General features: G+C 35.4%; 1 protein-coding gene across 5 annotated transcripts; it reads right to left on the bottom strand.

The window, feature by feature from the left end:
* Positions 1–13,554: 13,554 nt before the first annotated feature.
* On the bottom strand, positions 13,555–43,520 carry TMEM106B (transmembrane protein 106B). Of its 5 annotated transcripts, none has more exons than XM_043588983.1 (9): positions 43,287–43,494; positions 40,694–40,787; positions 40,030–40,251; positions 36,719–36,782; positions 30,022–30,181; positions 26,565–26,705; positions 26,265–26,314; positions 20,176–20,229; positions 13,555–19,409 (listed from the first exon to the last, which is right to left on the bottom strand). In XM_043588983.1, the coding sequence occupies exons 3-9, from the start codon at positions 40,247–40,249 to the stop codon at positions 19,271–19,273; spliced, it is 828 nt and encodes a 275-aa protein (XP_043444918.1). In that variant the 5' UTR covers positions 40,250–40,251; positions 40,694–40,787; positions 43,287–43,494; the 3' UTR covers positions 13,555–19,270. The 5 variants fall into 5 exon arrangements, with proteins under 5 accessions (XP_043444918.1, XP_043444920.1, XP_043444916.1 ...); XM_043588985.1 differs by lacking the exons at positions 40,694–40,787; positions 43,287–43,494 and adding exons at positions 41,739–41,840; positions 43,196–43,211; XM_043588981.1 differs by lacking the exon at positions 40,694–40,787 and having other exon boundaries at positions 43,287–43,520.
* Between the last annotated feature and the right edge of the window lie 28,569 nt (positions 43,521–72,089).

Raw genomic sequence — 72,089 nt, 5'->3', positions numbered from 1 at the left:
GTTTTATGCCTAATTAAAAATAAAATAAGCATCTCTCATGTGGTGAATTTTCATATCATTTTATGACTATAAGAAATAAAATTGAATTTTGTAGTCAACAGCCTGCTAATTTTTGTGGTTTAGTAATAAAAGCTTAGATGTAATGAAAATATGTAGTGATTTAGCTTGTAAATTAATCAAAATCAAGTCCATTAAAATAATTAAGACATAGTTTTTTAGGATAAAGTAATTCATTTTTGTTACTTTGAAAAAACAAACAGTTAAGATGTTACTTCTTAAACTTTAGAAAGTATTCAAAAAGTTCTTGGCAGTAGGTCAGATTTCAAAATTGCTATATTTCAATAAAATTTTGTTATACAATGAGGCAGAATTTGAGAGTTAAGTAACACAATCTGTAACAGTAGGCTCAGCCTCTTGAGCAGACAAAACAAGGGTTGGCCTATCTGATAGAATTTGAGAGTATGTCTCCAAAGACACTCCAGCTTGCTCTTCTGTCATAAATTCCAATTAAAGGTTCAGTCACACAACAAATATTTATTGATTATCTACTATGTATCACATTTTGTTCAAAGACTTGAGAATTCAACAGATAACAAAAACAAACTATGTCCATTTTTTGGAAACTTTATTGTCACTTGGATAATGCTTGCCACGTTTATGTTTTCTGTGTGTGTTGTGAATTTATTAATCTCATTTGCGAAAAAAAATAACTTTAAGCTGAAGTTATTATTAAGGGAAAAACAAATCCTGTCATTGGTGTGCTGGATAGTTTTTATTTGCTCAACTAGAACACTATTTGTTTTCCCCCTACTCTGTATTCTGGAGGACTGGACTTGTATGGATTACATCACCAAGCTCCCTTGTCGTATGACATCCTATTCAATTGGGTAAGCCTCAGCCGGAGATTAGACGAAGGGAGGAAAATGAAGTCTGAGTATGTTTTTTTCCCTGTAGAGTGACATGGGTTGATGGAGTCCCTCAACTAGATCTCAGCACCTGTCAAGAATTCCTGTTCAAAACCATCCTTTTTATCCCTTCCTCTTCTCTCCTAAGGGTGATATTAGTGCCATGATTCACTCATCCCACAGTCCAGCACTATTTCTTGTTGTTTCCCTATACTTTGTCCACACACTTAAAAAAAGGAACAACAATCATTTTATTAAACATTCCTCAAATTATCCAATTTGAATGTATAACTTTTTTTTCCCCTGCTAGGCCCCTGACTAGCTCAGTCATTTATCTTCTGAAAAACTTCAGTGGTTTGGGACCAAGTATTCAGCACATACAATTAATCTTTCATAAGGAGACCTAATTTTAAATGGCATTTTACCATAATTGTTTTATATTTCAGAGAAAACACTCCACACTATCATTAAAAATCTGGGTCCTTGTTCTCTATTCTGTTATATCTTTATTTAAAGAGGGGAAAAAGTTTGAGAAATAAAACACAAAATTTCAAAAATAGCTAAAATCTCCTATTATAAACACATATCAAAATAATTGTTTTTCTTGTTATAAATTAGTTTTCAAAATTTAATGACTGGTTCTGGCTACCATAGAGTAGCTAGGAACAAGCTTAAACTCCCTTGTGAATATAATAAAAAATGGAAAAAACTTCTAAGTTTTATTTCATTTATTTATTATTTTTAAATATAATTTATTGACAAATTGGTTTCCATACAACGCCCAGTGTTCATCCCAACAAGTGCCCTTCTCAATGCCCATCATCCACTTTCCCCTCTCCCCCACCCCCTATGAACCCTCAGTTTGTTCTCAATATTCAAGAGTCTCTTATGGTTTGCCTCCCTCCCTCTCTGTAACTTGTTTCTTTTTCCCCCTTCCCCTCCCCCATGGTCTTCTGTTAAATTTCTCAAGATCCACAACTGAGTGAAAACATAGGGTATTTGTCTTTCTTACCTGACATATTTCACTTAGCTTAATACCTTCCAGTTCCATCCACATTGCTGCAAATGGCATATTCCATTCTTTTTCATTGCCAAATAGTATTCCATTGTATATACATAAACCATATCTTCTTTATCCACTCATCAGTTGATGGACATTTAGGCTCTTTCCATAATTTGGCTATTGTTGAAAGTGCTGCTATAAACATTGGAGTACATGTGCCCCTATGCATCAGCACCCTGTATCCCTTGGGTAAATTCCTAGTAGTGCTGTTGTTGGGTCATAGGATAGTTCTATTTTTAATTTTTTGAGGAACCTCCACACTGTTTTCCAGAGTGGCTGTACCAGTTTGCATTCCCACCAACAGGGCAAGAAGGTTCCCAAAAAACTTCTAAATTTTAAAAACAATAATTTGTAGGCAATGAAAAGCTATCACTCATGGTTACCTATGATCCTTGAGCAAAGGGAAGAAGATAAGGTGAGCCCACATTCACTGGTCTCTCACTGAGGCATTGTCCAAACAACAATCCAGGAAAACAGAGCCCAATCAGAGAGTGTATTCTCACTGGTTGAAAAGAAAATAAAGATCAGAGCTCAGAGTTACATAGTCAGTTGGGATTTGAGTATGAAAGCACTGAAGAGAAGAAGGCCAATAAAATAAACCCCCAAAATGTGCATAAAAATTTCCCTGGTCTTTGGCCAACTCCTAAGCTTTGTAGGTTTAGTAAGAACCACTGGGACGTCTAGCAGGGACTAGCTGTTGGGATACTGAAGGGCTGAGCAGAGATGTTGGAAGCTATACACAACTGTGCCTTACAAGGACAAAAAACAAGGAAGAAGAATATAGAAACATAGACCAGGTCTACAAATCCATATATTAGCCCTTTTGAAATGGGTGCTGTTAATTTATTGCTTGCTAGAGGAAAACATGACAGAAGCTAGAAGATTATAATTAAGAACTACCACATAAAAGAATTCACAATGTTTGACATAAAATTAAAAATTACCAAACAAGCAAAACAACAACAGCAGGTAGCCAATGATATTTAAAATGTAATAGTCAATAGATTCAGACCTAGAGATAACTAAGGAAATGAATTTGAAGAAAAATACTTAAAATTACTATGATTAATATACTAAAGATAACAGAGGAAAATGAGGAAATGAATGGAAAATGATTTCTATAGAACTTTAGAATCTATAAACAACTTAATGGACATTTTAGGACAACAGAACAGCAAAATATAGTATTTGAAATTAATAACATTCAATCGTTTTAGCAGCATACTAAGCAGAGAAGACAAAATTAGCAAACATGGGGATAAAACTTGACATAAAATCCAAGAAAAGTATGGGCACCTTCTCCAAGACTGTGGCACCCCAAAGTTTCTGATTTTCACACTAGTTCGTGCCTACATCCCACAATTCTTCAAAGTGACATTTAAGTGTTCCTACCAATTTGCAATCCCTATCAAAATAATACCAGAATTCTTCACAGAGTTAGAACAAACAGTCCTAAAATTTGTATGGAACCAGAAAAGACCCCAAATAACCAAAGCAATCTTGAAAAAGAAAAGCAAAGCTGGAGGCATCACAATTCCAGGCTTGAAGATGTGATACAAAGCTGTAATCATCAAGACAGTATGGTACTGGCATAGAAACAGACACTCAGATCAAGGGAACAGAATAGAGAACCCAGAAATGGACCTACAAACATATGGCCAACTAATCTTTGACAAAGCAGGAAAGAATATCCAATGGAAACAAGACAGTCTCTTCAGCAAATGGTGTTGGGAAAATTGGACAGCAACATGCAGAAAAATGAACCTGGACCACTTTCTTACACCATACACAAAAAATAAAATGGATGAAAAACATAAATGTAAGACAGGAAGCCATCAAAATCCTCGAGGAGAAAACAGGCAACAACCTCTTTAATCGCAGCCGCAGCAAATTCTTACTTGACGTGTCTCCACAGGCAAGGGAAACAAAAGGAAGAATGAACTATTGGGAGCTCATCAAGATAAAAAGCTTCTGCACAGTGAAGAATACAATCAACAAGCTTAAAGGTAACCAACAGAATGGGAGAAGATATTTACAAATGACATATCAGATAAAGGGTTAGTATCCAAACTCTATCAAGAACTATCCAACTCAACACCCAAAAAACAAATAATCCAGTGAAGAAATGGGAAGAAGACATGAATAGACACTTCTCCAAAGAAGACATCCAGATGGCCAACAGATACATGAGAAAATGCTCAACATCACTTATCATCAGGGAAATACAAATCAAAATAGCAATGAGATACCACCTCACAGGAGTCAGAATGACTAAAATTTACAACTCAGGGAACAACAGATATTGGCAAGAATGCAGAGAAAGAGGAACGCTTTTGCACTGCTGGTGGGAATGCCAACTTGTGCAGCCACTCTGGAAAATAGTATGGAGATTCCTCAAAAAATTCAAAATAGAACTAGTCTGTGACCCAGCAATTACACTAGTAGGTATTTACCGAAAGGATACCGGAGTACTGATTCAAAGGGACACATGCACCCTAATGTTTATAGCAGCACTACTGACAATAGTCAAAATATGAAAAGAGCCCAAATGCCCATCGACTGATGAATGGATAAAGAAGATGTGGTATGTTTAACGGCATATTACTCGGCGATCAAAAGAATGAAATCTTGCCATTTGCAAGAATGTGGATGGAACTAGAGTGTATTATGCTAAGCGAAATAAGTCAGTCAGAGAAAGACAAATATCACATGACTTCACTCATACGTGGAATTAAAGAAACAAAACAGATGAACATAAGGGAAGGGAAGCAAAAATAATATAAAAACAGAGAGGGAGACAAACCATAAGAGACTCTTAAATACAGAGAACAAACTGAGGGTGTTGGGTCATGGGTAAATGGGTAAATGGGAAAGGGGCATTAGGAGGGCACTTGTTGGGATGAGCACTAGGTGTTACATGTAAGTGATAAATCACTAAATTCTATATCTGAACTCATCATTACACTATACGTTAACTAGCTTGAATTTAAATTTTAAAAAACATTTTAAAAAATAAAAAAAATAAAAAGCAAAGGGAAAAAAATACTATCCAAACTAACAATTTAACTTGTATTATCCTGAATTTTGCCTATTTTGGATTGTTTTATATGAAGAATAAATGTTCTTCACCATGGTTGTATTGAACATAAGTTATTTTGGAATATAATTACTGGCATGTTTTTCTGTAAATGCATTTAATATAAATAAGTAAAAAACTCCAAATAAGTGCACTAGGTCTAATAATTTATATGAAACTATTCAAATTCACAGAGGCATCATGATTTTTTTCCTCAGGTAATTTGGTTTAATTCTACTTACATCGTCAAAACATTCAAAAGTGGTTCTTAGTTGATCACTTGTCTTTAATGAGTTTAACTAAAAATTTAATAATCAACTATAGGGGCGCCTGGGTGGCGCAGTCGGTTAAGCGTCCGACTTCAGCCAGGTCACGATCTTGCGGTCCGTGAGTTCGAGCCCCGCGTCAGGCTCTGGGCTGATGGCTCAGAGCCTGGAGCCTGTTTCCGAATCTGTGTCTCCCTCTCTCTCTGCCCCTCGCCCGTTCATGCTCTGTATCTCTCTGTCCCAAAAATGAATAAACGTTGTAAAAAAAAAAATTAAAAAAAAAAATAATAATCAACTATAAAAATGAAATAATTATATCCTTTTTCATGGTTTGGTAATAAATTTCCCAAAAAAAAAGAAAAAAAAGTGTTCCTACCAGTTTGCAGCTCCAGCAGCTTCTGCTCCAGGGAAGCTGATTTCATCTGTGATTCTTTGTGTTTGCTGATCTCTTCAGATTTGCATGGTGATTTGCCTTGCAACCTCAATTCTCCAATAAGCCCAAGATAAATCGCTGATTTGCAATGTTTTTCAGCATTTTTCTTGTTGCAAGAATCTGGGTGATGACTTCTAAGTTCTTTACATATCAGAGTTGAAACTGGAAGTTTGCATACATTTTAAAATACACTTTTTAGGGGCGCCTAGGTAGCTCAGTCGGTTGAGCTTCTGACTTCGGCTCAGGTCATGATCTTGCGGTCTGTGGGTTCGAGCCCCGTGTCAGGCTCTGTGCTGACAGCTCAGAGCCTGGAGCCTGCTTCAGATTCTTTGTCTCCTCTCTCTCTGGCCCTCCCCCCGTTCATGCTCTGTCTCTCTCTGTCTCAAAAATAAATAAATGTTAAAAAAAAAAAAATTAAAAAAAAAAAAAAAAAGAAATGCCTCCTTCAGTGGTCCCTTCATTGTCTACTGAGGAGTCCTTAAATTAAGAACTAAGAACCATAACTATCCAGTTAACTTTTTATATATAGTTTTCCTTAGGTTTGCACAATATTTGCTTAGTAACAGTCAGTCAGTTCCACTTAAACCAGTAAGCAAAAATGTAACAGACCAAGAATCTACATGTCGGACAAGGGAATGTTTACTGAAACAGGGTCCATGTATAAGTGAAATTAGTGTAAACAGAAATACAGTCCATGTGTAGTATTAAATAGCTTTGGGGGCATTTTGTATTAATGGTAGATCAGCCATTTGGGAGGATTTTAACACAAAGATCCTGAGATTAGGAATCTGGCACCAACCCTATTTAATTACGGAGCCTTGGCTAAGGCTCTGGGTCTCAACTTCCTTATACATACATATAAAAGGAAGGGTTATTTCTAAAGTTCTCCTATTGGCTAAGAGAAAGTTCTATAATAATTTTTAATATACTGTATCATGATTTTCTACATCAATAGTCATTTATATATGAAGGCTTATTAGGAATTTAATCATTTTTCCATTTTATATTTAAATCAGTGCTTTGCTAACTTTTATATTTAAATCAGTGCTTTGCTAACTTCCGACCTCCTCGAAAAAGAGAGTCATTTTGTTATGTGTGGCAATACAATTTTAAGAAAACTTCATAGTATGCACAGGACTCCTCCATTCTCTTTCCCCTCTTGCACTGCAGCATGAAAGTATCATAAAAATACTCATCGAAATCAGTCATTTCCTTTCAGTCCTATACCAAAAGTTGTACCCAGTAAAGCCACTATGCCCTGTTACACAATCAGGTCCAGGTGTCCAAACAAAACACACAATAAGCAAGCCAACGAACTGTTAAGTAAAATATATTCTACTTTGGTAAAAACAAATACAGCCTTACAATTTTTTTTTTTAATGTGGGTAAAGGGACAGTAAAATGGATAGCATAATCTCAAAATTAATTTCATTTTTTGCCAAAAACATTGTGGGACAAGGCAGCCTAGGCAGCAAAAGGGGAATTTTCTGGAAGGATTTAAAGTTTCTTTTTATGTGACCCAGTCCAGGCCTAGGATCCTCTGACCACTTGGTGATCTCAGGCCCCACTTCCTGGACTCTTCCTTAAAAGTCCTGTAAGAAGCCTGAGGCTAAAAGGCCATGCTCTATTTGAGACTTTTCAGAGTCTTCTTTGTTCTACAACTAAATGTAGTGATGGCAGGAATTGGTCCAGTCCCATCTCCAAATCTCTCCACTCTACCACCCACTCTTCCTCCCCAACCCTTCCATCCCCAGCATCACTCACCAGCCTCCTATGCCCAAAGGACACCCTCACATCCAAGATCCATGGACATTCCTGCTAACAGCTGTCTCTTGACCACTGCTGGGATATAGGCATGAATACACTGGGCTGAAAAGTGAGCTCAGAGTTTGTGGAACAGACATCCAGAGTCCTAGGCACCCATGGTCTAGATGGGGGAACATGATCTTTTGGATGGTCACATGCCCTTAGCCCTAAAGAGAGTGACATGGTGAAGGACAACTCCAGCACCTGCTGGGGTAGAGGCCCCTGTTGTCCAAGTCTAAGGGATGTAGTGATCACAATGGTGACCACAGCGATGTTCACCATGTACAACAGCTGTGTTCAAATATCAATGCTGTAAATAAATAGAATGCTGTCAAGAATATCCAGTGAATAGAAAATATGACCAGAGGCATAGGACTCTGATACTCATTGGCAATCATATCTGCTGCCAGGCAAAACATAAAGCATGTAGGTTTTGTATTGCTGTCCTCCCACCTATGTCCTCTCTGCCCTCTCTAGATAAGGAACCTGCTTGGGGCTCCTGGGTGGTTCAGTCAGTTAAGCATCCAACTTCAGCTCAGGTGTGCGGACAGCTCAGAGCCTAGAGCCTGATTCAGATTCTGTGTCTGCCTTTCTTTGTCCTTCCCCCACTAGTGCTTTGTCTCTCTCTGTCTCTCAAAGTGAATAAAAATGTTAAAAAATTAAAGAAAGAATAAGGAACCTTCTCAAAACTTGGTACAGACTTATCCCACCCAGAATTACCCTCCACATTAGGATGTGACCCTATTATTTTCTCTTTTCTTCCAGAAATTCCCTTTACCTTAAGGAAAGTGATGTCACCTTAAGAGAATGGCAGAAACCAAGGATGAGAAGATCAGTCTCCTCAACAGAAAAGTCTCAGAGGATTTTTCATTTTAAAAGATGATACTCACTGGCAGGAATCTTTCATTGGTGAAGATCGCGATAGTACAGCAAAACTTGTTGAAGAGATTGTTTGGGCCGATGTTTTCTATCTTTAGCTACCTAAGTTGAAATGAGGGAAATACCACAATCAGTGGTATTTTGGAAAATATGATAAAGATATATAGGGTTGTGAGGATTTTTTTCAAACTTAGTAACATCAAAAATACTATCGTATTGTATAAATAGTGATGGAGGGGAGCGTGGAAAGGCAGAATAGAAGATTTATAAACATAATGTATACAGTTTCTATTAAGTAATCAATTAAACAGACAAAACATCATTTCAATCTCTTCAGTGTAAAAAAAAATCAAAATCTTAGCTGTCTTCTCCATTAAAAACTAGTAGTGTTTCTTTTTTTCAAATTCTTTATAGTCATTTATACACTATTCCAGATTTTTATTTTCCTACTTTATAACCTAAGAATGAATTTTTAGAGGCACAATTAATGACTCCATTCTCTTTCACTAATATGAATATAATTATTTCATTGGAAATCACTACTATGTATTATTTTATACTTTATTTCTTCCATAACTTTGTTCATATATTAGACTCATACAGTGCCTACCTTATAAGATATTATAAGATAAGAAATCAGGAGAGAGTTAATGTAGAAATAATTATGGTATATGATATCCCTACTTACTCATTTATGCTTATATAACTTCAGAGGTGCTCAAAGAGTTCCACAAATATTGAGTCATTAAAGCTTAGTACCCCTGTGAGGTGCACTTGGTTATTATCATTATAGCTTATTATTATTCCTACAGATCAAGTTTCCCCTGGAGTGCTGAATGGCTCTTGCAGAAAGTGTTGGCTTTTTAATATTCTGCATCTGAGAATCACATTTCAGGCTTATAAAATTAGCTCATTTTTCTTTCTCTTGTGAGTTACCAGCAGCCATCATCCACTTCAGGTGCTCACCAAGCTTTTAGAAAGGCTTCGAGTTAAAAGGGCATTTTGTTTCCTATCAGAGATATGGAGAAAAGGAAAAATACTTGAGGGATAAAAAGTAATCACTGGTGGGTGGTTTGCTTCCCACACCACCAAGCAATTCTCCACAATTTTCAGTGAACACCAACTGGATATTCCACAATTTTAACTCAATTCTGACACAATCTACCTGAACATAGCATCAGATCTTGTGGGTTAAGGCCTCAGCCTCATAACACTGCCCCTAGTTCAGACACCAATTTCAAGTCTAGATGATCAGACTTCGGACCCACTGGCTAAAACCCAGGGATTCCATGACCCCTTCCTTGAATTGAATAATTTATTAGAATGGCTCACAGAGCTCAGGCAAACATTTACTTATGTTTACCCATTTTTTATACAGGATATAGATGAATAGCATGATAAACGGGTACATTGGGTGAGCCTGGAGCCTGGAGCAGAAGGTCCTCAGTAAAGGTGCTTCTGTGTCCCTGGAACTGAGATTTGTCACCACCCCCTACCCCCCACCCCTGCCCCCAGCACCTGGATACCTTCAACCTGAAAGCTCTCCAAACCACACCATTTTTGGTTTTTATGGAGGTTTCATTACACAAAACATGGCTCATTACATCATTGGCCATTGGTAATTGAACTCCTATCTCTAGTCTCTCCTCCACAAAAATCTCAAAGGTGGTGTTGAAAGTTCCAACCTCTAATCACAAAGTTGGTTCAAGGGCAACCACCCCCCATTCTTAGGGACTTTCCAAATACCACCTCATTAGCATAAACTCAGGTGTGGTTCAAAAAGGATTTGTTATGAATAACAAAAGGCAATTTTATCACTCTTATCACTTAGAAACTCCAAGGGTTTTAGGACTTCAGTGCAAGGAATGCAATGAAGACCAAACACTGATTTCTTATTATAAATCACAACATCACAGTAGGTGTCATGTAAATTACTGGTAAATTAAATAGTATCAAAATACAGAGTATTTAAATGAATCAGTGTGGTCTTACATACAATCTTCTTCATACAGTAAAATGTCAGTTGGACTTACAGAAGTACACACAAAGAATGAGCTGATTTTTAACACAAAAGCAATGTTTTGGCCTCCTTTCTGCATCATATTACAGAAGCCACCACTAAAATCAATAATGGCAAAGTAATGATGAAACATTATATATAACTATGTATGTATATATATGACTATATAACTATATATATAACTATATATAACTATATATATATAACTATATATAACTATATATATAACTATATATATAACTATATATATAACTATATATATAACTATATATAATATATATAACTATATAACTATATATATAACTATATATAACTATATATATATAACTATATATATAACTATATATAAAAATATATATATATTTGTATTGGCTATTACAAATAAAAGACCTTGAAAATATTAAAACATGTTTAAAAAAATTTTTTTAACATTTGTTCATTTTTCAGAGACAGAGACAGAGTACAAGCAGGGGAGGGGCAGAGAGAGAGGGAGACACAGAATCCGAAGCAGGCTCCAGGCTCTGAGCCGTCAACACAGAGCCCAACACAGGACTCAAACTCACGAACGGTGAGATCATGACCGGAGCCGAAGTCAGACGCTTAACCAACTGAGCCACCCAGGCGCCCCAAGAAGGTGCTGGTTTTAAAGTAAGTGTGATAATATGAATATTCAAATAATGTACTTTTAGAAAATTCCATATTGCTTATATAAGCAATATGTTATCTAGTAAGTACACAAATTAACACATAAACAAGTGGGGATGTAATTTTGAAAAGTTACAATTTATAATGTGAACAAGTAACTTTTGGGCTAAAAGGATTTTCACTCAAATTAGACAATTTCAGAAAGTTGAAATGAAAGTTTACATCTGAATAAACACTTTCTATAAAAAAGTTTAACTTTAACCTTATTCTTAACTTTACATAGGTTGTCACATATACCCAGTATCTCCTTTTGTATTTGTTCTCAACAGTAGAAATAATTGTTCACAAATTATCAACAGGGCAGAAAACTCAGTTTTGGGAAGTGTACCCTTTAAAATTTAAGAATTAAATATTTGCAGCATGTTAAATAACTTGGATTTAAATAAAATTTAAAAAGCAAATAAATAAATATCTGAAACAGATATGGGTTTAGAATTCTTTGTAGTTCTAGTCTCTTCTGGTAATTTTCTTAAAAAAAAGTGCTAGTAGTCTTAAATCTTTTTTTTTTTTTAGTTCCCTTTGAAGACTAATCATTTGAAATATATGTAAAAATGGAAATCACTAACTAGAAAGTTAGCAATTCCACTTTCCCCCTTCATTGTCATTTTTAAAGCTATCCATAAAATATAAACTTAAAACATAAATTTAAGCTTGTATTTGCTCACTTAGGAAATATGTTCTAGTCATACACCAAAGCAACGTAACAAAATTGTTATCATCACTAAACAAGTGGTCATATGCTGGCTTCAGGGGCCACTGGGGAAAAAGCAGGCATGGACTCCAGGGATTCTGTTCTCAACTAAGTCCAAGTGGTTATGTTTTGCTATTATATGATAGGAAAAAGATAGGCTTCAGTAGGCAGAGAGAGGAAGGATAGGACCTGAGGTCTCTGGGTGGGGAAAAACACAAATTTTGTAACAATGCTGGGAGGATCTGACCACAGCAAACTCCTTTGAGCTTCAGGTTCCTCTTAAGAATCTAACAGATCCACCTACTCCCCTCAGGAACCTAACAAAAGACCTGACTAAAAATCAGTAGACCATAAAACTTAATGACCCACAAGGAGCAGTATGGCCAGAGACCACCCCTTATACATGGAAAACAAGCCAATCAGGAATGGACAACCCAGAACCTAGAGTTATCCAGCCAATAAGGGCAGAACCTGAGAAGGAATGAGGGGGAAGGGAAGGTAGCCTGACCACAACCTTATAAAATGAGGACCTTTGCCTACTGTCACCGGCATTCACCTTCAAGGGTCTCCTCTCTGTAAAGAGGGCTTTCGTACTATTCTTACTTTCTGATCTGATGTGTCCACCTCTTCATTCTTTGAAGCAGGGAGACAATGAGCCCTAGGCATTAAGGTTAAAAAAATTTTTTTAAATCCTGGAAAATACTGGAGTTCTATGGAAGATGTTGCTTAAAGAAATAGGTTGACAACTAAAATAGTAATAAAAAAATTCTGAAAACCACTGATTAAAGGAACAGAATCTACCATAAAAAAACAACAAAAAAACCCCACAAAAACAAACAAGCAAAAAAAAAAAAACAAAAAACCTCATGAATTTGCTGGTGATTCTTCTTTCTCCCTTGAGAAACTGGCTAGGGAGAACACATCCAGCTAATCCTTCCCCCCCACCCCCATTATTCTATCAAGTTAGTTTTGGTTACATCTCATCTAACTTCAGATCATGCTACTTGATACAAGATTTTTTTAACTGTAAATAGAACATGTAACTGTAAGCTGGCAAAAAATGCTTGAGTAAATATCAATTAAAACAAAAGTTTAAAGCAAGTTTTAAGTTCAGTTCAAACAAAAAGTTTTAGATTCAAAAACAAAACCAAAATCTTTGTGAGTGGGCAATTATTTTAAAAGTACACATTCAGGGAAAAGAAGTCACCAAATATTTGGGTGAATACTCAGGAAGAAAGGATAGGTGGGTGGGCCACTTGGGATGAAAACTGAAAAACAGACAAGATTGAGGGGTTTAAAAAAATGTCCAAATAAATTTCACAGAAAAAGGGAAGAGAATGAGCAAAGTATAGAAAATGTAAATATTTCCAAAGAATGGCAAACATCTCAGTTTGGCCTGGACACAGGTGAAAGGCAATGACAGGAAAAAGGAATATGAATTTAGGTGGGGCCAGACAATGAAAGGTTCTTAACACCAACAGTAAGGGCCTGCCTGGGCTTTTTTTTTTTTTAGTTACAGAGTCGAGATAGGAGGTAGAACAGATAGAATTGACAACAGAATGGAAGCTATGTGGAGGAAAGGAAAATCAAAGATGATGCAGAAGTGGAATTTGGGTAAGAACTAACAGGACCTGAGAGCTTTGAAGTAATGGACTTTCAGTATCTACCAGGATTGTTTATATGAAGAGAATTTCAAAAGTACAACCAATATACTTGACTGATACAAACTTTATTTTTCATGCCAAAATGTTTACAAATTTTATTTTTTCATACACAATTACAAGAGCAACAGTTACAAGTAACTAAAAAAATAGCATTTGGGGGCACTTCTATTCCTTTTGCTAACATAAGCATGTTTTGTTACATGAACAGCAACAATAATTACAATTACAGAACTGTTTAACTTGGGAATTTAGTGTTAGGATGGAGGCTAATCCATGAAACAAGCAAAGAGTAAGTGCCCAAACATAGTCTTTCATTCTATATTCTTCTTTATTCCATAATTAGAATCTACCCAGTAATGCCATCATTCAAATATCTGACCAGTTAGATCAACTCAGTATTTTCCAAACTCTTACTTAATTTAGTTCTACAAGTGAATCTAAGACAAAACATACAAGGCATAGCTTGCTGATATCTGATGCCTAAAACAAACTGTTACATAATGAAGTTATGAATCTTTTGCAACTTGGCATGTGTTCCATCTCACACAAGAACTAAAAGATGAGTAGTACCTACAGCACTGAGAGTCACTCCACCACAGCTGATACAGTATCTCCCAGACTTCTAGTTTCTAAAATTCTGGGGGAAGTGGGACAATTTGAACAGTAATAGTCTACACGGTAGTAATATTACCTCTTGGCCATTGGCCCAATACTAGTCCTTTTTTTTAGTATACAAAATATGCTGAAAACATTTCCTTAAACACATTTCAATTAATGTAATTAAACAGAAGGCAACAATTTCCTTCTATAAGAGTTATTTAGCTATGAAAAACTTGCCATATATTTGTTAAATTAATTTACGGAATATTTTTAGGGTCAATACAGATATTTAATTTAGAGCCTATCCTAAACATGTGTAAAAAGAACTACAAACATAATCACATTCGGTTTTTTTTTTTTAACTGGAAATTACCATTTTTATCCCTATAGTAATTTTATAAATATATCACTTGCTTTTATCCAAATTAAGGATAAATTTCAAAAATCCACTGTGAAATTTACATTCTCACTAAGCACAAAAATACACAAATATTAGTTCTAATCAGAAATTTAAGCTAAGTGAAAATTTTTACTCTGAAATAAGTAGACCTGGGATATAGAAGTAAAAGTTTTGATCGAAGCAGATCACAAATATATTCTGTTTTCATGTAAAAATAATTTTTTTAAAGAAATAATGTTTAACAGTCTTTTAATCCCATCTTTTCAAACACATATTTTTCTTTTAAAATAAAATAGTTTCAGATAAACATTTCATTTAAAATCTGATTTTACAAAAAAGAAATAAAATTAATTATTCTTAGATGTATTTGAGCCAGGTAGTTGCTGCTTCCAGATGTTATGAGCTACAAATCGATTTATGACACTATGGTAAGTAACCTTTGGCTTCCAACGTAATAACTCGAAATTCAATTCACACTGCCTACCAAAGAAGTCTGATGTATATTTGTAAATTTAAAATTTTACATCTTTTAAAAAGAAAAAAATCCAAACAGATAAGTATGAATTATTTTAAAAATCAGTGATAAGCCACTTTTTATCACACCAAAGATCTATAAAATTATAATAGTCTCTTAATAGTATTTTTGAAAATACTATCAAAAACTTCAAAATCTTATATATATTAAGTACAACCAATATATTTTTAGAAAGAAAACATCTTCAAAGGCTGAAAAGGAAATATGCTATTTTTAAGAGCAATGATGTTTGAGTCAATCAGACATGTTTTCAATCTGAAATCTGCCACTTCCAAGCTTATGCATATTTCTTAACTTCTCTAAAACTCTTTCCTCAGATTTAAAATGGGGAGCAATGTCAGTAGCTACCTTAGAGGGCTTTCTGAGGAATAATCAGATAATGCACATAAGAGATTGCTGCAGTATATGACAAAGTAACTAATAGATATTAGCTAGACTGAGCAGTGACTTCCTTAGGGGTCAAGTACCCAACAAACTATTTTCTTAAATAAAATGTAATCATTATATACAGAATTATTTATCTTAAGAATTAAAAAAAAAAAATGGTGTGGAGGGGGGTTGGAGACATTCCGTACAACAAAACACCCCTATATTGCAATAATGATACCTTTATTGTATTTTGGCAATCACTTTCTCTCTATTGTAACACTGTACTATATCACTTCCAAAATACAATTCAGAAGATCTAAACTGAATTTTTTTTTGTCACAAATCTTAGAGAAAATAATTACCTCATTGGCCTAAATAAATGAAAAAGGCACAGAAAAACTGCTCACAAATAAAACCACAGTCATTTACATATTATGTACCATAGTAAGGATGGTTATTTGGCAATTTCAAGCAATTTATCTGGTATCTAATATTTTCACACTGTTCTTATTTCAAATCTCAAATACATTAACCTCTATTATTTATATATAGCCTTGTGTGACAACCTATCAGTCATATCTTTATTGGAATGATCAAGAAATACTAAATTTTAAAAGAAAAATTCAGCTATAGATTATGCTCCAAAGTATTTCACAAATGCTCATTTTCCATTTAAAATATTTCAGGTACCAACTTAAAGATACCCAAATCTTAGTTCATCAGTATTATTTTGATTGTCACTAGGAACTATGTGAATGTTTTCTCTGATTTTTAATCATACTAACCTGAGTCAACAGGGCTTCTCAATGGACTCTATTTTAAATGACAGAGCACACACATAGGAGACAGAAAAATTAGGTATGGCCCCCTAAGATTATTTACTGAATATGTGATCTTCAGCAAGTCCCTTAACTTCTCCATGCCACGTCTCCTCTTCTAAAAGATAAGGATCCTGCCCCTCTCCTTTGTCTGACTCACAGGACCAGGTAAATTATATAAGAGAAACATGAAAGCTTTTACAAGGGCATATGTTAGATATATATAATATCAACACACAGAGACTTGTTATAGTATTGGATTTGGTTAGGATGACCAGTCTATTAAAAGTGTAATTTAAGAAAAAGTTATTCTTGAGAGTATCAGAGGGAAAAAATTATAACATCTTTACCATATCCTTGGAATAAGATCTGAAAGCAGTTTTAAAAAATATATTGCTATCTATCCTATTACTATGTAAGAAAAAATACACTGGACAATGCTCATTCGCCTTCCCTGTGTTTTTTTCTTTTTTTAATGGCTGTAATTCTGTTTCACCTGAATGTATTTTTGTAATTTTATTAACTTATACCTGCTCTGTTCCAAGCTTATTCTGGCAAGTTATTTAAAACTTCTCTGAAAGTAGTCACAGGTGATCTTTTTTTCTACTACAGGTTTGCACTTATCTTAAATTCTAGGTTTTTCTACCTTATGCTTCATGGAAAGTAGGTACAATAAAGTTAATTTTTAAAAATGAAGAAAAAATATTCAAAACTAAGTCACGAAAAGCAAATGTTCCTTCACTTTCCTGTATCTTCAGCAAATACTATGCATGCACTCCAAAAGGATATCAGACCACAAATCAATAGAAAAATCCATTCACTTACACTACATACTCTTATGAAGTTAAAAGATAAACCAGGATTGATTTCTGAAGAAGGCATATCTGAAGGGTGATTATGAAAAAATGAAGGGTGATTTTGAAGTAAGGACAAGGAGAGAACAGAATATGATAAACATTTTTGAAACACTTTATGATTTACACAGTCAGTGAAATACTATCATCTCTAGGTAACTCACTAAAGGAGAAGAAGCCTGACAGGTGACTGGTCAGGTATACAGAAAGATTTAGAAGCCCTAATATAGATGATTGTTGGTTAAAGTCACAGGAGTAGAAATTTTGAAGCAAAAGAGGGTCTAGATAATAGTCACTGAAAGATCAAAAGACAGAATGAGGGAAAATGAAATGAGAATGATTTGAAAAATACAAATAGAATCGAAACATTAGAGGAGGGTTCAGTTTCAAGGAGAATAGGAGTAGTCAAAAATCATAGAAGAAAAAAACATGAAGGCTGGGTTTGACTAGTGAGTCTATAACAAATGTAATGGGGTGACTTTAATAGCAACGATGGGTGAGTTAGCAACGATTAAGGTAAAACAACAGTCCAAAAAAAAAAAAAAAAGTGTATTCTACCCATTTAAAATGTTCACTCAGGAAAACTTGGGGAAAATTATAACAACACTAAGGGGAGACCTGAGTGTGTTTAAAGGCAGAAAGGAGACTTCATTAGCTCTAAATAATTAAACAAAGCTTGTGTGTAACAGCTGAGAGTCCGACTGATAAACAGGTATGTTTCAGACCTAAGTTAGGCACTTTGAGGGAAAGGGAACCTGACTTCTGTCTCTAGGGAACAGAAAGAAATTAATCTCAAGCCACTTATTTATTTATTTATTTTTTTGGTATCACAGTTGGTCCCTACCCTCAGTGGTATATATTTACAAGGTAATTAGAACTTGGTAAGTGAAAAGGCACAAAGCCCAAACAGAAAATGGTATTGAAAATATAATATGACAAAATGCAAAAGTCAGTAATTTCCACTTGAAAACAATTTTAAATAAAATCCAAACAAAAAGTTGAAAATTTAAAAACATTAACTGCTAGAGGCTTGATATCCATGTGATGTGCAAAGTGATTAAATTTTTAAAAAGCATAATATAGGTTTAATTTTTATATAGCCACCATCTTTTAATAAGATTTCTTGGAGAATTTCTACCAAAGACACAATTTCCTCCTTGAAAACAGGCATAAAATGGGTAACATTGGGTGACTTGGGTACCAAAGAGTTGTGAAAAGTGTCTCCACAACTTGTTAGTCTGAAAAGCAACATTAAAAAAAAGTGGAGCATCAAAAACACTTTATTTCAAAATCACTTGATGCCTGATCCTGTATGTAACTGGAACCATATTCACATTCTATAAGTTTCTGAATTTCAATTTCCCGTTTTATTTATTTTTATGAGCAACTTACTTTATGTTGAATCTGTACTTTATTTGACATTTATTTAAGCTGTATAAAAGCCATGCACAGTTTATTTACAATATTATACATTAACGATGTTTGAAGACTACACAAAAATTTCACAAAACTTACTTAGATGGAAAGACATGTGAAACAGGGAGCTTTCGAAAATTTTAGATTCAGAATTTTGCAAAGATTATTTTGGTTTCTAGTGTTCTGCAAGCACTGGATTGAAATAAGGCTGACAAAAACGTGCAAATGAGTAGAATTTCAACAAATGAAAAACTACAAATGTTTAGCTAAAAGCTAAAATATCTTGAAATCCTACTATGTAGCAATGGGAATTTATAAAACAGAAAAAAAAAGGTTTTCTTTAAAAAGTCTTTCATGAATAACAGGTTCTCAGGAATATTCTATAAAAACATTCAGAAATAAAGTTTCTCAAATTATGTCCATCATCAAAGGTAGGTTTTCAGTAGTGGCCGAAGCTGTGAATTGTAAATTATTTACTGTCCTACATGGGAAGTCTCAATTTCCCCCGCTAGGGAGAGGGGGAGAAGAAAATCAATTGGCAAATTTAGATTCAAGTAAAAGATCCTGGTACAGACAACATGAACACAGAGTGGATCGCTGCAGTAATGTTCGAGTCCACATACTTTTACTTGTACCCCTAAAATGGAAGGTGTAAACTTTAGTTTTCTTCAATTTAAGATCTCCTATCAGGAAGTAAGTACCTCATTCTTCAGAGTTCTAGAAAATATCGATAGGGATTTCTTCTTCTCCACTGGCATATCATTCAATTTTTACTGTTGTGGCTGAAGTACATTTAGATACTCAGACTGCCCCAACTGATAAGTTGTGTTCCTTCCACAATCAACATACTGGTATCTTTCCTGGGATATCTGTTCAGAGTGTCCAAAGTATGTTGTTGTCACAGTAACTCTAAAAAAGAAAAATTGGGAGACACAACAACAACAAAAAAACTCAAACAGGGAGACACATTATTATTTACATAGAAGTTTTCTGAACTGAGAATACTTTCATATAGCAAAATTTTCTCCAGGGAGAGACTGATTAATGGTAATATTGTGGACATGGGCCACTCAGGGAATATTTGCCCAACAGATAGCATAAATGCTGATTTAGCAAGCCTACTCCAATAATTATACACAAGAAATACCATGTTTTCAGAACATTTATCATACTTAAAAATATGTAAGTTCATTTCACTTTTAAAAACAAAATTCTCTCATCACAGGAAAATTCTTTCATTCTTTCATCACATTTTGCACCATTAGCTGATGGTCCAAACACCAAACCTATAACCTACAATGTCTTAATGGCCTAGAATAACACCCAATTTGCACATTAGTAACAGTACTTATTACTGTGAAGGACTATTTACCATAGATAACAGAACAATGGATGCTGAGCTCTGTCCTCTTTTTCATCCCAACACCTGCCATCTTCCTGTGTTCTTGCAAGGTCTAGATTCACTCTTCAGCAGCCATGTGATCCTTCACTACTCCGAGCTCCAATTTCCTCATTCTTAAAGTTGGATAATATTTACTCATCTCATCGCAGTCTTTTAAGGCTTCAAACCCGACTGAACTGATACTTATAAAGGTGTTGTGTATGCTATAAGCCAAAGTTATAAATCTAAAGTTTAAAAAAGAAATTATTTCTTTCAAAAAAAATTCATACTTACTGCATCATGAGTACGATATTATGTACTTTGATTGATATCAGTGTACAAAAATCACTGTTAAAAAGAAAAAAACAATGTGAGTAAACGTGGCTATGATATTATAATTTAAAATCACTTAATTATGATTCCTAAAACTAAAAGAGATATGATAGAGAAGACATAAGTAAGCATTTATTGATGGAACGTTTTCTACACCTAATAATGATAAAGATTTTCATGACTTTTTATTCTAAAAACAGACATGTTTTACTACAGCAATTGTAGAGTTGTTGCACACTGGCTACAAATTACTGCTACTTTTTATTCATCTTTTGAAATTGTAGTAAACAGTTTGTTAGAAATTCTGTATCAGCCTGATACTATAAAAGATGATAAAAAATCTTTTTTTTTCTTTTACTTAAGAGTTAATAATCATAGACCCAATGTAAAAGCTTTAGAAATTCAATAAGAGAACATTATACAATACTAGCATTTTTAGTTCTGCGATACTAAAGTCAACAAATACTAAAATGTGTGAGACTATGGTTCTTATAGTAAATAAAGTGACATGGTGTGCTGAATGGGAAAATTATGCAGCCAAGAATTCTTTATCCAGCAAGGCTGTCATTCAGAATACAAGGAGAAAAAAAGAGTTTCCCAGACAAACAAAAGTAAAGAAGTTTGTGACTACTAAACCAGCCGTGCAAGGAAGAGGGACTGGGGGCAAGGCAGTGAAGAATAAAAAGGACCAGAGAACATCACCAGAAACACCAACTCTACAGGTAACACAATGGCACTAAATTTATGTTTCAATAATCACTCTGAATGTAAATGGTCTAAATGCTCCAATCAAAAGACATAGGGTATCAGAACGGGTTTAAAAAAACAAACAAACAACCCACACACAAAAACAAGACCCATCTACATGCTGCCTACAAAAGACTCATTTTAGACCTAGGACATCTGTAGATTGAAAGTGAGGGGATGGAGGGGCGCCTGGGTGGTTCAGTCGGTTAAGCGTCCGACTTTGGCTCAGGTCACAATCTCACGGTCCGTGAGTTCAAGCCCCGTGTCAGGCTCTAGGCTGATGGCTCAGAGCCTGGAGCCTGTTTCCCATTCTGTGTCTCCCTCTCTTTCTGTCCCTCCCCCATTCATATTCTGTCTCTCTCTGTCTCAAAAATAAATGTTAAAAAATAATAATAATAAAAAAAATTTAAAAAGTGAGGGGATGGAGAACTATCTGTCATGCTAATGGACATCAAAAGAAAGCCAGAGTAGCCATACTTATATCAGACAAACAAGATTTTAAAACAAAGACTATAACAAAAGATGAAGGCATTCTATCATAATTCAGAGGTCTATCCATCAAGAAGATCTAACGACCGTAAATATTTATGCCCCCAACCTGAAACACCCAAATATATAAATCAATAATGATAAATGTGAAGAAACCTACTGATAATAAAACCATAATAATAAAAGTTTAATACTCCGCTTACAGCAAATCAACAAGGAAACAATGTCTTAGAATGATACAATGGACAGGATGAACTTAACAGATATATTCAGAATATTTCATCTTAAAGCAACAGAATAGACATTCTTCGAGTGCTCATGGAACATTCTCCAGAATAGATCATATACCGTGTCACAAATCAGTCAGGTCCAAAAAGATCAAGACCATGCCATGCATATTTTCAGATCACAACACTTTGAAACTTGAAATCAACCACAAGAAAAAATTTAGAAAGTCCTCAAATACGTGGTGGTTAAAGAACATCCTACCAAAGAATGAATGCCTTAACCATGAAATTAAAGAAGAAATAAAAAAATACAAGGAAGCAAATGAAAATGAAAACATGACAGACCAGAACCTTTGGGATGCAGCAAAGGCAGTCCTAAGACGGAAGTATATTGCAATAAAGAACTGACAGGGTGCCTGGGTGGCTCAGTCAGTTAAGCATCTGACTTCGGCTCAGGTCACGATCTCACGGTTTGTGAGTTTGAGCCCCGTGTTGGGCTCCGTGCTGATAGCTCAAAGCCTGGAGCCTGCTTCAGATTCTGTGTCTCCCCCTCTCTCTGTCCCTCCCATGCTCATGCTCTGTCTCTCAATAATAAATAAACGTTAAAAAATTTAAAACAAAAAAGGGTCTACTTCAAGAAGAAAAGTCTCCAAATACACAACCTAACCTTACACCTAGAGGAGCTAGAGAAGAACCAGCAAATAAGGCCTAAAGCTAGCACAAGAAAGGACATAATACAGAAAAAAAACAATATAGAAACAGCAACAAAAAACGTGTAACAGATCAATGAAACTAAATAATGGTTCTTTGAAAGAATAAACAAAATTGATAACCCCCTAGCTGGACTTATCAAAAAGAAAAGAGAGGACCCAAATAGAAAAACATCACAAATGCAAGAGGAGAAATTACAACCAATACCAGAGAAATACAAACAATTATAAGATAATACTATGTAAAATTATATGCCAACAAACTGGGCAATCTAGAAGAAATGGACAAATTCCTAAAAATTCACAAACTACCAAAACTGAAACAGGAAGAAATAGGAAATTTGAAGAGATGCGTAATCAGCAAAGAAAATGAATCAGTTATCAAAAATTTCCCAATAGGGGCGCCTTGGTAGCTCAGTCGGTTAAGCATCAGACTTTGGCACAGGTCATGATCTCATAGCTCTCTGTGCTGACAGTTCAGAACCTGGAGCTTGCTTCAGATTCTGTGTCTCCCTCTCTCTGCCCCTCCCCCACTGACACTGTCTCTCCCTCTCTCTCAAAAATAAAAAAACAATAAAAAAAAAAATTTTTTTTTTAAATCTCCCAACAAATAAGAGCCATGGGCCAGATGGCTTCTCAGGGGAATTCTATCAGACATTTAAAGAAGAGTTGACACCTCTTCTTTTCAAATTGTTCCAAAAAATAGGATGGAAGGAAAGCTTCCAAACTCATTCTATGAAGACAGTATTACCTTGATTCTAAAACCAGACAAAGACCCCACTAAAAAGGAGAATTACAGGCCAATATCCTTGATGAAACTGGATGTAAAACTTCTCAACAAGATCCTAGCAAATAGAATCCAACAGAATATACATTAGAAGAATTATTCACCATGATCACGTGGAATTTATTCCTGGGCTTGAGGGCTGGTTCAATATTCGCAAATCAATCAACATGATACACGTTAATAAAAGAATAAGAACCATATATCCTCTCAAGAGATGCAGAAAAAATATTTGACAAAATACAGCATCCTTTCTTGATAAAAACCCTCAAGAAAATAGGGATAGTAGGAACATACTCCATCATAATAAAGGCCATATATGAAGGAGCTACAGCTAATATCATCCTCAATGGGAAAAAACTGAGATCTTTCCCCCTAAGGTCAGGAACATGACAGGGATGTCCACACTCACCATTGTTGTTCAACATAGTAGTGAAAGTCCTAGCCTCAGCAATCAGAAAACAAAAATAAATAGAAGCCATACAAATGGCAAGAAAGAAGTCAAATTTTCACTCTTTGCAGATGACATGACACTCTATGTGGAAAATTTGAAAGAGTCCATCAAAACACTGCTAGATTTCAGGGTGCCTGGGTGGCTCAGTCAGTTGAGCATCTGACTTTGGTTCAGGTCAGGATCTCACAGTTTGTGAGTTCGAGCCCCACATCAGGCTCTGTGCTGACAGCTCAGAGCCTGGAGCCTGTTTCAGGCTCTGTGTCTCCTTCTCTCTGCCCCTTCCCCGCTCATGCTGTCTCTCTCTGTCTCTCAAAAATGAATAAACATTAATAAACAACAACAAAAAAAACTAAACTAAAAAAAAAAAAACACTGCTAGATTTCATACATGATTTCATCAAAGTCACAGGATATAAAACCAACATAGAGAAATCAGTTGCATTTCTATACACCAATAATCCTTTGCAGAAAGAGAAATCAAGGAATTGATCCCATTAACAACTGCACCAAAATCAGTAAGATACACAGGAATAAACATAACCAAAGAGGTAAAAGATCTGTATGCTGAAAACTATAGAAAGGTTATGAAAGAAATTGTAGAACTCACAGGGAAAAGGAAAAACATTCCATGTTCATGAACTAGAAGAACAAACATTGTTAAAATGTCAATACTACCCAAAGCAATCTACACATTCAATGCAATCCCTATCAAAATAACACCAGCATTCTTCACAGAGCTAGAGCCAACAATTCTAAAATTTTTAAGAAACCAGAAAAGGCCCTGAATAGTCAAAGCAATCCTGAAAAAGAAAACCAAAGCTGGAGGCATCACAATTCTGGACTTTAAGCTGTATCACAAAGCTGTAATCATCATGACAGTATGGCACTGGCACAGAAACACATAGGTCAATGGAACAGAATAGAGAACCCAGAAATGGACCCCAAAATGTATGGCCATAATCTTCAACAAAGCAGGAAAGAATATCCAATGGAAAAAAGACAGTCTCTTCAGCAAATGGTGTTGAGAAAACTGGACAGGGACATGCAAAAGAATGAAATTGGAGCACGTTCTTACCCTGTATACAAAAATAAACTCAAAATGGATGAAAGACCTAAATGTAAGACAGGAAACCATTAGAATCATTCAGGAGAAAACAGACAGCAACCTCTCTGACCTTGGCCAGAGCAACTTCCTACTAGACATGTCTTTGGAAGCAAGGGCAACAAAAGCAAAAATGAACTATTGGGACCTCATCAAGATAAAAGGCTTCTGCACGGCAAAAGAAACAATCCACAAAACTAAAAGGCAGCCTACAGAATGGGAGAAGATATATGCAAATGACGTATCAGATAAAGGATTAATATCCAAAATCTATAAAGAATTTATCAAACTCAACACCCAAAAAATAAATAATCCACTGAGGAAATGGGCAAAAGACATGAATAGACACTTTTCCAAAGAAGACATACAGATGGCTAAGAGACACATGAAAAAATGCTCAACATCACTCATCATCAGGGAAATACAAATCAAAACCACCATGAGATATCACGTCACACCTGTCAGATTAGCTAAATGAACAACTCCTTCTGGATGTTGGTGAGGATGTGGAGAAAGGGGAATACTTCTGTACCATTGGTGGGAATGCAAACTGGTGCAGCCACTCTGGAAAACAGTACAGAGGTTCCTCCAAAAATTAAAAATAGATACCCTACGACTCAGTAATTGGCACTACTCAGTATTTATCCAAAGGATACAAAAATGCTGATTCAAAGAGACACATGCACCACAATGTTTAGAGCAGTGCTATCAACAATAGCCAAATTATGGAAAGAGCCCAAATGTCCATCAACTGATAAATGGATGAAGAAGATATGTGTGTGTGTGTGTGTGTGCGCGCGCGCGTTGGGGGTGTGTGGTGTGTGTGCATACATCTGTACACACACGTACACACACACACACACACACATATATAATGTACACATACACACATACATACAATGGAATATTACTCAGTGATCAAGAAAGAATGAAATCTTGCCATATATTATGCTAAATGAAGTAAGTCAGAGAAAGACAAACATGATTTCACTCATATGTGGATTATAAGAAACAGATGAAGATAGGGGAAGGGAAGGAAAAATAAGATAACAGAGAAGGAAGCAAATCATAACAGACTCTTAAATAAAGAAAACAAACTGAGGGTTGCTGGAGGGGAGGTCAGTGGGAGGGATGGGCTAAACAGGTGAGGCATTAACGAAGGCACCTGTTGGAATAAGCAGTGGGTGTTATAAGTAAGTGGTCAATCGCTGGATTCTACCCCTGAAACCAATATTACACTATATGTTAACTAACTTGAGTTTAAATAAAAATAAATAATTTTTAAAAAGGTGACAAGGTGTATTTGACCTTAATTATGAAAAATAAAAAATGAATATTAAGGGTATAGACACATACTACACATAAATATTATGCATGTTGACGAGAGAGAAGACAATAGAGATGATCAGAGGCCAGAAGTATTCCAAATGTGATTTCCTGACTGCTAAGATAGTGGGAAATTAAAAAGATATCTATACACTCTATTCTTGATATTTTATAATTTAATGAGAGAACATTATTCAAATATCAAAACTTACTACATATAACTCATTTCTTCTGCTATGATAGTAGGTACCGTATAATCGATCTGAAAGACAAAAAGTGAAAATAAGCCAACTAGAAAGAGGAACAAAGCATCAAAGATTTCAGACATGTTTCATAATTTCAAAGAGTTAGAAATCTCTCCTTTTGCATGGCTGAGTCTAAGACTTTCTCTTATACGTGCAAAGAACACATGTCAAGTTTGTGAGGAAATCCTCCCCCTCCCTCAGATTAATATGATATAGAAAGTCAAAAGTCATTGAACTCCTCCAAAGTATTTTATGATGGAAACTTACTTGTTTCATATCCAGTGGGCCAATATTGGTTATGTTGTTTAAGCGAGCCTTTCCAATAACAGTTTTTGAAAACTGAACTTGTGCAGTGATATTTTCAACTTCAACAGAATAATAGTTATTGTTTGTTATATTTAGTGTGTTCTGTAAAAGAAAAGGCAAAAAATGTATAAGCATAACCAATATGTATCCAAAATCAATTTAAAAAAATGACTTCAGAGGTGCCTGGGTGGCTTAGTCCATTAAGCATCCGACTTCAACTCAGGTCACCATCTCAGTTTGTGGGTTTGGGCCCCACATCAGGCTCTGTGAGGACAGCTCAAAGCCTGGGGCTTGCTTCGGATTCTGTGTCTCCCTCTCTCTCTGCCCCTCCCCCACTCATGCTCTGTGTCTCTCTCTCAAAAATAAACATAAAAAAAATGACTTCAGCTGTGGCCACACTTCAGTTATTAGGAGGAAGAAAACTATTGCCAAAAATATCAAAGGATATTAAATAAGCTAATTATTTGGTTTTATGATGAATACTATGTACCTAATATGCCGACAATAAGCACACAATTAAAAATTAACAGGTCTACGGGGCGCCTGGGTGGCTCAGTCAGTTAAGCATCTGACTTTGGCTTAGGTCATGATCTCACAGTTCCTAAGTTCAAGCCCCGCATCAAGCTCTGTACTGACAGCTTGAAGCCTGGAGCCTGCTTCAGATTCTGTGTCTCCCTCTCTCTCTCCTTCTCCCCTGCTTGTGCTCTCTCTCTCAAAAATAAATAAATGTGAAAAAAAATTTAAAAAATAAACAACAGGCCCAGAAAATGTACATTACAGGAATATAGAAAATGAATGTTAGAAAATGTATTTATGGCCTTAGAAAAATTCTATAAAAATAATTTTTAAATTTCATCTGAATTTCTACTAAATGTTAATATATAAATATCTTCACAGACTATATTAGTAATGTATTTCCTATTCTATCAGGTACAAAAATGACCATTTAAAATGTTAAACAGTACTTCATATAAACTTTTTGTCTAAAAGAAATTGGTATTTTAACTTATACATGAGTAGAGATTTCTACTGGGTCACTTTGGAGAAGAAATGGGATAGATTCAAGTCTATTTGTTGGAAAGAAATTGAGCTACATCATTGTACTTAACAGCAGGGGCAATTTCCACAATTCTAATTCACAGTTATGTCAAATTATTTTAGAAAATGAGCAGTAGGAAAAAAATGTTAAATCAAGAAATAACAGATAACAAAACATCTAAAACAGTCATCACAAATGAAAATCAATAGTAACTAAATGATGAATGTTAAATATTCATAAGGCAGATTGTAATGGTTACCATTTATATACAAAGAGCCCTCACAAACTGAAAAGAAAACGACAAAATCTTTAGAGGTAAAAAGAAACAAAAAAAGTAAAGCATATGAATAAACAAATCAAAAGAGTACAAATATAATTGGCCAAGAAACACTTAAAAACCCTCAAATTCATTTAGAGTTAGGAATAAGCTAGTAAACTTAATATTCATTAAACTAGTAAAGCTTGTAGAAAGCAACAAATTCTATTCTTGGTAGGGATTTGAGCACAAGGGTCAATTTTTACATTACTGGGAAACGTGAAGCATTGCAGCCATTCTGGTAAGTAATCTAGCAATATCCATTAAAATAAAAATACATATATCCTTTGACCTAGCAATCCTACTTTTGAGCATTTATTCCAAAGAAATAAAGACATCATGATGTGAATGAGAATAGTGGCAAAAACAAAAAGAAAAGAAAGTGAATGACCATCCACAAAAATGATTAGTATTAAATTATTGCATAGAATATTACTCAGCCCATTAAAAAGAATGTAGTAAGTCTAAGCCAGAAATTCAGGAGAGATTTCTACAAGGTATTAACAAGTGAGAAAACCAACATGCGTAAAATATGTACAAAATATTCTTTTGAAAATAAATATTACTTTAAGAAAAGCTGACAATGTGAGCTTATAAATTAATATAAATATGGAGAAAGATGAAAAGATGCAATAAGAGATAAGTGGAAAGAAGAATCTTAGTAAAAAAGGATTAAAAAAAGAATGTACTAGTGACCAGCAATTACATGATCACATTTATGTATTAATTTAAATCATAGTTATAAATGTAGAGTTTTTTTTAATTTCCTAATATAGTAGAAATAATCTTTACCTAAATATACAAACGTTTTTATCTACTTGGCTCTTAATACCCATGTCAACTTAATTTCTAGACACTGAAGGAAAGAGATTGTTAATTTGAGGTCAATGGACCTTCTGATACAGGCCAAAGAATGGGATTCAGAAGAATCTTGGAATCCTTTGTACATGCAAAATAATGTTGGCATAGGTCTTTTTCTGAAGTGCCACAGCTTTCATGAGAATATTAAAAGGATCAATCATATATTGAAGGCTAGAAAGATAACAAAGATAAACATTAAGAAAGACAAAAAAAAGGACAAAAAGTTTAGTACTAACAGACATATTGTTACTGAGAGCAGTGAGAATCCACTTAATTTGTAAGTCAAGAGAGCACAAGCATAAGCTTTCAAATAATGATATTTTTTTAATTTTTTTTTCAACGTTTTTTATTTATTTTTGGGACAGAGAGAGACAGAGCATGAACGGGGGAGGGGCAGAGAGAGAGGGAGACACAGAATCGGAAACAGGCTCCAGGCTCCGAGCCATCAGCCCAGATCCCGATGCGGGGCTCAAACTCACGGACCGTGAGATCGTGACCTGGCTGAAGTCGGACGCTTAACCGACTGCGCCACCCAGGCGCCCCTCAAATAATGATTTTTTAAAAAAAAATTTTTTTAAATGTTTGTTTATTTTTTGAGAGAGAGAGACAGAGTATGAGCAGTGGAGAGGCAGAGAGAGCGAGAGATACACACAGAATCGGAAGCAGGCTCCCAGCTCTGAGCTCTCAGCACAGACAGCAGTGTTTTCCTGGACAGTAAAACACTATGGATATTTCCCCATATACTAATTTATAAGAGAAATCAAACAGGCACTTGTACCTTATCTTTAGACACAATACAGGAATAGTCTGTTAAAACGGTAAAAATTGTATTTCACCATATATAAGGAAAAGAAAATGTTACCTTTATAACATTTATAGAATCAACCTACTTTTAACACTTGGCAAGAAGCTATTCAAAGGCTGAAAAGTAAACAGACTATAAATATTCTTTTGTCAACAACAGTTTAGTTTATTTACCATTTTAAAGGCAACTTCAAATGCTAAATGATTCTGTATACACAATCACCAGTACTTACTATTTGCCATTTTCGGCACAACCAGAAATGATAGAAAAGATCAACAGCAGATATACAGAAAGCAAACTGACCAGTGTCACATTTAATATTCTCTCAGAGGGACAAAAGTGTACTTAATATAATAAAGGAATGTAATCAAATATTTTAATGTAATTTTGTACTTACCGTGATATTTAAATATACTGTACGCTTTTGAACATCATAACTGACGTATGCTGATTTTACGCCAATGTATTTCACGTCAATAGAGCGAGGGAAAAGGAAAAACACAGCCAATCCAGAAAGGAGCAGACAGACAAACACAGAAGCCATCACATACAGCTTTCTGAAAACAAAAATGAGAGTATGAAAATACATGTGCATCAAAAATTACATAATGAAACATTTAGAGAAGATATTTTCAACTTGAATTTTTCCCCTATTATACCAGCAGGAAAAAATGTGTAATTTTACCATTTTTTTATATTATAAAAGTAATTAGTAGTGTTGGGTCTGGTCTATAAAGTGTTAAAATGTTCTCCTTAAAAGATGTATGTACCTTTTTGGAGACTGGGATTTCAGGATTACTGAAGGCAGAATATTAACTACAGTCATTCCTAAACCAGGCTGCACACTAGAATTAATTAAGCTGGAGAACTTTATAAAAACATGGATTTCAAGAGTCCCTTCTCTCCCTTCTGAATTTAGCAGAGCAGAATTTTCATGTGAGTTTTGCACGTGATTCCCAAAGTGACTGCTCATCAGAACCACCTGTGAAGCCCTTAAAAGTATAATGACATAACCACAAGCCTCATGAATCTCACTAAGTCTAAGACTTTTTGAGTCTCCTCATCCCAAAGTATTTATGTACTCAGTTTTTAAAATATTGTTTACATTAATCAACTCTGTTTTGATGATGCTATTAAGCTGTTTCTTGAAAATCAAGAAAGGGGATAATAATATGCAGATATAAGACAAGAAAAAACAAAACAAAACAAAAAACTTTCCATGCCTTTCCTAGTCTTCTAACTCTCCTTGACAGGTATCTCTTCCATCTCCCGCTCTTTATTTCCAATCTCCAGAGATAAAAATTGCCTCTATCTTCAATTTTATCCTCAAAATAGGGTTTCAAAGTAAAATTTTCCTGGTTTCTCCAATAAACAGCTCTCAGCTCAAAGCCCACAGCACCTTTTATTTTTTTAAAAAAACTAGGTCTTTTATATTACTTAATCTTTTCTTTATGTCCTAGTCATTAAATACTCATTTTATCCTTTCTCCTACTTTCTCTTCCCCACCAATTCCCAAATGCCTTAATAGACGTAATCTTTGCCTGCCCCACAACTGCTATTTCAAATGACTCTTGCACATGTTTTATGTTTCTGAGTATTTTGTCTAAGAAAAGAGAACAAAATGGTTTAAAAAAAAAAATAAAACAAAGATTCGCTAAGTCACTACCACTAGGCCCACACTACTGTTTTGAGCAAACAAAGACGTTCCCACTCACTCACTCTAGATTTCCTCGAAACCGGAGTAGGGTGATGATCACTACTAGATTACCTACTGAATAGTTTAGCACACATTTATAGTACCTACTCTACACCAAACCCCTAAAAAAGGTATAAAAAAAGAGTTCAGAAATCATGACTAAAAAAAATCTGAACTTTGTTGAATTTTCTTCTATTTTAGTGTTGTTATTTTTAATTAGTGCTAGGTGAGCCCGCCGTAATCTATTTAGGATTTAGGGCCTATAAATCAGCTCCAGGTGTTAATATATGATCAATGTCCTAAATTACTCTGCACCCCAAGTTTACAGCCATGAATCTGATGGGATAAACATTCCACATAGTATTTCCTACCAAATTGAAAAACTGGCTAGTACACTGATGAAGACTATAGATGTCTATTATAAAATTCACCAGTCATCATTTTTCTTATGGCTCTAGGACAGTAATGAATCCTAGGAGGTAGAGAACTGATAAAGCTATAAAGATCATGTGGCTTATTTGGACTCAAGTTACATTTCTACTTTTGCCATTTGCTACTTGCAACACTTTCGGCAATTTACCTTTTTTCTCCACTCTAAAATGTGTAGATTTGTTTTCAGGATTAAATGATACAGCTAAAATATGCAGACAAAAGCAATAAATAAATATAATTTCCTAAGTACCTCATCACAACTCCCCCAACTTAAAGAACCACAGTTGTTCCTAAAATATTATAGTTTTACTAAAAAATGAGTCATTGTTTTTTCATTGCACATCTGAAACTCCTAAAAATTCTTAAGGGGCTTCCTACGGTTTTCAGATTTCTTAGCTTACTAATGGTGTGGACCTTGCTATTTTCTCAAGCTTCATCTCTACCACTTTCCAACAGCAGCATTTACTTTAGGCAAAAAACCGGATTCCAGCCTGTTACTCTCATCTATGCACATACTGTTCCTTCTGTCTTAACGGTCTACCTCAACTTTTTCTACTTTTCTAAGATTCAGCTAATGCTTCATCTTCTTTGGAGCCTTCCCTAATTCCATAAAATAATTTAGATTCTACCATACTCTGCTCTCATAGTACTCTGGAAATACCTCTAACAGGTAAGACAAAGGTACTGTAATCACAAGCTTACATGTCTATCTCCTCGATAAATTCATTAATTCCCTTATACCAAAGATACTTTTGAACAATTTGTATCCCAGGCCTTAGAACAGTGACTGATTTCACAGGTACTCAATAGGTGTCTAGGTTGCCGTCCAATAGTATTTTTCTCTTCATATTTCATTCTGAATACTTACTATCGCTATGTATTTAAATTCACTCCTTTTTCCTGAAGTGTCTAATTTGTTGTTAACTCTTCCCATGTAGTTTTCATCTTATTCAGATATTGTAGTTTTCATTTCTAAACATTCTATTTGGATCTTTTTAAAATATCTTCCATGTCTATTCTTAAGCCCCATCTCTTGAAACTACAGAATATAGTTAAAATAAGTATTTCACTGTCCTTGTCAAATGCTTTCTTCTATGCCATTTATTGGTCTGTTTCTATAAATGGTCTTTCCCATTATGGGCTCTATTTTTCATCTTCTTTTCACGCTTGGTAATTTTTAATTGGATGACAGACTCATATATTTTACCATGTTGAATGCAGGATAGTTTGGAATTCCTACATATATTCTTGAGCTCTGTATTGGGATATAGTTGAGTTTCTTGAAAAGAATTTAAACCTTTTGACATTTGCTTTTAGGTCTTGTTAAGCATGAGTACTGTAGCTTTTAATCTAGGGCTAATTCTTTCTGTTACTGTGGAAATAACCTTCTGAGTACTCCACCCGATTCCCTCTGAATTATGAGATTTTCCACACTGATTGGTGGAAACTATCCCTGGTCCTATAGAAGCGTTAGGGACTGCTCCCTCTGTGTTGTTTTGTATGGTTCTTCCTTCAGCCTCAGGGGCTTTCTTCACACATATACACTGATCAGTACTCAGCTAGACACTCACAGAGTACCCAGTGGTAACTCTCTATCCTCTGGTACTTTGCCCTACTAACTGTGGTCTTGGCCTCCAAGATTCCCAGGACCATCTATCTCCTCAGTGTAGGGGTACTGCTAAGCTCTGCCTGCTCTCTTTCCATTGTACTGTGATCTGATATCTTTTCCTAGACAGTAAAGTGGTACAATCATAGGGTTTACATCATTAGCTTTCCCTTTCTCAGATATCACTGGCCTGTACTGGCTGATGTCCACTGTCTAAAAATATTGTTTCATTTATCTGTCCAGTTTTTTAGTTGTTTCAGACATAAGAATAAACCTAGTCCCTATGATTCCATCTTTGGTTGGAAATGAAAAAAACAAATTTATTTGATTTTGTACTTGTATCACTTTGTTTTTAGGCTAAGAATCTTATTCCCTAATGACATTAGTACATAATTACTTATCTGCTTTACATAAAGAAGTTCCAAAATTACACTAACATTACTCCTAACAATGCAGCTACTGAGTACAGTTTAAGCTTTTGTTGGTAGTTATCTTTGTCATTTAGAACACATCTTCCTAGACACTGACAGTCAAAGTGCAATGTTTTCAAGTCACTTAAAGTGATTCTTTCATCTGCAGTCATGCCAACAACCGGATATACAGTTAGAATCATTTGTTTCAGTTTGTTTCAATTTTTAGCATTTTTTAAATTTTACTTCCAATTTCTAAACTTTTAAATTCTTTTTAAAAAAAATGTACATGGTTGTAAAGTTCAAACAATATAAATACATACACATACACACAGAGATCTCACGTGCTTACCTGTTCCCTCTTCCAAGTTCCCTCCCAAATTCTGAGAGTAATCAATTGTATTAGTCTTAGGTTTATCATTCCATTGTTTCTCTCTCCTTCTCTGTATGCATGTGTGTGTTTTCAGATAAAACCGTACTCTAGATATGAACTGTAGTGAAATACAGAGTTCTTCCTTTTCCATTTTATCATTGTATAGATGTAGCGTGACTTATTCTACCCGAATCCTATTATTGGACATTTATATTACTTCTAGTCCTTTGCTATTATAAAACACTGGCACAGTGGATAAAAACCATACTTTATTTGACAATGATCCTCAGGAAAACATTTTCAAAGTAGAATTCCTGAGCGAAAGGGTAAATGTGTTATGTAATTTTGCTAGATAACATCAAATTCCCTTTCACCAAGGTATGGATGTGGTCATTTCACACAGTGTTGCCAACAAAATACACTGTCAAAATTTGGAGCCTGGCTGATCTGATAGATAAAAAATGGTATTTCAATGTTTTAATCTGTATTTCTCTTATGATCAAGACTGAACATCTTTTCACATGTTTTAAAGGACATCTGCATTTCTTTCTTGTGGATGAGCTGTTCATATCTTACTTTTTGTTTGGTGGTGGCCTTTTCCTCTCAAATTGTGAAACTCCTTATACTGTAAGGATATTGGCCATATGTTTGTGGTAACGTGCAGACATCGCTTCCCAGTTTGCCATTTATATTCTGGCTTCAACTAAGGTTTTGTTTTCAACCTGTAAAAGTTAACCTATACTTTGTCAAATTAATTAATCTTTTCTTTCCTCGCTGGATTTTGAATCATACTTAGAGAGTTTTTTTTTCATCCTAAGATTATAAAGGAATTAAGCCTAATTTCTTGAATATGCATAACCATCTACATAATTTATAATAAAGGGTCACACTGACTTTTTAAAATTTTTGGTTCATTTTCTTTCCAATGATACATATTTAAATATGCTGCTCTACTGATTACTTGTTTGGAGCACTGTGGTCAAGAAGCATGCCAATCTGATTTTCTGTCCCTTATAAATTGATCCTTTTGCCTGGGATTTTTCAAAGGGTTTTTCTGTTTTGTTTTTTTACCATCAAAGTCCAGTACTTTCACTAGGATGGGTAGCACACAATTTAAAATCATGGCGTGTCTTTTCAGTATGTAGGTTCATGTCTTGTTTTACCTCAGGGAAGTGTTCTCGAATTGAGTATTTAGTGTTTGTTCAGTTTGATTCCTTTGGTTTTTCTACAGGGGCTTCAATTACATGTTTGTTCAATCTTCTTTCCTTGTGTTCTATACCATTTTACCTTAAATACTTTTCATTAATGTGTCTGTGTTTTCATTTACTCCTTTGTACGTTCTATATCCTTCGCCACACTTTCCATGGTATCAGTTTGCACTATGTTCTTTCAGTCTTGTCTTCATATCTGAAATTATTTTTTTCTAATTCTTTCAGGGGTTCATAGTCTTATTTCACGTCCTCATATTGTTTAGTCATCTCACTTCTGAGCTTTTCAATTTCTGACTCATGCTGTTCTGTCATAGCTTCTATAGGCTTCTTAAGTTACAGTTTTCATCTGTTTTTCTGATATGTTTCCATGATCTGTTAACATTTTATTTCAGTTCACTTTCTTCTTCTTTCTTTTTAACTGACTTTGTGTGACACTTCACTGCAACATTTTTTGTTGCTCGTGTTTAAATGAGATGTTTTTGTACATTTCACAGAAGCTTTCCATTTCCGTGAGGATGGGCCAGGGTGGCTTTCCTAAACTCCATCCTCTGTTGTAATAAAGTTGTTTGTTTTTTTTTAAGATGGCCTGTTTGTATGTCCACTTCTATGGTTCTGAGATTCTCTCTCTAGTTTTTGAAACTTTCCTCCTTTTCCCCTATTCTTTCCCTGTACAAAATGGATCTAATCCCCAATAGGCTTTTCCTTAGGATATGTCTGTCCTTTTAGAAGAGTTTTTGGTGAGTTTTCCTAAGGTCTTTGAGGGCTCAAGGTGGTCTAGTTCCTTCTGATCTTCTCAAATCCCCTTAGTGAATCTCTGTGGCCTCTGTGTACCTTTTCTGCCCTCTCTCCAAGGTACAGGAAGTGGAGGCCTCCCAGGTTATTTTTTGACAGGTTACTCCCATAAGTATTTGCTGGAAGTGGGATCCTCTTCTTTTTGGGTACTATGTATCAGAGCATTTCCTTGGTATATCAGGGCTCTTAGGACCTTCTGCAATTCTTTTTGTTTCTCTTCACAAATTCCCCACAGCTGCTAACACTTTCTGATCCTTGCTCTGTCTTCATTCTAGGGTGAGTAGGAGAACCTTAACACTCATTTTTGATGAAAATGTTTGTGTTTCCTACTGCTATTCTAGGTTTGTCTGTTTTAGTAAATAGATTTTTGAGAAAATTCAGATGCTATGCTGCTTTGAAGACCTTACCCCAACCAGGAATCCTTTTTTTTTTTTTTTAAATAATACAAAGCATCTAATGGCATAATTTAACAACCTGATGACATTTTTCATTTTAATAGTGTTAAACTAGAGTAATTACACATAATTCAAAAAGCAAAGAATACAAAAAAATTTGCTATTTTCTTATCACTTACGTCCTTCTTGGCCTTAATCTCTGATCGCTATATGGAATCAATGCCACAAGCTGGTTTTCTTGCCCTAAAAGTAAAAGTACATTTAGAAATGTATTAACACTATTAATTAACATATAGATTTCTATCTAAGTGTGGTTTAGAAAGATCAGACTACAACCTAGCTCTCATCTCATTACTTTAGTAAACTGCTCTCAAATCTTCAAAAATTATCAAGTAGACATTGAGTTTTAAAAGAGGTAATTTATCTTTCAGAGCTTGATGTCTAGACAAAATAATACAAAGAATGAGGAAGAGTAATCTTTTTACTGAAAAAAATCTAAAAAGTACCCAGCTTTCAGAAGACCTGAATTCACCAAGACTTCCTTCAACTGTGTATTTTCCACTTAGATTCTGATCTGGGTATCTGGATAAGGGCAGAAGAAATAGCGCTACCTTGCTGTCCTGAAATCACTATAACTACAGAGGTTCCTACACTATATTCTTGAAAATCAAAAGTGACACACAGAAAGTCTCATGCTTCAAGAGCTTACACAAAATGAGCCTTCCACAACTCATTTAGGCCACACATTGTCTGCATTATGTGACTCCAAAATCCATCCTTTATTTCCTGGGTTGGGCTATATCCAGATTTAACAGATAAGTAGATCTTTAATATGCCAATTTTTCCAATCTCATCAGAACTAGGCTGTTTGTAATAACTCTTAAAGCACTAGAGTCACATTCTCTTTTTTTTTTTTTATGATTATTTATTTTTGACAGACAGAAAATGACAGAGTGTGAGCAGGGGAGGGGCAGAGAGAGAGGGAGACACAGAATCCAAAGCAGGCTCCAGGCTCTGAGCTGTCAGCACAGAGCCCGACGCAGGGCTTGAACTCAGGAGCCATGAGATCACGACCTGAGCCGAAGTCGGACGCTTAACTAGCTGAGCCACCCAGGCACCCCATAGTCAAATTCTCTTTTAAAGCTTCCTGCAATGCTTCCATTATTCCTCCCTGCCCCTTCCACAACTCTCTCCTCATTTACACTACCTCCCCACACCACATTTAAATATATATTTCATACACATGTCTTTTTCTGTGTGTACACATATCCCGTCTTGTTTGGTGGTGTTCATTTGGCTAAACTACAATCCTGCTTAAAAGTAACCTTTTAGCTCCTATGGTGATATCCATACAGCTAAATATTAACAGAGAAAAACATACAACTATGCTCACTGGCTTCATTTATATCACTAATCTCAAGTGGCCTTTAATGTCAGTCATCATACATTACCCAGGTCACACTCTTAATCTGACTCTCCAAAACCACAATTTCAGACTTCAACTTTGTCTTCAAATCTCCAATAGCTCCTTCCCTATCCTCACTCTTAGCTCATCATGTGACAAAACAGAACTTACACAAGCTCCCACCACGTCTATGCACCTACCTGTCTCTGTGTCCATACACTCTACATTCTCTCCTATTACAAAGAGTAAACTACAGGTGCTCCTCTGTAAGAGCAGCCCCCTGCTCTTGTGTGCTACATCTAATAATTCTCCCATCTCCTGCACTATCACCTTTTTTTCCTCTATGTTATCATTCTCATCAGCATACAAATTATTCACTCCATCTTTTAAAAACTCCCTTTCCTGACTCAGAGCACCCCTCCAGCTACCGTCTCTATTCTTTGCTTATATATATATAGTAAAACTCCTCAAAAATACTACTTTCTTACTACATAGCTTCACTCCTCCTATGCACTATTGATCCCACGCTATACGTCCTATATGCAACCTGCCACAGCTGCCCTTTTAAAGGTATCCAGTGGTCTCTATCCACATCACCAAAGCCAATGGTCAGTTCTCACTCCTTACATTACCCGATCTATCAGTAGCATCTAACAGTTGTACACTCTCTCCTCCTTGGTACAATTTCCATTTATTTCCAGGACACCACAGATACAACGGAATTTCCTCCTTCTACTCTAGCTGCTTTTTCATTGTCTTTGCTAAATCTTCCTCCTGTCACTGAGTTTGAAATGTTGAAATGTCCCAAGGTTCAGCATTAGGGTCTCTTTTTTTTCCATTCACACTGATAAGCTTGGTGCTCTCATCCAACTCAGCTTTAAGTACCACCTGTATTATGATGACTCCAGCCAAGGCCTTGCATTTGAATTCCAGACAATTACAACTAAGTCCCTACTAAATAGGTCCACTTAGATGTCAAATATGCATCTCCACACTTACATCTCTAAAACAGAACTCCTGATCTCTCCCTGGATATACACACTCAAACCTTCTTTTCTCCGTTTTAATTAACGGCTACTCCACTCTTCCAGCTATTCAGACAAAAATACCTTCAGAGTCATCCTTGACTTTCTACTATCCACAATCCACTTCCAGGCTGCCAAAAAAGCCAAGTGGTTATACCTCAAAATCATAACCCGATTGCCAGAATGGTCCTTTTTTTTTTTTTTTCTGTCTTAGCCTAAGGCACTAATCCCTTCACCTACAAAAATCCTTTTATTCTGTATCAGGTACTTTTCCCTGCAATGATAAAGCCAACACATTGAAAGGCCAACTCATAGATAAACTTCCCCAACCTAATGCATTGCTTAGAAACTCTGGTATACCTTATGTGGACACTGCCCTTCCCTCATGGTTTCTCCAGGGTTACCTATCAACTTCAACCAGGCAGAAAATGAGGATGGCACAAAGTATTTTCATGATTTCTACTGTCGCCACTTCTACTAAAGTTTGTGTAGGCTACAAACAACACATGAAGATTACTCCCTTCTGAATTTCCCTATGATATGCCACCAACTGATCCCCCCACCCCCCCGTATGACCCATCTTCATTTACCAACCGTTTTCATGTAGTTCCTCTTAAAAATAACTAATTAGGGCATGACTGGCTTGCTATTATTCTTTACATCGTGAACTAAAAATATTAGGTCACCAAATTACTTAAATTGTTCCTAGTGCCCAACGTGACTATGACCAAATAGGACTAAAACTTTTCAGTCAAAAGACACTGCATATCTAGTATCACAAGGGGGAAAGAAAACAATACTAGACGTAGAGGGGTGGTTTTCATTACTGCTTTGTAAACCTGAATGTGTTTATGGGTTTTTTTTAAATGTTTGTTTGTCTCTTTGTGTCCGTTTAACTGAAGATAACTGATACACAGTTTTAACTTTAATCCTACAAGTTTTTAAAACACAACGGGCTGTGCTTTGATCTATGGGTTTGCTATCATTACAAATTCATTACAAATCCAGTGCAAATGCCTGGAATAACTCTTTAATGGAAAAATAACACAGTAACACATACCCCTAGGAATTCTTCCTGTTCCTTGACAAGTGGGACAAGTGACACTATCTCTTCCTGTAAATTCCACATACGGAAACTGAGAGACATCTCCACCTCTTCCATCTTCATTATGGACTTCATTATTAACCAGTCCATTCCTCATATTTTCAGTTGATGTGACTCCATCATAAGCATCTTCTTTATTTGAATGCAAAGGCAAATGAGAAAAAGACTTTCCCATGTCTAAAGAAAAAGAAATATCTTATGATAAAATCAGGGTAAAAGTACGTACACTCAAGAACATTATGGGATTTTTATACCAATATAATTAACATAGAGCAAACTTCAAGGGAATATTCAAATTACTTTTTGGATTAGAATTATATTTAATCAGGGTAACAGTTGAAACAAGGGAGCCAAGAGTCCGAAGTGTTTTTTTCTAACAAATTATTATAAAATGGTATCATATGAGACTCATGAAGAGAATGGGCTCTCAAACATTAAAATTGCACATAAGTTTGCACTTTTTAAGGTTCTCTGAAAAGAAAGCGGTCTTCACTAGAATACAACAAAAACATATTGTACCTTTAAACGAATTAGCACGAAAGGCTAAAGATGTTTTAGGCAGATTATGACTGTTATTATATTGGATCACCTGGTAAGTTTGAAAGAAGACTTTAACCACCTCTTGTTCCTCCTCAGTCTGTACTTTCTAGGTGCTTAAATTCTTCTTTCCAGCTTATCTCTTCTCAGGCAAAAGACCCTGAGGGCCAAGCATCCTGTGATGGTAAGCAAAACACGCCCTTCAAGCAATGAGGGCTTTCCAGACCCCAAGACAATTATCGATCTGGACTTACTGGCTACCTGCACGTACCCATCCACCTTTGTCCCACATTTTCCTTATATAAACTCAGAAGTATTTTTAGCACTTTGGAGACAATCTTTGTGACATTAGTCACGGTCTTCCCATGCTGGCCTCACTGAAATAAATTCTTCTCTTGTTTCGCTACCACTTGTCTCTCTGCCTTTGGATATTGTTAGTGGTGAGTGGTCGAACCTCGTCAATTTGGGACCCTTGGAACCAGGTGCTCTTGTACCCCTAAACCGTGGTTCCAAGTCAAAAGCAGTACTTTTCTGGGGCGCCTGGGTGGCTCAGTCGGTTAAGCATCTGACTTCGGCTCAGGTCAAGATCTCATGGTCCTTGAGTTCGAGCCCCAAGTCGGGCTCTGTGCTGTCAGTTCAGAGCCTGGAGCCTGCATGGGATTCTGTGTCTCCCTCGCTCTCTGCCCCTCCCCCACTCACGCTCTGTCTCTCAAATAATGAATAAATGTTTAAAAAAAAATTTTTTTTAATTTTTTAAAAAGTAGAAGTAGTACTTTTCAGCCTTTTAAAATTCATGCGCTTTTTGATAAATAAAATCCACAATCCTTCTCATTCTCACATGTCTAGCTTGAAACTTTTAAAGTTTCAACAAAAACAACTCAAAACCAAATCCCGCAGATTTGTCTTTCATTCAACAGTTGACAGAGTTGAAATTTCAAAATTACGTTGAAACTAATATCCCAAGATATTTAACAGAATTCACCAATACAAAGCAACATTTAGAACAATGAATTTCAAAACTTTAGGGTGACAGTATCAAAAATAACATGGGTAAAATTTAAATTTACATTTAACATAAACTTAAAACCAAGTAAGAATAAGTGGTAGTACCTACATACATACCATACCTATACAAAATCACCTCCACAGGTACATAATGCAAGAGTACTGCAGTTGAGTCATACAATTTTCAGGATGAAATGAACTTAAAAGTCATATAATCCAATCTGCTGACATTCTCAGGGAAAATTAATAAAACGGGAAAGCAGAATTACAAATAACGTTTCTGCTCTTTCCAAATTTGACCATTTATCTTTTATCAGTTCCTAAAAATGTATTATTATAGACATTCATACAAAGAGATAAGCATGTCTTTTAGAAATTCTTGATTTGAGTAAGGAAAACTGACACTCAGTAATTCAAGTTATAGTATAATATGGAGAAAAGTTTACTTTTTAATACTGGCATGCCACCCACATCCTGGGATCATTCAAACATAGTATATACAGCAGGATAAAAAATATTCACAACCAGATCAATTTAAAATTGTAGAAAAGATGAAGGTGCTTATTTTCACTATTTTACTATTTTAAAAAATCTATGTACACATTATCCATGTAAACTGAAAAACATAAATGATCTATAACGTCCACAAATGCATCATCTTCTCTTGGCTTGTCTCAGTGACATTAAACCCAGGCCAAACCAATTTGCCAGTCACAGGTGGTTCAGGGGTGAATTAACATCACTATCTCCACACACTGACCTTGGGACCTGTCTGGAATATCAGTTGAGCAGGGATCAGGGGCCTCAGCAGTGTGGCCACCGAGCCATCCTTTCTGGGATCTTAGCAACAACAGGAGTCTTAAGATGTATCCCAAAGAATCCTTTGGGGGAAGGGGGGTGGGCGGACAGGGAGGCACAGAGGGCAAGATCAAGTGGCTCTCAGTCTGGACCTGTTTTCTTTCTGTATCTAACAGTTGTCTTGATGAGTCTGCCTCTGACAAGTGTTTATTTCAGCAACGCTAACCGACAAGCACCAGACTTAGGCACTAGGTATCCCCGCCCTCCCTACTGGATATTCCTCACATCAAACAGTATTTAGCCACTTTTATTCCTAAAAACCCATTGGTTTATGAAGAGGTGCTACACCCCCCTTTCTTTTCCCTATATGCAATGTTTTCATCGCAATCTCTTACTGAAAACCCAACATGGATCTAAGACTTAGCAGAGAGAGGGGGGGAAAAAGTACAGCATTCCATCCAATCTAAATGGGTCGTTTTCTTCTATGATAACGAAAGCCGGCACCTTTTGTAAGCTGCATAAACAAAACACAGCACACAGCCTACTCTGGAAAGGTTAAAGATAAGATCAAGGCAACCGTGCAAAAAAAAAAAAAAAAAAAAAAACACTAAAGAGCAAAAGCAGGGGGCACCTGGCCGCACAAGGTGTGGGAACCTGGAATCAACCCTAGGCAGGAGACTGGGTCCGGATAGGTGGTGACAAAACACCGCCATTATCCAACCCTCAGCGCCCCCTGGGTCGCTGGGCTGGACTGGCTCCCCTGCGGCCTCCCCCGTTCTACCTCTTTCCTCCCGCTTGACTCTTCCCAGGACGCCTCCGCTGGGCTCTACTCCGAAAAAGGGACCGAGGGCCTGCGCGTTCAGATTACTCACCGGCACGCAGAGCGCTGCGCAGTCCCGAGCTGCTCCGGCGCGCACTGGCCAGGGAATAGGGTCACGGGGTCTGCAGTCCGGCTCGCTGGGGCTGGGACTACAGGCCTACAAGCGGCGGCCGCGGATTCGGAGCGGGGGAGGGGCAGCAGACCGACGGCTTTGGCTGAGGCCTGGCGCTGCTGCAACCTGCGTCCGCGCCTGCGCAGAGCTCTCTCCTAGGAGGTGTGTGACCCAGCAGTGCGCACGACGCATGCGTCTTTCCTCCCCCCTGCTAAAGTCCGGAAGGGCAACTGCTATGATTGTGCACCCTCCAGGTTATGTTACCTTGGTCTCTCTCAAGTCTTGAAGGTAAAAATTGGCCGCTCTCGCCCTGGAAAATTTAAAAATAATAGTACTTCCTTTTTCTTTCTTTCTTTTTTTCCTGTCAGGCCTTTTCCTTTTGCAAAGGGGGAAAAAAAACATACACTATCTACATCAAACCCTCAGCTAAGAAGCTTTCTATCCACGCCTTGCGAGTCGTCCGTGATTGACACTCGGCGACGCTGGGAGTAGGATAAACTGGTTGGTAGACACGCGTCTGACAGCCGAAAAGTCACATCATTTAAAATTTAGAAACTAACCCAGTAGAAGGAAACCAAGCTTGGCAGGAGCCCTAGTTTTGTTTGTTTTGGTTTTGCTTGTGTTTTGCACATGGTTCACCGCCCTCCACTCCCCCTCCTGCTCCCTCCCCCTTAAGTACGTGGTTACAGCAGGATTAAGATCCCAGCCCAAGTCCCTGTGCTTCAACTTATCGCTGTGGCTTGGGGCTACTGTCCCCAACGTCTCAAAGGCTAGGTTATCTCCTTTGGAAGATGAGAATAACAATACAATTGCAGACTAGACTCGCTGCCTTCAGAGAATTTAACGTTTAATGAATGTTACCTATTGTTACAATCACGGTCACAGCATACATAGTAACCAAGAAAGGAAGTGACAGTGTTTTATTTCTCTTCTGACGGGATCAGTGTGTTTAACTGGTGGAACACTAAGATGTAAAAATAAGAAATATAAGTCAAAATAATATGCAATTTAAGATTTAAAGTTATTACATACACATGTGAGCCAATAAGCCTTCTCAGCCAATGTTGGGGAAAATGTAGTTTCATAACTTTCTGACAGGCATTTTAGCAATACATATGAAGAGAATTAAACATTTGGGGACACCTGGCTGGCTCAGTCGGAGGAGCCTGTTGACTCTTTAGCTCCAGGTGGTGAGGTGGTGAGTTCCAGCACCTTGCTGGGTGTAGGGATTACTAAAAAAAAAAAAAAAAAAAAAAGTTTTTTAAAAAGAGTATTAAAACTTTTAATTTTCACATTCTTTCGCCCAGCAAGCCCACCCTTTGGAATTTTTCCTAAAGCTAATGAGAACTCTCAAAAGATTTCTGTACAAACTGTGTTCATTTAACTTAAATGCCCAATAATGGGGCATTGATTAAATCATTCAGCCTCTCTTATTTAGCCAAATCTTTCTCAAAGGTGGAGGAAGGGGGAGGGGCTGGCATCTTCCACTAACATCGTTTGACTTTTCAAAGTAGCTTGACTACACAAATCAGAATCTTGGAGACCCCCTCTTCCAGTGGCAAACAAAGATACACAACAGTATTTTGTATACATTTTCAAAGGGTTCACAGATTTTCATAAAGTCCGTCCATTAAGACCACTGGAAAAACCCTGGTTGTAAAATGACAAAGTATTAATGTGGCAAGAAAATGGGTTATAAAACCCATTTAGATAAAAATGGTTGTATGTAGACCTAAATCAGTACAATACCGGTGTTACATTTTCTCGTTCGCAAAAGTTGTTTTAGGAAATTATAATTATGAATTAGAGATAGAGGATTCAATCATGGTATATTAATACTAGGTGACCCACATTTCAGAAAACTCTGAACAGATTCATCCTCTTTTCACAACTTTTTAAAAAATTTCCTCAATTAAAAAAGTATCATCGTTATTTAAATTGGGTTTAACATTTAAAGGAATGAGTTTTAAATTTTATTTATGAAATGGGACACCCATGATTCTGGCTACAGGGGTTTTTCAGAGTTCTTCAGTGGCACCTAAGGTGATGAATTGTGGAAAGATGTCCAAATAGATTCAGTGTTTTATGGGTCTTCGTTTTAAAAAATACAAATGCCTTAACCATATAAGTAATCCTTTAATATAATGCAATAAATTTGAGGTAAGAATGAATAAAAAAATCAAATTAAAAATTTAAAGTGTAAGTCTTAAGGGAGCTTCTATAGTAAGAGAACTTATTATTTCCACATCTAGTATCCTTTGACTCAAAATGTTTTAAAAGATCTAGTTAGAGGGGTGCCTCGGTGGTTCACTTCGTTGAGCATCTGACTCTTGATTTTGCCTCAGGTCAAGATCCCAAGTTCGTAGGATCGAGCCCCAGGTGGGGCTCTGCACTGAGCCTGGAGCTTGACTAGTATTGGGCTCGACTAGTATTGTCTCTCTCTCTCTTCTTGCTCCCTTACCACTTTGCATGTGTGTTCTCTCTCTCTCTCTCAAATAAAAATAATAATTAAAAACCGAGTTAGAGCCCATAAATAAATTTATATTTTTTCATTACATATGAAATCTGAAATAGGAACTGGAAGTAGGTGAGAAACTGAAAATTGAGTAGCAATTCTGCATACGTAATTACCCAGTGTAACTCTCTAGTTCTCCAGTCTTCCTGAATCACCCTTTCTAGCAATATGCAAATGAAATAACCTGAACCTTCTGTAAGTAGAAAGAAGTAGGGGTCCTCAGAAAAGGAAGTCATTTTTAGGCCCCCAGCTATTTTCCATGATCTTACTGGCTCTCCTTGCCCTAACATACTTGCGGAACTCCCTAGAAGGTGTCAGAATTACAAATAAAAGCAGAAACCTCAGTAGTTAATGATTTTAAGGAAATCTTAGTGATTTAAGGAAATTTTAAGGAAATGCAAAAACTAACATCTCTAAGAGGCCAGGACATAGCCTAACTATAACAGTAACAGAGACAATAAATTAGTGATAAAACTCCCAGTGCCATTTCAAAAGTGAGCCAGGCCCAGCATGCCTTACCTGAGACCAGGAGCTCCAGACATCATCTAGTTTATAACTGCTCTGCGAGCATGCCCATAGCTCCTTCTCCTTGTCCGACAGTTACCTCTGCTTCATTATGTTAAAGTCTCCACCCATGGAGGAGTATAGGCTTTATTTAGCCTAAGATGCGTGTATCAGCATGTTTTCTAAGTGTGCCTGTGCAGTGTTATACCCACCTTTACTTGTGATGTCAAAGCTCCCATTTCTGAATAGTCATCCTAACCCTAAATAAAAGAAACCCACTTAATGCCACTCAGGGAATCATGGCTTTGGAAGTTAGTCACAGTGATCTACTGTAGTTGCTGTAAACAAAGTTTCCTTTGTGTGACAACTTCACCTGGTGTTGTCTCCACCTGTGAGGCACCAAAGAAAGGACTCTAGTTACTTACATTACACTTCCTCAATGGAGTGCATTCCCCAGTTTTTCTAAATATTTCTGAGAAGAAGGGCTTACAGCTCTGCTGATAATTTACTGTCATTATTCGATGTGCTTAGCTCCTGGCTCAAGTCTTGGTCACTGTGTGCTGTCTCGTCACTGCTTCTGGATGCTTCTTTGTTCTCTCTATATCCCTTTGCCACACGTTTAAACACAGTTCTTTTCCATCATATCACAAGTCACCATGAACAAAAAGCTGTATGTGCAACAGTTTACCAAAGACTTGTAGAAATTAAAAAGTGGTTTAAGTACAAAAAAACAAAAAAAAACAAAAACCAACGGAACAACTTAAAACAATATCAGACACTGATTTTTCACTAAAGTTCGAAGTTCATTTTCTGCCAAGAGTCATGTTGTAGTGATTCCCCTTCTTCCTAAACCCAGTCTCTTCCATCTCTCCTTCCCCGGCAGCCCACCCTCACTCTCCATTGAGCTTTTTCCCAAATGCTTTTCTATAAGTTCTGAAGCCCAGAACCCCTTTTTCTCAAGCTGCTAGAGATGAAAATGGGGAGTTTCTCTTGCACAGACCAGTTTGGGGCTACCTTTATCTCAACCTCTCTCTTATGAGACTAGCCTAGAGACTTCTTTTTATAACAAAACGACCAATTAATATTTGTTCATCAACACAGTGATATCCTTCCAGTGCCTTCAGAATGCAGTGACATTGGGGCGCCTAGGTGGCTCAATAGGTTAAGAGTCTGACACTTGATTTCAGCTCAGGTCATGATCTCACAGTCTGTGAGTTTGAGCCCTACGTCCAGGCTCTGCACTGACAGCTCAGAGCCTGCTTGGGATTCTCTCCCTCTCGCTCTACCTGTCGCCTGTTCACTCTCTTTCTCTCAAAATAAATAAACATTAAAAAAAAAAATACAATGACACTGTTATCAAAATTTTAGAATTCTTTCTTCTTTTGTTCTTCTATTCAAAATAGAATGACTAGAACTTAAAAGAACTAACTATAAATATGGAAATTCTTCCTCTGAGATGCCAATTATCAGTTCAAGCACTGGAGGAAAGTGTCTATACCAGTGCTGTCCCACAAAAATGTAATTGAGCAATAAATTTAAGCCATATATGTAATTTTAGCTTTTCTAGTAGCCATGTTAGAAAAAATAAAAGGAAATTTGTAGGTTTAATTATAATAACCCAATATGCCTAAGACATTATTGTTTCATAAAAAGTAATGAGATATTTTACATTTGTTTCATATGAAGTAAAAAATTTTGTGATTCAGTTCTGAGTAGCCACATGTCAAGTTCTCAATAGCCACATGTGGCTGGGACATATTCTTTTAGACAACACAGCTCCATACAATAATACAAAACACCCGTAGAGTTCCTAGGATTTTCTGATTACATAGAGCTAAAAAGTTTTAATTTAAGAGAGAAAATATCATTTACATTTACTTAAAAATCTTTTTTTAATGTTATTTATTCTTGAGAGAGATAGAGAAGGAGCACGAGCAGGGGAGGGGCAGAGAGAGAGGGAGACACAGAATCCGAAGCAAGCTCCAGGCTCTAGGCTCTAGGCTGTCAGCCCAGAGCCCGATGCGGGGCTTGAACTCAGGAGCCGTGAGATCATGACCTGAGCTGAAGTCGGTGGCTTAACTGACTGAACCACCCAGGTTCCCCTCATTTACATTTTCATCTTAATGTATGCTAAGATTTTTGTGCTAACCTCAAACTGTCCTTTAATTTTCATTGTGCTTGTTGTCTCTTCCTAAACACTGCTTCTAAAGCTCCTCCATGCCTTGACTTCTAAATTATGACAGTTTGGTACAGCTTGGTCTGTTAATCTTACTATTTGTTATATTTTCTAACATGGGATCCCTAGAAAAGATTTCTGGGAATTTTCATGAGTCATAGAAATGCATAGGATGAGTTTAGATTTAGGTTTAGATTTAAGACAGAGGAGGCAAATAGAAGCTAGCACATCTGTAAGAGATATGTCAGAATGTATGTCTTTGACATGCTAATTTCAACTTTTCAAAGTTCTTAAATATCACTGTGAAATATCACATGTTCAGTTCTGCTGATTTCCAAATTACTCTTCAGATTTCGAACACTAGTAATTAATAATGATGACCTTAAAAAATATTAGTAAAAATATTAGTAGCATTATATTAGTAATATTAGTAAATTAGTAAGAAACACTAGTAATATTAGTAAATATTAGTATACAGAAGTGGGCATTGGGTATCAGTACAGGACAATGTTCATTCAAGTCAGTGTTCTACTTTGAACAGAAACAATGTGTGTTTCTGAAAGGACCTTTTTTTATCTCTAAGAAATCAATCTCAAAAATAATATCTGTCCATCTATATTGATAAAAATCTAGTAAGCTAACTAGGTAACTCAACAAAACAATGAAATATGGTAAGGTATGTGAATGATAGAAGAATGCTGTGTAAACATACGTATATACTTGTGAAACCATAACCGTCATCAAAATAATGAATCTATTCACACCCACAAAAATTTCCTTGTGTTCTTTTCTTTGCAGGGGGTAGGGGGGAATGCTAGTGCCCCCCTTTTTTTTCTTTATTTTGTTTTATTTTATTATTAATTTTTTTTTTTAAATTTACATCCAAGTTACTTAGCATATAGTGCAATAATGATTTCAGGAGTAGAATCCAGTGATTCATCCCCTACATATACTACCCAGTGCTCATCCCAACAAGTGTCCCCTTAATGCCCCTCACACATTTAGCCCATCCCCCCACCCATAACCCCCCCCCCGCACCAGCAACCCTCAGTTTGTTCTCTGTATTTAACAGTCTCTTATGTCCCCCTCCCTGTTTTTATATTATTTTTGCTTCCCTTCCTTATGTTCATCTGTTTTGTGTCTTAAATTCCACATATGAGTTGAAGTCATATGATATTTGTCTTTCTCTGATTAATTTTGCTTAGCATAATACACTCTACTTCTATCCACATTGTTGCAAAAGGCAAGATTTCATTCTTTCTGATTCTTGAGTAATACTCCATTATATATATAATATATATGCATATATATTATATATATAATATATATGTATATATAATATATATAATATATATGCATATATAATATAATGCATATAATATATGCATATAATATATATGCATATATAATATATATATTAAGGGTTTTAAGGGTTACTGATGAACATGTTTTCACGTGCTTATTTGTCATCTTTTTAACATTTTTGGTGAAGTGTTCAAAATTTTGTCCATTTTTTATTGTTATTATTTTGTTTTCTTTTTATGGTTGTGAAGTTTTTAATTCTGAATAAGGCTGGACTCTATCAGATATGATGTGCAAAAATTTTACCCCAGTTTGCTGTGGTGCTTTCATTCTCTTAACTATCTTTCAAAGAGCAGAAGTTCTTAATTTTGATGGCATCACATTCATTAATATGACTTAGAGCCTAGTGGGGAAGAGAGTTAAGTAAATCAACAATTACAACATAATGTGATAAGTGCTATGATAAGAATTTGCACAGCAGGTATAGAGAATGGCATTTGGTTCTGACTTAGGGATTAATAAAGACTTCCTAAAGGAGGAGATATTTGTGAAGGAGTTAGCTGAATAAGGCTGGAAATGGAGTTACCGGGAAGAAAAGAAGGTGTGCACAAGCCTGGAGCTATAAAAGAGTATGATATATTTAACTATAAACATCTGTATGACTAGAACATGGTCTACATATGAGGACAAAAATGCAAAATGAAATTAGGCTAAAACTGAGAAAACAAATTAGTCATGAAGGATCCTGTGTGTTAAGGAGTTATGACTTAATGCTAATCATTATGGCCATATATGCATTTTAGAAAGATTATTCTGGAATTGTTACCGAAAATGAATGAGGAGTGGGTAGATGGGATGTGGAGGCTGACCAGATAAGAAATATGAGAAGGATCCAGAACAAAGTTAATGATGCCTGGGGAACAGAGAAGGTGAATAGGTAGGGATAATTGGGAAATAGAATCAACAGTATGTGGTTATTACTGAATATTTCCTGAAAGACTGTGGGAGGAGTTAAATATAGAATTTGGAGAAAGAAATTTTTAAACCTAAACAAAATCAATGATGTAGCTGAGGAATAGAGCTACATAATTTGAAATTTCATGAACTTGTTTAATATATTTTATTTCCTGACAAACTGTTGTAATGAGATCAATGAGATGGCTGATAGACCAAGATGGCCATTAGATTAGTAATAGTTACTGGGAGTCAAGAATTAGTTGAAGCCCACCATAGTAAAAATATATATACATATGTTTTCAAAACTGAAGATTATTAGAGATTCTATAGAGATCATATAGAGATACTATAGAGAATAATATATTCTTATAGTATTATAGTATGTTAATTACTATCGCCTATGTTTAATATTTTGAGGTTATGTGTTAAATAATCAGAACAGCAATCCAGGTGAGACAACAAATCCAGTATGTTATCTGAAAGACACTGGGACTATGCAAGTTGGAGTTCTTGTACTTAAAGGGAAGGAGTAATGACAAAAATAATTTTTCTTCTTCAGTGGCCATAGATATAGATGAAGTCAGAGCATGATAACAAGTTTTATGCGCTCAGTTAGATAACTAGTCAAGTTCAAAAGGTGAGTCCAAAAGCTGAGAAGCAGTGTTTTCAGATTTTAGGGTTAGACAAGATGGTTAGTATTAAAGAAACAAAAAGTTTCAGGAAGAAGCAATCCTTAAAATAGAATAAGAAACCCTGAACAAAAAGCCAACATAATACAAGTTCAGCCAACAAAAATGAGTAATACATTTTTGGCAGGTACTAATCCAATAATTGAGGTTAATGATAACCAAAAGCCTTAAGGTAAGTTCTACTTATATATATATATGTCTGCACAAAGGTCAGACTTGTTTTCAAAGTACAGGGAAACCCAAGTATGCACAGGAAGAAAAGAAGGAAGACATGACTGGTATGAGAAGCTCAGGGAATAAGAAACAAGGCCAGATATGAGTCACAAGGGATCAAGTAGCTTTTTATGACATGAATGCAAGGGAGAACAATCAAAATTAAGTGGTTAGGGGAGAAAAGAAGTATTTTCAGTTTTTTAGTAGGAGTTATCACCACTTTGGCAAAGTGGAGAACTGGGTCCAGAAACCCTTGAGGAGGTGTTCTGAAAGGATTATAATATAGGAAAAATACAGAGCCCAATCAGAAATTTTGAAGTTACAAGAGACTTTTGCTCCAGTTCACAAGCACAAGCAAGAAAGGATTTTAAAAATTGGCGGGGGGTGGGGGGGGTGGGGGGGGTGAACTTATCAGACCTGAGGACACAAACTTTAATGAATTTAAATCCAAAAGGTAATGAGAATTTCCCAACAGAGGAGAGAATCACAGCTGCTTTCATTTTTTACAGAACAGTTTATGGTGCATACGTTGCCTTTATACTACATAAATGCACCATAAACAGACATAAAGAGAGACCAGCCAATGTTTAATGGTTGTGTGTGGGTTGGAATGATAGATGACAATCTCATGGAGCTCCAGTCAGAGTAAGTGTGCATCCACCCTTTAACTCTATTCCAAAGGTCTTAACTGAGTGCTCAGAAGTAGTATGTGAAAGGCAGGAATGAGGCAGGATTGCTGGGAGCAGTCCCTTTGAGGATTCCAAGCCTTCATTAAGTTGTACTGCAGCAGCCCTTGGAAGGCTGGGGCAAGGCAATGGGGTGGAGAGGGTTACACTCAGGCACAGTAAGACAGGCAAGACAGGAATAAAGACAACCCTCAGACATGCTGGAAGCTGGGCTTTTGAGCTAAAAGAGTAGCACTTTAGTGGATGAGCTATCAGGTACAAGTAATCTCTAGAGCTTTTCCAGTGCTGAGAACCTAAGCATGTTTTAAGCAACTAAACACTGTAATTAAAGCTTCAAAAGAATCCAGACTTAGCAAATCCAAAGTATTAATACACTTAAACTTCCAAACAAAGAAGTCCAATAGAAAAACTGGCAAGATATTTTTTAGGGCAAATACTATTTAGCCTTCTCTCTCTCTGTCTCTCTGTCTCTCTCTCTCTCTCTCTTTTTTTATATCTAGCATTTAATAAAACTTATGAGATGTGTGAAGGCAAAAGAAAGTGTGAGCTTGGTCAAGAGTGAACTGTTAATAGAGGTAAACACAAAAATGGCTCATTTGTTGAAATTATCTGAAAGGGACTTTAAAATCACTATTATAAATACGTTGCAGGGTCTGTGGAGAAAGTGGATAACATGGGAACTGTTAAAAAATTGAAATACTAGAAAAATTAATAAAATATCAGTCATAAAAAAATCTTCATAGTATTACCAGCTAACTGGAAGTAGCAGAGAAAAAACTATATAAATTTAAGACAGATTAGTAGAGATTATACAAACCAAATATAAAGAGCAGAAAAAAGGACAAATGGAAGAAAATATCTGATATCTCCAGGACAGTATCAAATGACCTACCACACTATATGTGGAATACTTGGAATACAAGGAGATGTTCTGATCACCAGAACATTTCTAGCAGAAATTTTAGAAGTTCTTTAGGCTAATGTGAAATAATACCAGGTAGAAGTCCTGCTATATGAATAAACATATAGCAGTAATTTTTATTATCTTTATTTTATGTATTTCATCCATTATATCTATCTATAGCTGTATATCTTGAGTAAATATAGTTATGATATAGTTTGGGTTTATAACATACATAGAAGTAAAATATATACCCAAAAGGGCTCAAAATGTAGAAAGAAATGTAAATACAATTATAGTATTGCAGTGTTCTTATATTTTTCTTTATTATTTGAAGGTAAACTAAGATTTGAAGATAGATAAAGTAAAAAAAGTAGGGGAGGATATACTATGAAAACAGTAAGCATAAGAAAGAATGTACCACCATAGTAATATAAGAAAAATAAAACTTCAAGAAAAAGAGTATTACCAGAGATACAGGGGAAAATTCATGTGGTAAAAGTCATTGTTTAAGAAGATATAACAGTTTTCAACATGTATGCAGCTACTAACAGAGTCTTAAAGCCACAAAACAATAATTGGCACAATTAAATGGAGAAATAGACAAAACTATAATAAATAATTGATCAAATAGACAGAAAATCAACAGAAGTATAGAAAATTTGAATAACACTGTGTACAAACTTGATCCACTGAAGTTAATACAATATGAAATCCATCAATTAAAAGCACAAATTCCTTTCAACTGCACAAATAACACTCAGCAAGATAAACCAATTATTTGCTAGCATATAAAAAAGTCTCAATAAATTTCAAAAAAATCAGAAACATATAATACATGTTTTGTGACCATAGATTAGAAAACAGTAACAGAAAAATATCTGGAAAATGGCAAAATACTTAGAAATTAAGTAATTCTTTTCTGAATAATCCATGAATCAAAGAAGAAATCACATGGGGAAAAGTGAGAAATATTTTAAATTCTATAATGAGAACATAATATATCAAAATTTATAGAATGCATCTGAAACTGGTGTAAAATGGAAATTTATAACATTAATTGCCTATATTAGGAAAGAAGAGAGGTGCCTGGGTGGCTCAGTTAGTTAAGTGTCAGACTCTTGATTTCAGCTCAGGTCATGACCTCACAGTTCATGGGTTCAAGCCCTGTGCCAGACTCTGTACTGACAGTGTGGAGCCTGCTTGGGATTTTCTGTCTCTTTCTTTCTCTGCCCTTCCCTCTGTTTCTCCTTTTTTAAAATATAAACTTAAAAAAAAAGTTGAAGGCACAGCTTCTACATTAGAAAACAAAAGAGAAGATAAAATTAAACCTAACTTAAGAAGAAGAAATGAAATATTACATATAAAAGTAGAAATTAATGAAGTAAAAGATAAACTGAGAAAATAAAGTCAAAGTTTATTCTTTGAAGTGATTAATAAATTTGATAAAACCCTAACAAAAAAAATGAAGAAATTATAAATTACCAATATCATTAAAAAAATAGGGGACATCATTATATATCTTACAAACATTAAAGACACAATAAAGGGATATTATGAATAACTTCATGCCCATGTTTCTCAGGTGGGGACAGTTTTTCCCAGAGGGGATATTTCACAGTATCTGGAAATAATTTAGTTGTCACAACCGAAGGGAAGAGGTGCTACTGGAATCTTATGGATATAGGCCACGGATGCTGCTAAATATCCTACAAAACACAGAGCATCCTCCCATAGCAAAGCCTCAAATACCCATAATGTTGAAGTTGAGAATCTCTTCATTGTGTTAGTAAATTCAGTAACTTAAATAATTGAGTAAATTTCTTAAAAAATACAGCTTACCAAATTGACACATAAAGGAATAGAAAAATCTATGTAGGCTCACATGTATTAGGGAAATTAAATTGTTATCAAAACCTCACAAAGAAAACTCAAATTTCAGGTGACTTTACATTAAATTACATCAAGTGTTAAATAAAAAGGAAAACTAATATTAAATAAATTTTTAAAAAACACAGGAAGGAACACTTCCCAACTCATTTTTATGAAGCAGCATAACCTTGATATCAAAACTTGGTAAATACAATACCTGAAAGGAAAATTATAGACCCATACACCTTCTCATGATCAAAGATTCAAAATTTGTTAATATTAGCAGATTCAGGGGCTCCTGAGTGGCTCAGTCTGTTAAGCGTCCAACTCAATTTTGGCTCAAGTCATGATCTCCCGGTATGTGAGTTCAAGCCCTGCATCGGGCTCTATGCTGACAGCACAGAGCCTGGAGCCTGCTTTGGAGTCTGTGTCTCCCTCTCTTTCCATTCCTCCCCTGCTCATGTTCTGTCTCTATCTGTCTCTCAAAAATAAATAAATGTTTAAAAATATATATTAGCAGATTGAATACAGGAATACATTAACGAATAATACTAGTGGCTAACATTGAAACTCAATCTACATAATTCACAAAATAACAATATAGAAGAAGAAATCATGTCATCATCTAAATAAATGCAGAAAAAAGTAAATTGACTAGTTTTTCAATTCTCATTGATTATAAAAATTTCACCATAAAGGATAGAATCATATATGATGATAAATTGGTAAATGACTTTGTGTCATCATTTCACCGTAATTCTTAGCCAGTGCAATAAAGCATGAAAAAGATTGAAATGCATGAAGTTTATAAACAAAATTGTAAAGAAACAGGATTTTGTGTGTAAAATATTTTATGGGTCCCAGAAAAATATTCCAGAAGTAATATACTATTTTAGTTAGTTCATAGGACACAAAGTAAATATACAAAAATCAATTGTAATGATAATTTTCAAATAAAAATCTAAAAATACCATTTACAATTGCATTAAAAAAATTAAATACCTAGGAATAAACCTAATAAAACTCATGCAAGATACCTATATTAAAAACTATAACCTATTTGAGAGAAATTAATGAAGACTGAAATAAACAGAGATACTATTTTCACAAATTAGAAGGTTCAGTATTAAGGTGTTTCTTTCTCTTCAAATTGGTCTATAGATTCAATTCAATATAAATCAAAATCCTCGAAGTCTTTTTTGATAAAATCAACAATTAGATTCTATAATTTATATGCAAATGGAAGAACTTAGAAGAACCAAAATAATCTTGCCAAAGAACAACAAAATTGAATGACTTGTAATTCCAGATTTCAAGCTATAAAGTTAATGTAATTAAGATAATGTATCATTGTTATTAGAATAGCCGAATAGAATCAATAGAACATAACAGAGTTCAGAAGTAGACTCATGCATTAATTGACCCATGATCAATTAACTTCCTACAAAGTCAGCTCAATAGTGAAAGGACCAGTCTTTTAATTTGGAATCACTAGATGCTTATATAGAAAAATATAGGCCAATGTGTATAGGGCGCCTGGGTGGCTCAAGTCAGTTAAGCATCTGACTTTGGCTCAGGTCATGATCTCGTGGTCCGTGAGTTTGAGTCCTGGGTCGGAGCGTCAGGGCCGACAGCTAAGAGCCTGGAGCCCGTTTTGGATTCTGTGTCTCCCTCTCTCTCTGCCCCTCCCCTGCTCATTCTCTGTCTCTCAAAAATAAGTAAACATTATAACATATATATATAATATATATATATTATATATATATTATATATATATGCCAATCTGAAAAGGCTTACTGTGATTCCAATTACATGACCTTCTGGAAAAGGCAAAACTACATGAGGTAGTAGTGAAGTAGGTGTTACATGAGGTAAAAAAGATCAGTGGTTGCCAGGCTTTCAGCAGAAGCGAAAGAGGGTTGAAGAGGAAAAGCACAAGGTATTTTTTAGGATGGTGAAACTATTTTGTATAATACTCTAATGGTGGGCACATGACACTATGGGTTGTCAAAACCCATAGAACTTTACAATACAAAGAATGAGCCTAAGTGTAAGTAAATTAAAAAAAAAAAAAAAAAAAGATTTACCAGGTGTGAGATCCCAGGAGTGATGTAGACAGAATCTATTATAAATATATGAAATGACTTTGCTGAAGGTATTAGGAGAAAAAGATACTGACCTAGGTAACTTCAGAAATGAATAGAGTGTTTAAGTCTAAAGGCAAAAGAAAATGTATATAGGCACTGTACTATAGTTCATAAAATTGTTCCATGTTGAGCTACAGAATACGAATTCTGATACCACCATACATATATATAGGAATTGAACCAGTAAGTAATTGGATGGTAGACAGGTGGAGCCAAGGTTTTTGTTATTGGACTGGGAAGTTACAGATAAGCACGGGGAAGAGGCTACAATAATAAATGTAGTATGGGTTACGTTTGTATATGCCAGTATAAACTCATATTTAGCTTAATAGAGATATGGATAATTACATACAGGAATGTTTACAGATTCTTGTATATACACATTAGTATACACACAGATTTCCTTTCTCTATCAGTTGAGAGGGTGTGGAAGCAATAACACCTCAGTACCAATGAGCACACCTAGTACCCAGAACTTAATTTCTAATATTCTTTAATAATAGGAGCTAGAGCTCCTGGGAGAAATGGATTATTCTAGAACTGAATCAGGAATTATACAAGATGAGCCTGGAGAAACTTGTAGTGTCAGAAAATAAGAAATTGCTTAAGGAAACAAATAAACACACACAAGTCCTAGGAACTCAATGAGGGGGATATATCAAAGGGACACAACAGCCAAAGGAAAGAGTTTCCAATGGCCAAAGCTTTTACACTTCAAGCAAAAATATAAATAAGGTGGTGGTAGATGGTAATACAAATTATCAAATATTCATCGTTGAGTTCATACAGATATATATATATATATATATATATATATATATATGACTGAATAAATAAATGGGGATAGACAAATGATGTATGTAGAGAAATTTGAAATAATTTATGTAGATATTCTTCTCTCAACGGAGTGGAGCATAACTTCCTACTCCTTAACTGTGGACTGCATATGGTGATTTCCTTCCAAAGAGCACAGTATAGAAGGGGGAAAAATAGTAACTTTGCAGTTGAGAAATCTGATCCACATACCTCAGACAGGCAATCAAGGTGATAAGTCACGCTGATACTATGTACCTTTGGTATAATGCAATGAGAATGGCACTTTACTTCTTTATAAAGTCTTTGTCCCCCAAACCTGTAACTCCACTGTATTGGTCAGGATCCTCCAGAGAAACAAAACCAACTGGATGTATCTCTCTGTCTATATGTATACTGATATTGAGATATATATAGAGAGAGACAGAGAGAGAGAGAGAGAGAGAGAGAGAGAGAGAGAGTGAAAGTTGGAAACCCAGAAAGAGCCAATGTTACAGTTCAAGTCTGAAGGCTATCTGCTGGCCAAATTTTCTCTAGCCCTGGGAGGATCAATCTTTTATTCTATTCAGGCCTTCATCTGATTGAATGAGGCCTACCTCCATTATGGAAAACAATCTGCTTTCCTCAAAGTCCATTGATTTAAGTGTAAATTTCATTCACAAATGCCCTGACAGAGATATCCAGAGTATGTTTGACCAAATGTTGATACTATGGCCTGGCCAGGTTGGCTCATAAAATTAACCATCACACTCAATCGAATCGTGAGAAAAACAAAAGATCTTAACTGAGAGACATTTTATAAAATACCTAACTAACACTCCTCAAAATTTTCATTATTAACAATGGAAGTCTGAGAAACTGTCATGAACCAAGAGGAACCTAAGGAAACATGACAACTAAATGCAATGTTGTGTCCTGGATGGGACACTGAAACAGAAAAAGAACCTTAGGTAAAGACTCTGGAAATGAGAATAAAGTTTGGTAAATTTATCAATATTGATTCATTAATTATAAGAAATGTACCATGGGATATTGGGTGTAAGGTACACGGGAATTCTCAGTACTATTTTCTTACTAACTTAGGGCAGGAAAATATTTATTAGATGATTTGTTTATTAAATTATTTATTAAATAGATTATTTATTTAAAAGATTTATTAGGACTACAAAAGGAAATATTGATGTATTTGTTGGTCTTTGTCAAAACTAAGGATTTCTTCTTATCAAGTACACCATCAAATAAGCAAGTTAAGGATGGGGAAATACAATTATGTGACAAAAGACCTTTATTTTTACAAATCAACACTAAAAAGATAAAGCATCCAATTAAAATGGGCAAAAGACATAGCAGAAACCTCGCAAAAGAATACATAGTAATGGACAATTGGAAAATGGAAAAATAATGAATATCATTAGTCATCAGGAAATGCAAATAAAAAGCACAATGATACACTGCCTGCTATCCATTTAAAGGGCTAAAAACAAAAACAAAAAATTTGACAATACCAAATGCATCAATATTGTTTTATTATTTATTACAAAGTTACCATACTAATATAAAGTATCAATATTGTAGGGTACATAGGAACTCTATTGGTGAGTATGTAGAGAAACTAAAATGCTCATAAGTTGTTAATGGGAATGTAAAAATAAATTATTTGGACTATCTGGCACTTTCTTATAAAGTTAAACATACATCTCTCTTGTGACCCAGCTATCTACGGAAACATAAAACATACACCCACACAAAGACTTGCACATAAATATTCATAGCAGCCTATTCTTATTAAGCCAATATTTGATTAAAACCCTCCTAACAGGGGTGCCTGGAAGGCTCAATCGGTTGAGCACTCCTCTTGATTTTGGCTCAGGTCATGATTCCAGAGTCATGGAATCAAACTCTGCATCAGGCTCTGTGCTGAGTGTGGAGCCTGCTTAAGATTCTCTCTCTCTCCCCCTCTCTCCCTCCCTCCCACATACACACACACCTCTTCCTCGTGCTCTCTCTCTCTTAAAATAATAATATAATAATAGATAATAGTAGAAAAAATTAAAAGAAAAAACCCCCAACAAATATCCATCAACAGGTAAACCAAATGATACACATTTGTACATTCATATAATGCAATACTACTCAGAGAAAAGGAACAGACTACTGATGCAAGCAGCATGGATGAATTTCTAGAATATTTTGTGATATAAAAAATCTACATGCAAAAAAAGAAATGCATACATTGTAATTCATTTACATAAATTCCAAGAAAAGGTAAAACTTATTGTTTTAGAAATTGTTACAGAAATCTCAAAGTAATTGCCTGAGGTGGAGGTAGAAATGGACAGGAAATGGGATATAAAGAAACTTTCTGTTGATTATATAAATGTTCTTGTTTTGAGGGATAGTTAAAGGGTTGCATGCAGTTACCCAAGCTCATTGAACTGAATACTTAGGATCTTCACCTTAATGTATGTAAATTATACTTCAATAAAAATTTAAAATTCATGCTTAATAAAAAGTCAAAGTATTAGGTACACTTTTCCTTCTCTTCACCTCGCTGCATCTTCCAGCCTGGAGGTTCCTATATGTCTTGTCTTTTCATTACTGAGGCTCAATACATGTTATTTTTACCCTCACACAAATAAGGTCATAAATCTACTTGATAAGTTTTGGTGCCCTATTTGATGTGGGTATCCTATGATTCCCATTAATGTTCAGGGTTGGACTCTAAATTCCTATTCTGTGAAGGTTTGCCTTTGTCTGATCTGTGTTGCCCAGTCTTTTTGTTTCATTTTCTTGTCTCTGTTGCCCAAATTGTTTTCTAGGATGTTGAACCCATTTGACCTTCTGTACCTGCATGAACTTTAAAGTTCCTTCTTGTGTCTATGTATCTTTATCATTCACTGTACCATCTCCACAATGCAACACCATGAAATAGAGGAACCATATGTTGTTTTTGAAATACATGTTAACATGGCGTACTATAATTTTGAAAGAAATTAATTTTATAAAAATAAAATAATGAGGGTGGATAATAAATGGGAATTGATGCTTTGACTGTATTTGAATAGGTGCATTGTCTCCTATACACCTGGCCTGATTTGATCATAAATAATTTGGATAAAACTTTTAAATTCAGTATGTATAGTAAATGTCATGAAAACAATTGTATATTACACATCTTAAGTTCTTTTACATGTTTACTGTTAGTTGTGTTCTGATTTATTTTTAAGGTATGGTTCGACAAAGGGGCACGTGGGTGGCTCAGCCAGTTAAGCATCTGACTTGATTTCGGCTCAGGTCATGGTCTCATGGTTCGTGAATTTGAGCCCCGCACTGAGAGTGCAGAGCCTGCTTAGGATTCTCTTTCTCCCTCTCTCTGTCCCTCCCCTGCTCACTGGGCATGTGCTCTCTCCCTCTCTCTCTCTCAGAATAAATAAATAAACTTAAAAAAAAAAAAAGATTTGGTTGGATGAAATGACTATGATGAGATATAAAATAGGCATGTGATACTTAGAATTTTGAAACAGACAGTAGATATGGATTGAATCCTGTAAACCAAAAGGCAATGTTGATGGTGGCTTAAAGTAGTTAATATCAGATGATAATAGCAACATGCCATTTGCACTTTAATCTAGAGAAGGAGTTAGAGAATATTGTTAGATACCAGAAAAAGAAATGAGCATTGGGTCCTGCTGAGCTGGCTGATTAATTCCACACAATTGTGCCTTTTTTTTGTCTGGTCACATTTGTTGCAAAATTTAGCTCCTCAGTATCTGACCTTGGGCGTATGGGCTTGACTGTTGACTGGGTGGCTATTTAACAGGATACTGATGGCTTCCGCAAAAGAATCCAAGTACAAACACTGCCAGGACTCTGCAGTCCTTGTTCTCTTGCCTTTCCTGTCTTATTCTTCCTGCCACTGTTTTCGTTTCTGCTTTCTGCTTGGAATGTGCTCATCACCTTCCAATCAGTTTTATGTTTTTACTGCTTAATCATTATTTCCCAGCTAATGTTAAATATACATAGTATATCATCAGTGCCTTACTTTTATTATCCTCATCATTAAGAATTAATGATCTATGTGGAAGTGCCCCCCCAACCCCATTTGCTTGTGGATTTACTTGAGCTTTTTCCTTAATGTAATTGTCCTGATGACATTTCCAACCTATTTGCATTAAAATATTTTGGAGAGCTCATAGAATACTTGGCAGCAAGACTTTGAGTTACAAATACAAAAGTAAACAACAGGCAGAGAACATTTGAATAGGCTTTGGCACTAGCCAACTAAACCAATTGAAACAATCTGCTGTTTAAATCTAGTACCTGATGACTAATGGAAAATTACAGAACCTCACTTGTAACCTTGACATTCTTATAAGGCTTTAGTTTTGCAAGAGATCAGACATGCATATGTAATAAGTAGAGCACCCAAACAAAAATAAGCTTGTTAAAAACAATCATCTGTGAGAATGTTCTTACTAGTTTCTTTGTACTCCTGGCACCAGAACTTGGCTAATTACATAGAGGTCATTGTTGCAAATATGCCTGGGAGGATTCCTTTATTGGAACTCTATGAACACTTTATATTTAGAATCACCAAACTCACTATATAGAATGAGAACTATATAAAATTTACTATGCAATCAACTGGAAACATAATAATATGCAACAGGCAGTGGATTTCCATATTCCTTTTTCACCAAGAAATGGCAATAAAATTTACCCTGGTGTTTGTCAGAATGTTGCCTTCTTTTCAATCAAGTCTGGATACATTTTTTGTGTGTGTGTGATTTCCTAGTATGTTGGATATTCTGCTGTGTCCCTTGATGCTTATGGTCCCTATTGGTTTATATCTTTCTTTAAATTCTTACTCCAACTCTTCAAAATCTGTTTTAAGCGTTGTGTGTATTAGTTATCCTTTTTATGAAGTTTGACATTTTTCATATGTTTTAAATAAAATGCTTAGTGCCAATTTTATATTTCCAGATATAGCTTATTTTTCTTTTTAGAGAATATTCACTGTACCTATCTCTTTCTTTTATGGATATTCTGTGTTCTCCAGGTAACTGCCTAAGTGGTTTACTCATAAGTGGAGTACAGAATTCTACTGATTTTGAATGAAAGAATGGAGATGAAAATTGCAGAAATATGTTAACCATGATAACTTTGTGTAATAAAAAATAACCCCTGAAGTATTTATCTTAACTATTTTATGCTGATATCAGTTAGATTACCTACAAATAATTCTAAACATAGTTATATAATTAAACCTCAAAATTTTTGTTCACAGTTATCTGAAAGTAGGTGGGTTAAACATAGTCTTTTAAGAAACTGAAGGATTTATTTTTAAATATTAAGACCCAGGCGCCAATAAATCGTATGGCTTACAATAATTGCCTGTATACTTAATTATATGATTGATATTATATAAGATTATTTTTTTCCCTTCTTGGAAAAAATCATTCCAAAGTTCCACTGACCTGTTTTCCATGTTGGAACCTCACATACAACCTAGATGTGAAAAAATAATGCTTTCAGGTATACCCCAAATTAATATTTTCTCACATAATAGTAAAAATTAATTTCATTTTGACAAAATACCTCGGGAAAGAATTTTTGATCGCCATGGTGGTTGTAGATCCATGAAACTGTTCACAAGATATAGAAGTAGCCTAGACATCTCTTAGGTGTGACAAATGGGTAGACCATGTGTTGTTTCAAAGTGAAAATATAAGCCTTGTTAGGTATACAGGCTGTTTTTCAAATGACAGTGTTTGAATTCAAGATTTATTCATGTGTTTTTAAGTTATGTCAATGTTTTTCTTTTATTACAGTATTTCATTCACCTCTTAAGAGTTTTTCACAGGGTGAAGTCAGAAGGTACTCTTATATAAGTGCAGAAGGCAAGGGCGCTAAATTCATGTTTATCAGGAAGTTTGAAAAGTAATTCAAACCCAGACCACATTGCCAGAAATATGGTAGGTAAACAATAAATACTTGTTGTATAAATAAATGCATATCAGAAAGAGGAATATTTTTTCACTATAACTTGAACCATATATATTTTATTCAGTTAAGTGAGGCAAAAGCCTGAGATATGGAAAACTGATGAACTGGCTCCACTCATCATTATTATTTAGTCTTTCATTATTACTTATTATCCTCATTGGGGTTGGCTCATTTATTGTCTACTCCCTCTCTGCCAGTTGTCAATACTTTGTTCCCCCACCCCGCCTCCAAAACCATGTAAATGCTCTGAGCTCTTGTAATCACTGGAACTTCTTCATAAAACTCATAAAGCATACTCTAAAGAAAGAAGAAAGTAAGGAACCAACTATAAACTTTGGAATGATATTGAGACTTAGTATATAAGAACATGCTAATTAATAGCCACTTAGGAGGACACTCATTAAAGTGGACCACATGGTCTGACTATAGTACTGTAGTGATAGATAGCATCTGTGCTATAGAAGCAGTGATAGGAGTAATGTCTTCTTTTCTTATTTGGAATGCCCAACATCTGGTAAACATTTTTTCTCCTTTGCTTCCTCCACCTCCCAGTGGAAAAGTGTTTGTTACAAAACATTGATCTTACAATTAAAGATTCATGACATTGTAGTTTAAATTTCTTAGTTTTCTACTGTTCTCTCCATGTACTTGAATCCTACAAGCCTCTCCATTCTAAACCCTCTTCTTCTTTTTTTAAATTTATTTTTTAATTTTTTTAACGTTTATTTATTTTTGAGACAGAGTGAGACAGAGCATGAACGGGGGAGGGTCAGAGAGAGAGGGAGACATAGAATCTGAAACAGGCTCCAGGCTCTGAGCCTTCAGCACAGAGCCTGACGCGGGGCTTGAACTCACGAACCGTGAGATCATGACCTGAGCCGAAGTCGGATGCTTAACCGACTGACCCACCCAGGTGCCCCTAAACCCTCTTCTTCTTATGTAGCTCACCAACTTTAAATCAACTGGAATGTTCTTGTAAATCATTCACATTTATATTCACATGTTAATGTACATCAAAAATTTAAAAACTACATGAACAAAACTCACATTTTGTTGCAGTAGAAATGCCTTGAACGTGTCTTTCTTTCACTGACTTACCTTGGATATTTGCAAACACTGTAATCAGCAGTAATGATAGTAAAGCAAGATAATATTTCCTTAGTCATGTTAATGTAAATATGAAATAAAATTTGTATCAGTGGTAAGTAGAAAGCATACAGAGTCAGTGAAAAATAATTTTATTAGGAAAATGCAGAAAAGTATAAACATGAAATGCTAATAGTAACATCATGACATCTGTTTTAACATTGAAGAGAGAAATGGGACACTTGAGTAATGGCAAAGCATCAGAGTCTTTTAATATGACAATGCATACTTGAAACAGATTTATTTTCCATTTGTCATACAATATAGGTATTCTAATGTGAACAAGCATAGGAGTCATTGAGGACATTTCTAGAGAGAAATTTCCTTTAACAGGATCATAATTCTGCAGTGGAGCACTATCCATATGTTTTACTGTTCTATTAGAGCTTCCCCCCCCCCCCCCCCCCCGTGGATTTGATTCATCTATCAGCTTTAGTTTTCTAATGGTCTCCAAAAGGGAAGAGAGTATTTTGTTTCACCACAGCTGCTCTCACTTAGATGTATGTTGCTTTTGTACAGAGTAATCAGATGTATTACAGTTTAATGACTGTTGTTTTTTGAGTTAGGAGAGCACAGGCCAGTTATATGGAATTGAACCACATTCATTCAATTGAGAAGGTTGATTTAATTCCTGGAATCAGTACTGGTAAATCTGCTGGGAAGCCCCACCAAAATTATTTTGTCAATTATAGAATAGCTTTTGATATAATGGAGACCATAATAGTCTCCAGATTTAGAGGATATTGTAACTTAATTAACAAGCAATATGATTAAGAGTCATTTTCAAATAATAATATTGATCCAATGTAAGTAGCACATGTACTCACAGCAGTTCTTCCTGATGTAGGATCACTTACATTAATTCAGTCTCTCTTTTCCTCTCTCTTTTATACACACATACACACATGTATTATTTACACACACAGACACCATTTTGAGATTTAAGAGGTATGAAAAAGACTGAAATTAATTGATGTATACAGAACCAAAGTCTTATTAGCATACTGCTTTTATCAAGTAGTTAATTCATCATCTGTACTCTAAAAACTTTCTGCATTGTTCAAAAGCCTAAATAATTAAATTGCAATGTCAGAATTTTTTATGTTCTAAGTATTATCCATACTTTGGTATGGATATTAAATGGTCTATTTAAAAACCTATTAAATGGTCAATATATTTTCATCATAACACTCAGATTAAAGGTACCATGTTGAATTTAAAATGTCATGCAGGAGGGGCGCCTGGGTGGCTCAGTCAGTTAAGCATCTGGCTTTGGCTCAGGTCATGATCTCATGGCTCCTGAGTTCAAGCCCCGTGTCAGGCTCTGTGCTGACAGCTCAGAGCCTGGAACCTGCTTCGGATTTTGTGTCTCCCTCTCTCTCTCTCTCTTCCTGCCCCTCCCCCATTGTGCTCTGTCCCTCTCTTTCTCTCAAAAATAAATAAATGTAAAAAAAACACGTCATTCAGAAAAAGAGTTAGTTACTTTAGAGAACACATCAGTTTTTAAGTGTTGGCTTCAAAGTAAATTTCCTTCAGAATATTCTGTTTTCTTACAAAGACACTTTTATACATGGATACAGATTATACCTTGGTTATTACTTTCATTAATAAGGGGATTTTTTAGAATTGATTATTGCCCCTTAGATTCAGTGTTGTTTGAAAACAAAAAACAAAAAACAAAAAAAAGGGTGGGGGGCTAATTTCCTGCTTATATCTTTTCATATAGGGAGAAAACAATGACTGGAAGGCACAGGGCTCAAAATTCAGACAAATAAGCGTTGAATTCAGATTTGTGGGTATATGTATGTATGTTTGCATATAGCTCCTCTTCCCTTTAAGAGATTTGGAATGCCTGGGTGGCTCAATTGGCTAAACGTCTGACTTTAGCTCATGTCATGATCTTGCAGTTCACGAGTTCAAGCCCCACGTCAGGTGCCTACTTCTGATTCTGTCTCACTCTCTGCCCCTCCCCCACTCAAGCTCTGTCTCTCTCAAAAATAAATAAGCATTAAAAAGTTTTTTTTTAAAGATTGATGTTATACTTTAATGAATATGTGCCTATTAGGGGGGTTGTATGGTAAATATTTAGTCCCTGACATTAACATCTTAAAAGTAATATTTTACTTTTTCTGTGTAAGTAATGTAGAAATAAATTATGACATACAATTTTAGATTTAGATTAAATAAAATACCAAGGTGATATCTTGTACTGTCAAGGAAAGGCATCATTGCCCAACCAATGGAAAGTGAATGGCCTTTGAACCCCTCCTCATCAGTCTGCAATGAATCTATGAGGCTGATTTATTGTAAATTCTTTGAGAAAGACCTCATTTTAGCATATTTGACTTATATGAATATTTTAGCATATTTTACTTAATATAATAGATATCATGACTTAATTAGTGATCCAATACTTTAATGCCTTTTTCTACATTTATAATTCTCATTTTAGACTTAATTTTATTATGTTAATGAAATTTCATTTTATCAAATAATAACTCTATGTACTGTACTAATGACTATAAGCATACTGACTAGAGTCATAGAAATAGGGTCAAGAATATCATAGCATTCTTAGAGGAGTGGGCAGTTTATGAAGTTTCCTTCTGTAAAAGAAATTAGGACTTAGAGATATAGTTTATAAAATTTGTTCTTAGCACAATGGCCAGTGGAGGAATTTCTTAGCATATTTAAGTAATCTTTTTCCAGACCTAGCTATACTCACAAACCCCAATGAATTTATTCTGGACAGTGCTTTCTTATGAAACTTTCTGCAATGAGAGAAGTGGTCCTTTATCTGCACTAATATGCTAGCCATTAGACACATATTGGTATAAAACACTTAAAATGTGACTAATATGACAGTGGAATTGAATTTTAAGTTTTTTTTTTAAATTTTAATTGATTTACATAGTCACATATGGCTGGTAGCTCCTCTATAGAACAGCACACCAGCATTTATTTTGTATGGCGTTCAGTACAGGGGATGTTTATAATAATTATATTTTGATTCTTACTTTGATAAAGTAAGTAATTGTGTTATTGAGGTTTATTGGGTTGCAAGAGACACTTGTCACCTTTAACTAACTTAAATTAAGAGGAGGATTTATTGGATAGGTATTAAAGTTAACTCAGATTAAAAATGAATTCATCAACTAAATTTCAGAAAGGCAGCTCCAAGGACTTCAGTATCAGAAAACTGAGATTTTTTTGAGGGGCTTCCATTAAAGTGACTAAGCTTTAACAATCATCCAGAGAGAATATTATTGTCTTCATGTCAAATGTTTCTAATTGGATCAATATCATTTCATCAGGGTGGAGGTGGATGGGAAATGATATTAGTACTAAAGCCACTACAAGAATCTGTGAGTTGGATAGTCACTTCAGTTGTGTCCAGCACAAATACTAATTTATATTCATATTTAGGAGGTTAGCATGATCTGTGACAGGATAATATTCATAATAGTTAAAATATAGTGTGTAAGGAATTTTCTAAAATCTTCTCTTGCTACTCGGTATGTTTCATAGTCTGTAAGCATCAGCAACACTGGAACTTGTCAGAATCTCAGACTACATCTAGACCTGCAGAGTCAGAATGTACATTTTGACCCATTCTTTTAAATGATTTATATGCACATTTAAGCTGGAGGAGACCACATAAAATTTGTCAAGTCAGCATACTGATAGTTTTCACATGATAATTTTTAGTCATGTATTATTATATAACTTGCATTTTTCATTATAATTATTTGACTGTGGAATGGAATATGGTTTCTCAATCTAAAAATGTTAGTTATGTTTGACAGTAAAGACCCATCAATTGAAACTTTTAGTTAAATCATTCTCCCTTAAGATTAGTAGTTAGCATTCAGTATTAAAAATATAAGGATGAGATTGAAGAATAATTAAATATGCAACTGATATGCCAAATTTTTTATCTGAAGATAAAGTACACTTCAAATAATTCTTTGTAATTGGAAAAAAGGAAATTGTTAAAGATATATAAAATTGTATTTAAGAATATTACTTTAAATTTCTGGAAATGCAGTGCATGCATTTATATCTATTATACAAATTTTTTTCTCTGATATTAGGAAGCATATTATTGTTATTTGGAGAACTACTAGAAGTTCTTAAACTCATGTATTTATTTATTTTTTTTTTTAGATTTTTTTTTTCAACGTTTATTTATTTTTGGGACAGAGAGAGACAGAGCATGAATGGGGGAGGGGCAGAGAGAGAGAGAGACACAGAATCGGAAACAGGCTCCAGGCTCTGAGCCATCAGCCCAGAGGCTGACGCGGGGCTCGAACTCACGGACTGCGAGATGGTGACCTGGCTGAAGTCGGACTCTTAACCGACTGCGCCACCCAGGCGCCCAAACTCATGTATTTAAAGTGAATTACAGGGGCGCCTGGGTGGCTCAGTTGGTTGAGCGTCCGACTTTGGCTCAGGTCATGATCTCACGGTCCATGAGTTCTAGCCCCGCATCGGGCTCTGTGCTGACCGCTCAGAGCCTGGAGCCTGTTTCGGATTCTGTGTCTCCCTCTCTGCATCGGGCTCTGTGCTGACCGCTCAGAGCCTGGAGCCTGTTTCGGATTCTGTGTCTCCCTCTCTCTCTGACCCTCCCCCGTTCATGATCTGTCTCTCTTGGTCTCAAAAACAAATAAACGTTAAAAAAATTTTTTTTTTAAGTGAAATACATGTTAAAGAAATTTATTTTCCTATATTTTTTTAGTGTTTCCTCTGCTTTTAAAGTTCTTGTTTATCTGGAATTATCTGTTCAGGTCAATGTGGAAAAACTCTGTATGTAAAAGCTGAATTCTGGGTGTATGTGGTATATGTAAAAGACATCTAGTGTAAAACTGAGAATCTGAGATATGTTTGTGTCTGACATGTGACAACATACATGGAACTGGTATTTATGGGAACTGACCTAATAAATTCTGTGCTAACTTGAATAGTTGAAGGTTGTAAATCTGCTAAGCAACCAGAATTTTCAAAAAATTTAAATTCCAAATGATTAGAGAACTGACTTACTAATAAGATAATGATGAATAGATTTGGTAGAAAATCATATACTTGGGTCATTAATCAAAATGTTTATTTTAAGAATTATTGGCTATTTTTAATTTTGATATGCATAAGAAAGTTTAGAGCATTCATGTAAAGGGAAACTATACGTAATATGACTTGTTTTAAATTCAGCCTTACTTAAAAAAAAATTCAGCTTTACTTAGACAACAGAATTATGTATGAAATGACCACTTTATTCTGGAATTCAATAACTGTCAAGTAATAAATACAATTTCATAAACTATTGACACATTGTGGCTAACAATTTCAGGAATTAGTGTTGAGAACAAAGGTGAAAAACTCACACATACTTTTAGTATGTTATCTCAGACATTGACAAAAAAATAGAAATATTAATATTTTTAATTTACTTTTTTTAATTTGAGAGAGAGAGAGAGAGACAACAAGCAGGGAGGAGGAGCAGAGGGAGAGAGAGAATATCCCAAGCAGTCTCCATGCTCAGCGGGAGCCTAACGCAGGGCTGGAACCCACAACCGCAGGATCATGACCTGAGCTGAAATCAAGAGTTGGTTGTTCAACAGACTGAGACACCCAGGTGTCCCTAATATTTTTAGGTAGCTGCTGTTCTTTGGTGTCACCTGTCTTAAATTATCTTTGTAGTTTCTGCTATTTTGCTAGGTTCTTTTGTTTTGCTAAAAGATATTACAACTTCTTTTGTAGGTTTGGAAACCAAAGTATACCCCCTTGAATTCCATTTCTTTAATCACAGTTTGCTCCCTCCTCTTCTTTTCTCCTCTACTCTATAAAACTTCTCATGGTTCTTGGATTAATTTTATATATCCATCTGTTGTGGGAAACTTGTAGCAGTTAATTACAGAAAGTCTATTCCAGTTCTTCTTAGGTCAACAACATCTTTTATGTGAATTAAGAACTCAACACCATGTAGAAGGAACGTACAAAAATCCATTTATTAGGTATAGTAGAAACAAGGCCCCCCCCCCCCAAAAAAAAATGGAAATCGTACCTATCACCTTTGGGGCAGGGTAGAAGAATCTTGAAATTTTGGGTGGACAAGGCCATCAATTACCTTTGTTGGATCAAGATTTAGTTGGTGTTGAGCCCCCATTTCTATAGCTTTGCTGGCTGTTATGAAGGAAAAGATATGGTTTGAGTTTGTTCTCAAAACACCATATAAGCAAATATGGGATGGATTGCAGCAAACTCATGCCTTGTTTCTGAGTCAGAACACATAATAACCCGGCTCTGATCATTAAAGCAAAGCTGAATTTTTTTTTTTAGTATATAAGGGAGAGAGTCCATCTTCAAAATACATTAGTTTTTCTCAAGAAGGAAACATTTCATATATTAAAAATAAAAAACATTTACTTAGGCAGACAGTACTGGTCAGAACAAAATTTTCTGTATACTTTTGATCATAAAACAAGTTCATGATCTAAATATCAATACTATCATATTCTATGCATTTTTAAAGAAGAAAATTCAAACTAATATTCATCAGTTGATAATCTTCAAAATACAGGCTGACTCCTGTTCTTTTTCTTAAACAAGTTTAGACATTCACAAGTAAAAGTGTAAGGAATGGTTTCTGTAGAATCAGTGTCTTTGATCATATTCAATTCAAGTATATGCTTTTTTTAGATCAGGAATTAGTATCAGATTTCTATTGAATATTTTATAACAAATGGTATACAACACTCAGCCAACTGAGCAGAAATTCAAAAGTATTAAAAATTGCTTATCTATACAAATAAAAATTTA

This window comes from Prionailurus bengalensis, chromosome A2, assembly GCF_016509475.1.
Source record: "Prionailurus bengalensis isolate Pbe53 chromosome A2, Fcat_Pben_1.1_paternal_pri, whole genome shotgun sequence".
Classification (NCBI taxonomy): Eukaryota; Metazoa; Chordata; class Mammalia; order Carnivora; family Felidae; genus Prionailurus; species Prionailurus bengalensis.
Note: the sequence above shows the minus strand (reverse complement) of the source record. Positions and strands in the feature narration are given on the sequence as shown.

Excerpts from the sequence above, each read along its gene's own strand:
- TMEM106B (XM_043588981.1), bottom strand. The coding sequence starts at position 40,249 with ATGGGAAAGTCTTTTTCTCATTTGCCTTTGCATTCAAATAAAGAAGAT. Across the intron at positions 36,783-40,029 it reads AACAGGAAGAATTCCTAGGG|GGCAAGAAAACCAGCTTGTG; the intron begins GTATGTGTTACT and ends TTTTACTTTTAG. Across the intron at positions 26,706-30,021 it reads CAGTATATTTAAATATCACG|AACACACTAAATATAACAAA; the intron begins GTAAGTACAAAA and ends TTTCTTTTACAG.